Source organism: Zosterops lateralis (assembly GCF_965231275.1).
Source record: "Zosterops lateralis genome assembly, chromosome: 5".
Classification (NCBI taxonomy): Eukaryota; Metazoa; Chordata; class Aves; order Passeriformes; family Zosteropidae; genus Zosterops; species Zosterops lateralis.
The window spans coordinates 49,434,568-49,506,656 of record NC_139766.1 but is presented as its reverse complement, the minus strand read 5'-3'; the positions used below and the strand labels follow the sequence as shown (position 1 = coordinate 49,506,656).

Genomic DNA, 72,089 nt, shown 5'->3' with positions numbered 1-72,089 from the left:
GAGTTCACCTGCTCTGATACTCAGGTTTTCTTGCATATTTCATTTCCACATTTGAATGACTGCCTAACACATCTTGACTTTAATAAATATGCAAAGAAAATGAAATGTTTAAAAACCAACAGGCTTTTCTCACATTTGAGTCTCATTTCAGCTTGATCAACACAGCAGTCAGATTATGCCAAGTACTTGGGTGGAGCTTGGCCTTGGTTGCACCAGAGTAAGAGTTGAATATTGTGCATAGTGGTATATTATTGATTATAGTGTACCAGCAGGCAGCTAAAATGGTGTATATTTGGTGTGTTTATTTGTATTTGTCCATAGATAAGTCAAGGTGGAAGTTTTGTGTTGGTCTTTGTAAGTTATTATTCGGCAATATTAGTACTGAATTACTTTTCAATTACAGTCTTTGTGGCCTTGTATAACCTATTTCTTACTTGATTAGTGAGCAAGGATGGAATTTTAAGTGTTTCTGGATCTTCACATTAGGGGAGGTTGGATAGCAAACACAAATAGGAGAGCTGACCGTGGTTTGATCTTACTGGAAGGCAAGATTTGTTAGAATTAGTTGCAAGAAGTAAGTTTTAAATGCAGCAAGATCGTTACATGTAACTGATTACTGAAACTCATGGTTTTCTGCCTCCCTGGAAGAGGGGGAAGCATATTAAGGACTCAGTATTTCCAGAAAATGTGCATGTTACTGAGATTTTTGGATGGAATAGTTCAAGTAGTAGAAATTAGTTCTGGACTAAACAAGGAGCTCTCTGAAACATCCACATCTGATAGTGCTTGTTTCCCTACTAGAAAGCTCAAAAATCTGATAAAAAATATGAAATAAATAATGAGGTTCCATTCGCTGTATTTGGTAGAATTTTATTTTGCTAGTCTTTTATAATTTTTCTGCTCTGTTTTGCTTTCTGACACTTTTCATCCGTAAACATATTTAATTAATAATGTTTTCAAGAACATTCTTTGGAAAAACTACTGTGAATATTTTTGATATGTGGTAAGTTTGCTGTCTTATCAGGGGACTATACATTTGATGCTATTGAGTGTAATTATTTTAACATATTAAAACATAGCAACATTTAAGTTGTTGCTGCTTAAATGCACAAAGATTTTTTTAACCTGAGATTGAAAAGAAAATGGTCTCTCCATGAGTTTCTAGTCTTTTATAAGCAGATCCTAAGGCAGCTGCAGGGTTTTCCACACTCTTAATTTCTTTCAGAGATGTGTAGCCCAATTCCTAACTACACTCCCTCTGCTGAGTGCCCTGAAATTCTGTGCTCTGCATATGACAATATCTTCCTTGACTGCTGCTAAAGAATCTGGGGGGCTGTGAGCCACAGGCACTCAAAGACCTCAGCCCTATGTTTGAGATGAGTGACAGAACAAACATGTCAATCTCACCAAGGTTTGGGTAAGCACAGAATTGTGCTTAATTGGCATCCCAGTAAAGCAGAGCCTAGATTCACTGAGCTGTAGCTCATGGTGCAGCAGAAGCCATGAGAATGAAGTCCAGGGATGTTCATCCTGAATCATCTGAGAATCTTGAAGTCACAGCTCTGGGATTTTCTCTACTGACCTATGCAGTCACTGCAGTGACCATGTTGCACATTGATGAGGTTCTGTAGCTGTCTGTAGATTAAAATTGCCAAATTTTAATTTGAGGAGAGGAATAACATGGGAGAAGGAAGGCCTAGGTGTGTTTGTGTTGTCATGGCACTTAACAACTCTGAAGTAAGTTATTTACATTTAATTGTTCTCTTATTTTTTACAAAAATGCACCCTTAAAGTAGTATATTCAGATGTATGATGATTCTCTATCCCTGGTTCCTTATATTTCAGTAACTTTTTTTAATTGAGAAGAGGTAATTTGGGAATTAAATACTATAAAACTAGCCAAATAATGGTCTACACAAAAATCAGCATCAGTATGAAAAATATAAATGAAAGCATCTTCAATGCATCATCAGATACACAAACTGGTTTAATCTTGCAACAGAAGTCGAGTGAGCTTGTATTTCAAAAGTATCACACTTGAAGATGGAAGTCTGGAAGTCTTATTTTTAGTGTAGTTCTGCTGTGTTCACTGGAACAAAAAATGAAAAGGATATATTTTGAATGAATTAGGATTAAATGCTGACTTAAAAGACAGGAAGGAAAGCAGGGTAATGTTGCTGTTGTATACCACAATGACACAAAGACTCTGACTTGAGAAGACTGAAAAGGTGACTCCTTTATTCTCAGTACATATCTCCTATTTTATAGTATTTCACACAGACCATTTTGATTGGTGACAAGAAGACAAACCTCTTCAATCACATTGATCAGACCAGAGGGACCTCAAGAAGAAGCCTCTCCTAGGGGAAATGTGTAAACATTCTTGCCGCTACAAAAACATGGCTCTTGTTTACAGAAAGTTCCCCGGGAATGGAATTTCAGAAAACAAAACATGTGGGGCACAAACCAGGGCTACAAGGTAGTGCCTCAATGTGATAGGCTGAGTTAGGCCTTTGTGTAAACTGCATTTTGAAAAGGTGAAGAAAGTGGGACATATGGGGCTGGTGATGAAAAGCTGTGGGAAGACCAGTTGAATTGGCTTAAATTCAAAACCTCATTCTTGGTGACATAAAATAACCTGAAGTAAGCATCTGTACGTGGATGCTACTAGGTAACTGTGATAAGAAGTTTCTTGAGTTTTATCTGAAGCATTATCAGACACAGAACCAATACACTAATACAATTCCCTTTGACAAGTGTTAAAACATCTAGGCATTAAAAAAGTTACGAAAAATGACTGACCATAGTTTATATGATGTGAACATATGTTAGTTTTAGAGTAGTCTTACTGAAAAAGTTTGCTCTGAAAATTAGGGGTTGAATAATTTTGATGACTATAAATAGAGCAGTAAAGAGTCTTATTAATGGAATGCCTAGCCTCTTCCCTTATTATGAGATTTGTTAGGCTTTGACAACTGAACATCAGCTAGGGAGCATAAAGGTTACATTGGTGTCAATAGAGTGTCAGCAGACAAGTCCCCATGAAGCACTGTGTCCTGGAGAGCAGAGCTTGTCTGTGGATGAATAGCTGGGGGTGCTGAAGTTCTCCTTTCATACTCATTGGTGCAATGTGGCATCTTTCTTCTTCATTGCTTCTGTGCAGACAAGGCAATACAAATTAATTAGAACTCTTTTTGACTAGCATAGCATAAGGGTCGCAATTAGTAGTATTTTGGATAATTAGCTTCTGTGCTAGAGAGTTCCATGATTGCATTTGGGAGATTGCTAGTTAGTAGAATCCTGTTAAATTGAAATCTAGGTGCATAGATATTTTGTAGTCTCTTGGGAAATCAAAATTAAAATGTTTTAAAAGGGATTTTATTAATGTGCTTCAGCTCAGAAATGATTCAGAAATTATTTTTCCCTGTCTGAGTGGTAATCCACTTGTTGCCTGTCATCAAATAGTTTGGGTTTGATTGTGGAAACACTTGTTGAAGTCATAAATCAGTCAGTGGATTACTTATGTTTGTAGAGTTACGGCTGTGCATAACTAATGGTAGGATCAGCATCTGGCACTGTGAATTCTTTAATAGAGAACCATATTGTGATTTGTCTATTTACAGTGTTTCACAATAAGGCTCTAATTGCTATTATTTCCCCTGCACTGGAATATGTATAGGACTCCAAATTATATGTAATACCTATTCCTATTATTATGCATAAAAATAGTGCATTCACAATGATATGAATGCTTTTCACTCCCTGATATATTTATTCCTTCCTAGCACTGGCAAAGCAGGAGAATGCTTAGATGACAGATGGAGCGCTGAAAAAATGAGGCACTGAAGCTGAGATGCTTTTAAATGTCTTTATTCCATTAATTTTGATTATCTAAATAACTTTACGTGTCTGTTTAGAGAGCCTCTGACTAAAGAGGGAATTATAACCAGATCTTCTGAGTCCTAAAGGCGCACTTTGGTCTTTGGATAGCTATTCTTCCAAATAGCTGCTGCAATCTTACATGTGTAACATTTATTTCAAGGGGCCATTGATAAATATAGGCCTAAATTGATGTGTTCTGTTGAATGCTTTCATTTCCCAAATTCCATATGTATGAATGTAGAATTTTAGATCTTTGAAAGGAAAACTTAATGATTTTATATATAGCACCTGTCATGTCTCTTCTTCCCCGAAATGCTTATTTTGTTATCTTTTTTTCTTCAGAAATAATTACTTTGATAAAAATGTACAGGGGATATAGACATATATATTCCCTATAATAATTATGGATGCAGGTCTGTCTTAGTACAGTCCAACATGGAATAAGATTCAGTCTTTTACTTCTCAGTCGTTAATTTCTCACGCCTAACCAAAAAATAAGATTAACAATACTGTAAACAGATTGCACCAAGCCATGTGGTACTAGAAAAACCTTGAGTTGACATTTGAGTTACACAGTAGACAAGCTCAGTCCTCCTCCATTCACAGATTTTGGACACTGGCTGAGGAGTCTCAGCTTTTAGTCCTCTGAAGCATTTGAAGTTCTTTTTGGAATTTTTGCTTTTAAATATTGCAGTGAATCTTGGGTAAAATCTGAAATTACTTGTTCAAAGGCAAAAAAAGAATTTGTAAGAAGTCTAAAACTTGGACTCATGTCCCACCTAGCCAATGGATCCCTTTTTCTTTCTCCAAGTCCCATTAGCTTCTGGGTCCATCACAGCCTGCCTTAATACCAAGTCCACTAAATTTTTAAAAACAGAAGCTAAGTGTTTATTAGGTAATGATCAAAACTTAAGGTTTTTTGTTTATCTCTTGCTTTGGTTAGTTCTGAAGGAAATTATATTATTTGTATTCACCTCACATGCCTTTAGTGTCTTTTAACATGGAGTAGATCCAAGTTCTTCATGAGGAGCATACAGAAGCTGGTCAGTAGACTGAAGGAGATTAAGTAAGCAAAAGAAGAATTAATCCTTTTTTGCCACTTCACTTTAACCTCTTGACTCTTTGTTGGCAAGATAAAAAGATAGATTGTTTTCCACAGGCTCTATTTTTTGGAGTGAAACCCTGCCTGTCCCCCTCTGTGTAGTAGGCTGGTGGTCACTTAAAAAATTTTGTTGCTGAAGATCATTTGTTTCATCCTACCGACAAAGCACAGGGTCTGGCCTTAGGCTTGCTGCTTCTTCAGCACTTATTTTTACCAAGTCTCTAGATGTTCTTTACAAAATGCTAGGAGAAGAACTGTTGAAAATCAACCATGATATGAAGCAGCAATTGAAGATGAGTAGTCAAGAATCTAACTTGAAAGTGTAGGAGAAACTTAAATTGCAGTTCAGGTTTTTCTTCAGTGGCAAACACACTTTATACAATAAACTTGGATTTATACAAAGTGTGGTCAGTTGCCTGCCAGAGTGAAAAAATACCTGACAGATGATAGATCCATTGCAGTGGTCTTATCCTGAATCTCCTGGAATGGGTCAATGATGTCAATACATGTAAAGCTGTGTATAGAGAGAAAGCACAAATGCATAAATTTCTGGATTGCTAAGATGTCCACATGCCTCAAAGACTGTCCAAATGATTACCAGAAAAGATTCTGAAGCCTGGTTGGCTGCTGCTGCTCACTAACTGTATAAGTATTGTTGTGAATGCTGGCACATGCATTGTGTGAATTTGAGGGAAGAGGAATATTTTCTTTTCTCTCTGTGGTTTATGCTTTGTGGAAAGGTCAACAGAAAAAGCAGGTAGCAACTTAACCCCATGGACTAATAACTAAAGGCAAAGAGCACTTATCTTCCGCATTGCAGAATATTATTTTATGGGAAGTGTTGCAAGGCAATTTTCTAATTCTGGTCTGAATTTATGGCAATGAACTTACTTGTTACAAATTTTGTTCATGTAGAGTAAACTAATGTTTCATGTGGAAGTGTATGGGTAAACATTTTCGGAATTATTATGAACACAGAGGTGTAATGAGAAGGAACTTCTAGCCTGAAGCTATAGGGTCTGTGAACTAAACTAATGATTGAAGCAATCATTCTGTCAATGATAGGTTCTAGCAGCTTGGCCTATGTTTATTTCTGCATGTTGAGTATAAGTAAAATACCTAATGGAAGTAATCTTTTAATGAAATGCAATGTTCTAATGAAACGCAATGAAACAATATCTGACGTATATTACTGCAACCTTTTAGCAGAGACATTAGCTGTGTTTGGGCTAATTGCATATCACTTACTGGAGAGGCCATTCTCTTCAACTGACTTTTTTCCTTACCAAAAAGGCAGAACATAGCTTTTGCATATCAAATTAGCGTGAACATTGCTTTGGAAAATAAAGTGGACAATGACTCCAGTGCAACTCACTGTAGAAACATAGAATATGCAGAGTTGGAAGGGACCCACAAGTATTGAGTCCCACTCTTGGCCCTGCACAGGACACCCCAAGAGTCACGCCACGTGCCTGAGAGCATTTTCCAAATGCATCTTGAGCTTTGACAGGCTGTGCTGTGCCCACTGCCCTGGGGAACCTGTTCCAGTGCCAAACCACCTTGTGGCGAAGGACCTAAAACTCCCCTGACACAGCGTCAGACCATTCCCTCAGGTCCTGTCACTCTTCACAAGACTGAAGAGATCCGTGTCTGCCCCTCTATTTCCTCTTAGTCTCCTCCAGGCTGAACAAGCCAAGTGACCTCAACTGCTCCTCATGGCTTCCTCTCCAGACCTTTCATCCTTCTCATGGCCCTTCTTTGTAGGCTCTCTAATAGTTCAGTATCTTTTTTTATGTTGTAGGGCCCAAAACTGTACACAGTGCTCAAGGTGAGGCTGCTCCAGTGCAGAGCAGAGTGGGGCAATCCCCTCCCTTGCCTGGCTGGCAATGCTGTGGCTGATCCCTCCAGAACATGCCTGGCCCTCCTGACTACCAGGGCACAATGACTTATGTTCAATATTCCATCAACCAGGACTGCCACATCCCTTTCTGCAGCACTGGTCTTCCAGCCTCTCCTTTCTCAGGGTTGCCCTGTCCTGTTGCAGTGTTGAGTTTTCAATAATTCTGTATGTTTTTGTCATTTGCTTATAATGGTTTGTTCTGACACTCCCATCCCCAAAACCCCCTGGTGGTCTGTCCCCGGTGATAGACCTTGTCAATCACCTTGTAAAGATCTGGAAGATTCTAGTGAAGATGCCCTATGATTCCAAGGTACTCAGGTACCACCTTTCTTCATTGTTCTGTTAAGTTTCCTTTTTCTGGGTCACACCCCCACCCCCCCCCCCCCCCCCACTGCGATTGGTTCTGGGTTCTCCCCAGCTTGGGGTACTATGCCCCCAGGTACTTAAGGTGAGAACAGAGGGCCAGAGCTCACTTTTGCACGTGGGCAGCTCCCTGGATGGAATAAAGCCTAGTGAAACCCACCAGAAGAGTCCACTCTTTTCTTCCGCGTTGTTGATCACGCTCCAGCCTAAGGTTCAAACCCCCCAGACCTTCCTTATATGCTGATTAGAGAGCAAGCTAGCTGGTAAAGCAGCTCAGGACACCAACACTGTCCCAGGTGCAGAATCTGACATTTGCTCTTTTTAAACTTCATACACTTGCTGATTGTCCATCTCTAATTTGTCAAGGTCTTTCTGCAGAGCCTCTCCTCCCTTAAGACAGTCAACAGCTCCTCCCAATTTAGTGTCATCAGCAAACTTAATATTCCTTTGAGACCTATGTCTCTGTGTGAACTTCAGTTTTAAGACACAAACAGCACAATATTGCAATCTGACAATTAATGCAGAAATTCATTAATGTAGGAATCAGGTAATAGTATACAAAAGGAATCTGCATGAGAAAAGTTAAAAGCATAATGTATAATGTTGGGTTTCATGGTTTGTGATGACAGCTGAGGTTTGCTTTTGTGGTGTTTATTTCCCTTGAACACTGGGGACTATGTTTCCTTGGATGATGAGCTAATTATCCAAGTCAGTTCTGTATAAAGTGTAAAATTAAATTCTGATAAAGTTCTAGACAACTTGTTTATATGATAAGGCCAAATCATGACTGTCATCATAAGATTTTTTTTTTTGAAATATCATAAGGTATATAGCAATGGAAAATAAGCAGCAGTCTCAGTGGGAGACTGAGGAGTAATTTTTATTCCTGTAATGTTTATAAATGACAGTGGTATTACCAATTCTGATGATAGGGAAAAATTACAGTGATGTGAGGGTAAAGTAAGACAACAAAGGAAATGGCAAAATGGAAAAAGTAATCCAGATAGAAGAGATTATTGAAAAGATTGATAAAATAGGGTGTTGAAAATGGAGCCTGGCTTTGTGGAATGCCTGAGGATTCAATAATTTAATTAACAGTATCAGAATAATGAAAACCTTGGGCAAACTGTAACATTCTACTATTAAAAAGGTCCATCTAAGTAACAAAGCAACTAAAATCCTAGAAAATATGATCCTGCAGGGAACCTTGCTGTTATATGCAAAGCTAGCAAAGTAATGGCTGTCACAAGTGAAGCTGTGAAACACTTTATGAGAAGAGGGAGGAATTTCTTTGAGCTATGTAGTGAACTTTTGGCAAATTTATCTGATGAATGCATGTATGGAAACTGAAACAAAAAAAATTGTTTTAGTCTAGACCTGTTGCTCCTATAGCTCCAGGTTTTTAAACCCTGTGAACCTTAGTCATCTCAATTTTTCTCAAATGCACTACATGTAACCTATGAAGGGTTACTTATCAAAAAGATTGACAAATTGTCACTAGTCACCTGGAAAAACCCTTGTAAGCTCAAGCTGTGTGGTGTTCCTTATTGCTGCTGTGTAGAATGAACTGCTCAATCTCAACAGCAACAAGCTATGGTTGAAGTTATGTTGTATTGAATTGCCAATTAAATACCTAAGATTCAGTAGATAAAGTTTATATTAACATAGAAATAATTCACGTTTCAGTTCAGATTTGATTTAGAGTTGAAATCTGTTTTTCTGTGTTTTGCATATATAAATAGATTCCTGGATTGTTTTTTTTTCTTTAGTTTATTCTATTCTTACTCAGTTTCTGCTTTTCTTCAGCTAAGCAGTTTTGTGGTTTGTGCAATATGCATTTTAAATTATTTTTATTATTTCTTAATAGACTTTTTTCCTCGTACATGAATAGTAATGTGAAACAGTCACGATTTATGAACAGATAACTTAGATAATGATTGGTTTGTTGGAAAAAAGAATTAATATATCAGAGAAGTCTGATCTGTTCTCACAGAAGGGAAATGGATGTCATAAAATCCATTTTTCAGCCCTTCTTGACATTCTGGAACTTCTAAGATAACAGGTCAGCAATAAGTCACTTTATTCCTGTAATGTAATGCTGATAGTTTGAGGCAGAGCATTTATGAAAGACAGGTGATTTAGAAGAACATAAAATTAAAATAAAATTTTCTTGAAGGTCCCCTGCCAAGTGCCTTCAGGCCAGTCTTTAGTAGTCTATTGTACTGTTCAACTTTACTGACAGCTGGTGCGTGATAAGGAATGTGATATATCCATTCAATACCATGTTCTCCAGTGCAGGTGTTTATAAGGCTGTTTTTGAAATGGGTCCCATTGTCCGATTCAATTCTCTCAGGGATGCCGTGTCTCCACAGGACTTGTTTTTCCAGGCCCAGGATGGTGTTCCGGGCAGTGGCATGAGGCACATGGTTCCAGCCATCCAGTGGTGGCTTCCACCATGGTCAGCACGTAGCGCTTTCCTTGGCGGGTTTGGGGAAGGGTGATGTAGTCAATTTGCCAGGCTTCCCCATACCTGTACTTCAGCCATCGTCCACCATACCACAGAGGCTTCACTTGCTTGGCCTGTTTGATTGCAGCACAGGTCTCAGTTGTGGATGACCTGGGAGATGCTGTCCATAGTAAGGTCCACCCCTCGGTCACGGGCCCATCGGTATGTCGCATCTCTTCCTTGATGACCAGAGACATCATGGGCCCAACGAGCTAGGAACAGTTCTCCCTTGTGCTGCCGGTCCAGATCCACCTGTGATACTTTCACCTTGGCAGCTTTGTCCACCTGCTCGTTGTTGTGATGCTCCTCATTAGCCCGGCTCTTGGGTACGTGTGCGTCCACGTGTCGAACCTTCACAGTCAGTCTCTCTACTCGGGCAGCGATGTCCTGCCAAATGTCAGCGGCCCAGATGGGTTTTCCTCTGCGCTGCCAGTTCGCCTTTTGCAGCGATTCAGCCATCCCCACAGAGCATTAGCTACCATCCACGAGTCAGTGTAGAGATAGAGCCTCGGCCATTCCTCTCGTTCAGCAATATCCAAAGCCAGCTGGACAGCTTTAAGCTCTGCAACCTGACTCGACCCACCTTGTCCCTTGGCAGCCTGTGCAACTTGTCGTGTGGGGCTCCAAACTGCAGCCTTCCATTTCCGGTTAGCACCTACAATTCGACAGGAGCCATCAGTGAAGAGAGCATATCGTCTTTCAGTCTCCGGTAGCTCATTGTATGGTGGGGCTTCCTCGGCACGTGTTACTTGCTTTTCTTCTTCTTCAGACGATAATCCAAAATTCTCACCTTCTGGCCAGTTTGTTACAACTTCCAGAATCCCAGGGCGATTTGGGTTTCCAATACGGGCGCGCTGTGTGATGAGAGCAATCCATTTGCTCCATGTGGTGTCAGTGGCGTGATGTGTGGAGGGAACCTTTCCCTTAAGCATCCACCCCAACACCGGTAGTTGAGGTGCCAAAAGCAGCTGTTTCAGTGCCAATCACTTCTGAGACTCCTTCATAGGTGGCCAAGATCTCCTCCTCTGTGGGAGTGTAGTTGGCTTTGGAGCCTCTGTAACTTCGGCTCCAGAATCCCAATGGTCGGCCTCGAGTCTCCCCGGGCACCTTCTGCCACAGGCTCCAGGACAGACTGTTGTTCCTGGCTGCAGAGTAAAGCACATTCTTCACATCTGGTCCCGTCCTGACTGGGCCAAGGGCTACTGCATGAGCAATCTCTTGTTTGATCTGAACAAAGGCTTGTTGCTGTTCAGGGCCCCAGTGGAAATTGTTCTTCTTGCAGGTAACCAGGTAGAGAGGGCTCACGATCTGACTCTGCTCAGAAATGTGCATCCTCCAGAAGCCTATGGCACCTAGGAAAGCTTGTGTTTCCTTCTTGTTGGTAGGTGGGGACATGGCAGTGATCTTGATTATCTTTGTGGGGATTTGGTGATGTCCATCTTGCCACTTGACTCCCAGGAACTGGATTTCTTGAGCCAGTCCCTTAACTTTACTTTGTTTATTGGCGAAACTAGTTTTCAGCAGAATTTGGATAATCTTTTCTCCTTTCTCAAAGACCTCCCCTGGGGCGTTCCCCCATACGATGATGTCGTCGATGTACTGCAGATGTTCTGGAGCTTCACCCTTCTCCAGTGCAGCCTGGATCAGCCCATGGCGGATGGTGGGGCTGTGTTTCCACCCCTGGGGCAGTCGGTTCCAGGTGTACTGCACACCCCTCCAGGTGAAAGCAAACTGGGGCCTGCACTGTGCTGCCAAAGGAATGGAGAAGAAGGCATTGGCAATATCAGTGGTCGCATACCACTTTGCTGCCTTGGACTCCAGCTCATATTGAAGCTCTAACATGTCTGGCACAGCAGCGCTCAGTGGTGGTGTGACTTCATTCAGAGCCCGGTAATCCACTGTCAGTCTCCATTCTCCACTGGACTTGCGCACAGGCCATATTGGGCTGTTGAAAGGTGAATGAGTCTTACTGACCACCCCTTGGCTTTCCAGTTTACGGATCATCTTGTGTATGAGAATCACAGAGTCTCTGTCAGTGTGGTATTGGTGACGGTGTGCTGTTGTTGTGGCAGTTGGTGCCAAAAATATGTGGTTTGAAAGCAAAACAAGTGAGAGGCTCCAAGTCAGAAATGCAACTTAATAAGAAGAAAGGAAAAAAAAAAAAAAAATGCAATGATACAAAAGACCACTGACAGAGTCAGAATACAACCTGAGCAGGATGGTGGAAGCAGTCCAGATGAGGTGGTCTTCCTGAAGCAGTGGTCCCGTAGAAAGGTCTGGTAGCTCTGACCTTCTGGGAATCCAGTAGATAAGGGCTGCTTGTACTGTCCCAAATCCCAGATTATATCCAGGTGAGACTGCTTGGCTCCTCCCCCTGGGTGGAGCATCTCACAATGGGATAATGAGTTGTGAAGTGGGTCGTTGATGGCCCATTAAACTGAGATAACCCCTGGAGGGAGTTACCTGAGAGTCATGGGCAAGGTGTTGATGGGTCATTAGCAGAAGACAGCCCAAAGGCAGGGGGCTTGGGAAACACTGCTCCAACAATTGGATTTAACAGTTCGTGAAGATGATGGTAGAATACTTTGTGCTACGACCTAGGACCATGCAAATGAAGGAAATGCTACAATTCCTCATGCCTGAGCACTCTGTGGTAGGAATTTTGCCTTTCTTCTGGATAAAGACAGCCTTGATCTAAATCCTTACCTAAATGCTCCAGCATGGCATTGCATGCAAGGGCATAGATTATAGCCAGCTGGTTCTCTGGTGTCTTTCTGAATCTATTTGTCCATCGTGTCTTTACTTCTGAAGAAAAGGCTTTAGCACATATATTCTCCCAGCATTAAAACTTGAAAGGATGCACTTGAACTATTTTGAAGAAAGCAAGGGAAATGTGCATTTTTTTGTCATTTGTGTTAGAAGTCCCTGAACATGGGTTTGGGGAGTTGGGTGAGGAACTTAAACTTTTTTCTTTTTCTACTGTCTCAAGAAATGTTAAATTTCCTTTCCTTCTCATGGTTAGTGATATTTCATGCACACATTTTTTTCCTTTTAGGTAGTTTGAGTGCCATTGTGTTCAGGAAAAGTTTCATGCCTGTCTATCAAGGTGCTTTTCTTTCATGAAGGCTGGAGAGAGGGCTGAAAGATTAGCCATACAGTTAAAATACCGTAGTTATGTTCTGCATGAAGAACAACTGTCCATTCTAATTCAAGATGTAATGGAGTACTTGAATGCAAATCTTTCTGGGGAGAGGCAAAAAGCAAAAATTTGTTATTGGTGAATGAATTACTACATCTTATTGCATCTAAGTGGGTATTTCATGATGAGTGTAGTCTTTATTTAAACAACTATATGATCCTTGTGATCAGGCATAAATCTTCAGGATGTGAGTCACTGGTGTAATATTCTCTGCCTGAATCTGTAACTATTAAATAATGGTTTCATGATAGCAGAAACTGAGTTACAGCCTCAGTGACATATCAGCCTCTACTATCAGTGTAACTGCTTAATTACTGCTAATTTACAGGACAGTACAGGGACTGATCATGTTGCAGATTTACAGAATGTCTGAGAGGGGTTTTCTTGCAGCACTCCCGATGAAGCCAAAGGGAATCCCTTTTCTTATTTTCACCTTTTATGATGAAAAAAGGGCTTGAGTTGAAGTCATTAAATAAGTGACTTACGAATGCTCTACTTTTCTTGAGTTCAAAACAGATGGACAATTGTAATTAATTCTTAGTTTGGCAGCTCAGGTGATGATATCCAGGGTTATCATCTTCTAATTGATTCTTGTCCAACATACTTGTGAAGGAATAGACCATTTGTTTGTTATCTGGTCTACAAGGAGCAGGTGCTGGAACATAAAAGCTGATTGTTCCATTGTTTGCAGCTCTGCTAGTCAAATCCTTAGAAGTCAAGAGACTGGTCATTAGTACTGAAATTTGAAGGCCTGTTTGAAATAAAGCTTTGTGTCTTAAGGACTACTTGCTGACTTATGTCAAATTTCACCCCGAGCTATTGTTTGTTCTTCTAGTTTTTTGTTTGTTCTTCTAGTTTTTTCAATGAGTAAGGACAGATCTTGGACTAATAGAAAGTACAGCAGCTTAGCTGAAACCCACAGCAGGACCAAATTTTACCTTGTCTATGAACTTTCCCTGTTAAAGCTTAGTAATAATGAGTAGAGTTATGTTATGTGATTTATTGTTGCTGCCTAGCTGGGCCACAGGAGAGTTGCTAGCTGTACAGGCAGCATTGCTTCTCACTGGCAATAAATTTAGTCTGTGAAACGAATTCATTTAACTGAGTGTAAATACAAGGAAAGGCTGGGAGATAAAGTTTATAGATAGAGGTTTGAGTTAGTGCCTGTATGTGGATTCAAACAGAAGGCATGCGGCCTATAGACTTTTAAAATAAGTACAGAGTCTGCTCACATGTCAAATCCATTGAGGAGAATTATATCTATGTATTAATTATTCTTGTTATTTTTAAATAACTAGCTTAATACAAAAAGCCTTTTCTTTCTTTGATTTTTCTTGCACTTGCAAATGGTTCTAATCTCCACCTCCCCTTTTAATTTTAGTTTTCAGGTTACTTCAGCATAGAAGGGGAAGGTCGTGTACTGTTTGAAATCTATGCCTGTAACACAATAACTTCTCAGCAGACACTTATGAACATCAGCAAGGAGTCCTTCATGAGAAATTGTAGTGAGTTCACTTCTCATTTTCAACTTTGTGTTCTATTTGCATCTGTGAAAACTAAGAAAGATTGAACAAGTAAGAAAGTGGGAATAGAGAAAAACTTCATAAAGCTAAGATGCAGGCTATAGATTTCGGATAGTGTAATAGCAACAGTTTTACTGTTGTTGGATAAGAAATTTTTTTGAATATAAATGTATCAATTCAGCCTTTAGACATTAATTCATCAAAGCTAAAAATGGTATTTTTGAATAATAAAACTCAACTTGACAGTAAATGAATCATAAGGATTAAAGGTAAGATTTTTTTAAATCATAAAATTTAAAATGTTAATCTGGAGGTAAGGTTTAAATTGTTCATAGGCAACTGTGCTGAATGATTTTCAAAGGCAATTTATGCAAAGAAAATTATGGCTGTTCAAACAAAGTTATTCAAATCTTTCCAGAATTAATCAGGAAGAGGGCAGAATGATAATATCTTAATTCAAATAGCTCAGTTACTAACTGATCTAATTTAGTGGGAATCTTAAAAACTCCCCTGAGAAGGAGAGGAGCTCACATTCCAGAAGACAAAGTAGTTTTCTTCTTTATTTAGCAATGGTGTATTTAAGTCAAGTTTTTCTTGCCCCCTTTAATGCTAACATAAAACTCTGTCTACCCAGAACTGGCTTCTAGGGATAACAGAGTGAGATGATAGTGTCTCTTTTCAAAGCATCTATTGATTTTAGACTATATTACATAATTGTGTAGAGAATAGTAAAATAGAACCCTTGTCATCTTTTTAGAATCAATGGAATGGAACTATCAGGAGGTTTTGATTAAAAATTGATATAGAATCATAGAATAATTTAAATTTGAGAAATTCCCTAAGATCATGTAGCTCATCAATTGCTGTGTGTGAGAAGAGATTTTTCATCATAATGATTTGGTTATAACTGGAAATTTGCTGGAGAAAAGTACATTATTCTCCAGTGTAAAAATAAGTTGCACTATGTTTATTGTACCATGCATCTTGCAAACTTTAGATATATACGTTTCTTTGTGGCCACATTGCACACTCACAGAATCTTGAAACAGCTGTGTCTACAGAACTACTTTTTTGTTATTTCTGGGGGTGAAACAATGATATTTTTACAGTAACAAGGAGTCTTTGTGTTAATTGAAGATGGCTTCTATTTTGATGAGCATCACTTGTGGAAGAACTTTTTAATATTGCAGAATGCGGAGGGAGTGATCTCCCTGTTTGGAGTATACTACTATGGAGCACCTCATGTAAGGTGCATTTTTGTTTTCAGCTCATTATTTTTGCTATGTTCAACAATTCCATGTGAAATTTTATTGTATTTGCTGCCAGGATCTTTTCTGTAGTCCATTGAGAAGAAGAGGTTTCTGCTGTTTTTTACTTTTGCAATTACCCTCTGCTCCTTTGTCTAGAAGACTTGATGTAGCAACTGGTGAAAACACAAAATAATTTTGTTAGTGCAATTTCTGTCAGAACAGATTTTTTTGACAAGCCCACAGCCTTTGTGCTGTGCTATGATGAGTCTAAAGGCAGACTTCATTTTTGACTACATGTTGACTTAAATATTTCAAGCTTTCTCTTTTACCAGCTGAGTGGAGTGATGATTTCTTCATCATTTAAACTATAAAAGCATTGCAACTAAATTCTGCCTTTTTACTGCTGGAAGATGGCACATCCAGGAGAAATTTTTGTCAAAGTAATGCATTTGTTCCATTTTTTGGTGCTAGGGGATTCTAGAACAAGGGCAAGACAGAACTTGATACTCTTTTTGTCAGTGAAAATGTGTTTTTCCTGAAAAGTGGCTTTAAAGTTATGGAAATTACTTATTTTCATGGAGATGCTTTATAGCATTCTTTTTCCTGTACATTATTCAGGAGACAAAGTAATTTCTTTACCGTTTTTCTTTCTTAGAATCTTTTTGCAGACAAGTTGCTGAACACCTGTCTTTGCTATAAATGTCTCTATTTGTTCAGAATATTAATATACCAATATCAATTCCTTGAGTGTGCATAAGTCTGCAATGTAAATAGTTCTGTCAGATCATGAGAGGGAAGGAAAGTTTTGTTTAATTCTCTAGGGAGTCTAATCCAGAAATTAAGCTATGAAGCAGACAAGAAAAATGTAGACAGATAGTGCTATGACATGGAACAGGCCTGGTAAAGTAGTTACTGAAATTTTGTAAAGAAAAAAGTAGCCCGATACAAGAGTACAGGCCAAATTCAGTGTTCAAATACATAAAAATAGAATTCATCAAAAGAAGACGGGAATGTCACCAGCTTATGAACTGTTTTCCAAGGAAATGTAAATTGGGTGATGTTTGTGAAGCCAAGTGGCATGTGAGGATGTGTCTGTCGTAAAGTGATGTTATGGTTTTGGGTCCACCTCTGTAATATCAGCACAGTGTTGACAGGGGGCTGCTGTGCCAGCCTTGTGTGATGCCAGAAGGGAGAGTCCCTTCCTGTGTTCCATGTGTGGTTTATGGTGACAGAAGTAGATACCACAGTAACTCAAGGCATTGCAGAGCCTCAGTGCTTGGCGACACAAACTGTGTCTTGCACTGATGAACAAGAGCTCAAAGAAAGTTTGTCCCATGTGTCCTGGGAGTGCTCAACTATTCTGGCTGTCCTTGTCAACTCCTCCTGCAGTTTCCTTGTTATTTGTGACAAACCTGTGCACTCATATGGTGCATTCACTAGCAATCTCCTTTCCAGTCCCATTTCCTCATCTTTTACCCATTTCTGCCCTGCCAGCTCCTGGTAGATAGCTCTTGATCTCACTGTAGTCCTGCCTGTGCTCTAAACTCAATATTTTTTCTTCAAACTGTGTTCTTGAGGGATATAAGCACTAAGGAGATCCTGAGATGCTGAACTGAGAGATCTGGGAACAAACCAGACAGGACTTTATGTGTATGGGGTTATGTATAGTGCTGGCACGCCAAGAGGGTTTTCTAGCAGACAATTAATTGTTTTTAAAAATAGTCCAGCTTTTGGTTTTCAAAAACAAGCAGGTTGTCAAGAATAAATATGTAGCCAGTGAATCTGAGAATGACACTCACAGCACTGGTTACTACTCACACAGTGAACTGACTTAGCAGAATTTTTTTCTATTTTGTAGTCTTTTTCAGTGGTTAGTGCATAAAAGCCTACTGAACTGAACAAGAGGCAAGTAACCTCTGAAGTAAAAATCCATGTTTAAAGATGGTACAAGAAATATAGAGAGGGGACACTTTTAATAACCCTGCAGGAAAAAAAGTGCACTCATTTGAATGACTGCAGCAAACACCAGATTTAGGTATAAAAGAGATTACTTGCTCTGTCTCTCATGTTTGAAAAATGTGGGTGTTTTCTGGAGAAAAATTGGGAGAAAGAAAATCCTTGGGATTTAACGGAACTTAGAATGTAACTGTGAGAAGATTCAGACAGTGGCTATCCCAGGTTGGCAGTGACTTGGGAAATATTAATTTGACCTTCGACAACAGAGCTATTTGAACTGTCTTAACCCTGTGTTTGCTGCTCCATGGCTTTTATTCTTATCTCCGTTTTCTCACCTTCTCATTAATGGAACTAATCTTTCTGCAATGATCTACTCTTCTCTTTGGAGAATAAATCCTGTTCAACTGATTGTGTGTGTTTTTTTTTTTTTTTTTTTTTTTTTTTTTTTTTTTTTTTTTTTTTTTTGCAGGGGGGGAGGGAGTTGGTTTTGGTTGTTGTTATTTTGTGGTTGGTTGGTTGGATTTTTTTTTTTTTCCATTCCAGTCAGTTCTTGAGTAGTGCTGTTTTGGAAGATACCTTCGCAAATCTTCTGCCAGCAACAAAAGTATCTAGAGACAGAACCCCTTTTTTTCTTTGGCAACACGGATGCTTAAGTGCAAGCCAAGCATATGGTGTGAATGACACAAGTTATTTCTTGGTTGGGAGTTACTTTTTTTTTTTTTTTTTTCTCTGTCCTGTAGCTACTACTGTTGTGCAGGTTTCTCATAACTCTTCTCAAGTATTTTTATTTGGTAGTAAAATTGCTTTCTAGAAAAGTTTGTCAGTCATTCCTGTGGCAGTATTTGAAAAATTTTCTTTCCATTTTCCTGGAAAACACGTTATCTAGATCTTCTAGGATATCTTGCACTGCATCTTATTCATTTGGATCACCTTTAATCAGCGTACAAGAGTATTCCGTATCACAAGTCTGGAAACGGGAACCAGGAATCATTACTGTGCACTGTGTAAAGATGTGGAGACTCGGTTAGACACATGCTCACACATTCTCTGGGGAGACAGGGAAATACTTTTTCACAAAAATATGGTGAATTGTTGGCTGAAATTGTTCCTCAAGCTGGGAATTGAAGTTCCTTTGTGTCCTCACAGCCTCTCTTATCTTGGATGCTATGCATTCAGTAGGACTCAGCTCCTCCTCTTTTGAAAGTTAAGGTATTTTTTCCCTCTTCAACATAGTTATGCTTTTACAGAATTTCTGCTCTGTTGTGACTGCAGTTATTTATTCTGGGTCCTGTTTCGTGTCCTATATTCAGAGTCAAAACTGCCAAGATATTGCTCTCATATCAGCCTTACACCTTTTCCCACTATCAGAGCAATTCTTTGAACTCCTTGTTATTCTACTGATCTGTTTACCACTAACAGGGTGTTTGAATCAGTAAGAAATCGAAACTGATAGAAAATCTGATCTTTTAGAACAGTGATATGGAATCTCTGTCTTATGGGGCAGGGGGAATGGTGTAAAATGACAAAAGCATGAGAGAGTACTTGAAATATGATAAACTTGTTTTGTAAAAGAATCATTATTGCTATTGAATATGTGTAATATAAATTATGCCAGTCAGCTGCTCTGTTTATATTTTTTTCAGGTAATGCCATGTAGCATTGCATGGCTACAGTGTACATTGTGTCCAGGGAGGTAGAGGCACCAGCAGAGAAACAGACAAAACAAGTCTCTGTTTTGTTAAGCACAAGGGTCCATTTTATTTCCCCCTCCCTCCCCAAACTGGGAAGGCGGGAGAAGGCAAAAAGAGAGAGGGCAAGAGATCCACAGGGGCAAGGTGGTAGGGTTTTATCAGGTATCCCAGAGGAGGAGTCTAGGGTTTGGGTCAAGGGAGGAGATGAGGAGAGTAAGATCAGATTTCAGCTACTTTGAAATGAGAGGATTCCACAATACCATATCATACTGTTCTTGATATGATGGAATAGCAAAAGATACTTAATGAAATTGAACTTTCAAATATGTTTTGGTTGGTTAGTGGTTTTGACAGAAAGTAAATGGAGGAAGAATCATCTTAATTTTTGCTGGCTCAAGGTCCACCTTAAATTTAAGCAAAAAAGTGAATGCAGGGTGAGAAAAAAAGTAAAACAGTTCAGTATTTTGTGTTTAGGGCTTTCTGGTGTTCTTTGTAGAGCAGCGAATGGTTGTTGTATGATTTTGGTAGTATAGTAAATTGCCATTTTTAAATGGATGATTTGACTAATATTCTTCAGTTCTAATAGCTGAAAGCTAGATAAGAGCATATGGAAGAGTAAATAGATTCTTGTTAACAATCTGTTTGGGAAAAAGAATTAATCCCCTTTTGCAAACTGGACTACGTATTAATCCAAGTGAGGAGAAGGTTGTAAAATCTTGACGTAAACCTTAAAAAACTGTCCAAGTCCAGGGCATCCCTCTGGGTGCCCTGGAAAGTCACAGACCTCGGTAGAGAGGCCTGGGACCCAAGAAACAGGGTCTGGGGTCTGTGCAGGGGGGTTTGCCTGGCACAGAGCCCAGGAAGACACAATTTTTGATTTTGGTCCATGAGAAAAACATCCAACAGAGAAGAATTGCAAGTCACAAATGTGTGACAGAGAGTAGTGTAGTTATCACCAGGTAGAAGATTTTGTAGTTTTGAATTTTTGGAATGTAGATGCAAAGGGACAAGATGGAGATTTTGGGGCAGTGCCCTGAGTTCTTCTTCTTCTCCCTTGGCATCCATCTGCTGCAGTGACATGGGAACAAAGTAGTTTCAGTGGGTTGGATCAAAGTAGAAATGACCCTGTTAGTATAGGTGATAGACATTGGCACAGAATTGTAAACAATGGGTACGTAGTTATCTGTATATGAGGTAGCGACCTCCCATCACGGAGGGGGAATCACATCGTGTCCAGGCTGCTGAGAACATCTTGGCCGGACACTGAGAATTGTAAGATAAGAACTAATAACGCGAGAAACCAAGAAAACCAAGACCTTGAGACTCCCTTAATTCTCGCGCCGAACACCGAGCACTGAGCTCAGCACAGAGACACAGAGTCAGACAGCAGACCCTAAATCCTTCAGAGGTCAAGAGGGAAAATCACTCCCTCGAGCCCACACGAACCACCAGCCTTTGGAAATCTCGGGAAGAAAAGAAACTGTTTAAACCCGAGAAAAAACAAATTTATAAATCCTCTGTAGACGGTGTTGAATTTGTTGGAGTGGTTAGGAAGATCATTTATATCCTCACTCCCCCCCCTGCAGTAACCATGAGACATGAACGGCTTTCTTTTTTGTCAAGTTGCATTTCTATTACAGAGAGGCAGCCAGTTAATTTGCAGAAAACATAGTCAGAATTTGTGATCTGATATCATTTTTCTTTCATTTCTGCTCCAAAACTGCTTCTTATATTTTCTCAGTGTTGGAATGTAGTCTGGGAATCTGCAGGTAGTTGATTTTTCTAGGATTTCTGTAGTTCTTCTTATGTTTGTGTATATTTTCCTGTTTATCAATGCAGTAGTTCAATGGTTTTAATGTGGAAAGATACCCCACGTGCATTTGTTGCATATATAACTAAGCATGAAGCTGTGTATTGGCATATGAAAGCCTGAAGACTGGACATTAAGGGCAGTTTCAGACTGTGATATGTAGCAGTTAATTTTTCATGTCCTTATTGAGTAACATTAAGGTGTGCTTTAACACCTGACTCAGCAGAAGTGTGTGTTTCAGCACAGTTTTCCTGGCTTCTAAAGGAGCAAATACTGTAAGAGTGAGATTCCTTGCCTGTGCAGTTTCTTTCCCTTTTTAGCATGTCTGACCAAAGCTGTCTTGAAATTTTTGTTACTGCCTATGAAGTGAGCTACTTGTTTTGCAACAGCAATTGTTGATATGTCTGTGCTATTTTTTGTACCTAACCTTATTTGCTGCTAGCTCTGAAGTATCTCTACATCCAAGTCGTTTTAGGGTGACTACATGTTTAAGAAGCTATGGAAAGGAGTTTTGGGACTGGGGCAAGCTGTTTGGCTACTTTTTCCTTCTTCTGTTAGTACTGGTCCTGCTACCCCATACACATTAGCCTGGCCAAGTGACAGCAATTGCATGACTTAGTAGGGTGATGTGGGGGTGCTGTGGTGCAGGGCATGCATAGGATGAGAAGGGAATATCATAATGCTTCTACAATCACTTTTTTGTCTTGTTGAGGTTGCTAGTCCTCAGGGGAACTGCTCCAGGTGGGTCACCTCACCTGGCCCATGCCTTCTTGGTGATGCATTTGTCTAAATGTTTTCAAGGTTCCAAACTCAACCAAATGAATGAAGGCTGTGAATATATTAGAACACACTTCTGAATAAAAGCTTACTTTGCCTAGTGTAAGCTCTTACTGAGTAGAGCTTCAGGTCAAAGCAAAGCTGTACCTTTGATCTTGAAGGTGTTGCTGGCTGTTTTAAGTTTTTCAGTTCTCATACAATATATAGATTTCAGTACTATGAACGGGAAAGAGCCACTGGCTGAACTGCTCTGGGAAGTCCTTTGATGCTGGAACATTTCCCTGTCCTTGGTCAGACCTCATCTAGCAGAACTTCTGCAAATCTGAAGATGCTGTCCAGGAAGTTTTCCTTTGCATTCAAGGAAGAAGCCTTGATGTACATAGTATCTACAGACTTGATTTGTTATTTTCATTTGCATATGAATTTGTAGGTAATGTTGTAGAAAAGCTGCTGAGCATTCCAACAGCAGATTTGTAGGATTTAATTGGTGAATGCCTACTGAATAAATTATTAGTTGGTTGGCTTTGCATTTTTTAAAATCTAAAGCTTGTAAATCCAAGCAAGCTGGGAAACATGAATTTTCATAGTGTGCTTGGGAAGTACAATTCATGTGGCTGTTCCTGGTGTCCCTTTTTCCATTGGCATCACAAGTATTGTAGTGAAAAACTCATTGCTGTGAAACTTAGGAATAGGGATTCCAGAGGCTGTTACAGAGTACTCATAACAGACAGGTTTGGTATTTGTAAGGTTAACCTTTTGCTGTGGGAAATCTGATTCCAGTTGTAATACAATATGCATGTTTCAGTTTTATAGATGGAAGAGAAGCAATTCAATTAGCCCGTAACTATATCCCATGTGATATATGAACCCATCCAAATACAATTTGTATTTAAATACCCACAGCAACTGATTAACTGACTGATAAAGAATTATCTTTGACTGGTCTCAACAGATCATTTTGATTTATGAACGTAGAACCACTTGAATCTGATCATGAGCAGGAAGACACAAATTGAACTAAATGCATTATTTAATACAGGGAACTCACAAGACATTTGTAAACAGTGGTATATCCTTAGTAGTGTCTCCTGCATCTTTTGTGGCAGTCTTTGGAGGTATTCTTTAACAAATAGCCCATAGTATTTGGGACTCTAAATTTAAACTCATCTTGAATTAGAGGAAGTTCAGCAGTAAATTTCTACTTGAAATAGGTACTTCAAAAGGAACGAGAGTTTCTCTAAATTCTTTATCTTGGTGGGCACAGCCTGAAAGGTTTTGAAATTTATATTAATGAAATAGGTTCTTTTTCACCAGTGTGAAAAAAATTCCCCAGTATTAAAGGAGAAATATCCACTTCCAAAATACCGGAATGTTTTTTAGATAAAAAAGCACCAACTTCTGGAACCTATTTTGCTCTCCTTTTTTTATCAGTTCCTTCTGTATGCTGTTTTTGAGGATATGTTGGTATTGATCAGTGACCTTCCTCAGTGGCACATTTACTAACCAGTCGTAAACATGCTGCAAATACCACGCTGTGCAGGTCTGCCAGTGCCTCCCAATTATGACAATGTGTCGTAAGTGAACTGGAAGGAAGGCTGTCAAGGGATTCTTGCCAAAGAGATCCAGGCTGCAATCTGCTGAATGCATCCTGTCTGAGTACACTGAGCTTGCTTGGATTTAATTTTTCCTCTCAAGATCATGCTTTTATGTGGAAGACTGTTGCAAATCTTGATTTAATATTCTGCTGACTATGCTAATTCGTCACGATTGAGTGGTTTAGGTAGCTTAAGGAATCACTGTCACAGGTATTGACAAAAATAAGTTTTAATATAAATGTGTGAAAGTGCAACAAAGTTCAATGGCAATGTTTGCTCTATTATTTACTATGTAAATGAAGCATACAAAGAAACATTGGCTTAAAATCACTGGAATGATTTCCATGGATACCAGGGATGCAAGTGATAAGGGTGCAAAGGGTAAGGAAGACCTTCCCATACAGTCATAAGGTTCAGAGTGGACTCCATTGACAAACTTAGCCTTAGACCTGATCAACGTTTCATGTTTGAAGGATTTAAGTAGTACTTAATCAATTGACTAATTCAGCATTTATAAAGTAATTTATATAATTGCAGCAGTTACTTAATTATCATTCTGAGATATACTTGCTATAGGTAAATCAATTCAATCAATTCACACACATGCATGCACACAGACACAATGAAGTGTGTACAGAAGTACCTGTGGAAAATTCCCTCTGATTTTAGTCAAATACCCATGTCGAGTGCCTTGGCTTTTCTCAGCAGATGAGGGTTGAGGCTCAAGGAGTGAGACTTTATTAGCCTATGCCTTGTCATCAGCTTTCACACAAACATGAGAGTCTGCAAGCTCTGAGAGCCATCCTACTCAAAGGGAGATTCTAGCACATCCCACTGAAGTCCAGGGAAGCTCAAAGGACCTCACTTAGGACCCCTATTCATAGGGGAGCAAGATGTAATCCATAGAATTTCCATCCTCACATCAGTAATCACTGGAGTTTCCAAAAACCATTCTGAATTATTTCCAATACAATTTCAAATTGTTTTCAAAACTGCAGCCACAATGGTATTATTCCTGTTGGGTTATGGTTCAGGGAAAGTTGCAAGGCTGTAAGTGGGGGACTGACTGTGCTCTTGTCCTTCATCTCGGGTTCCCAACTTAACCATGCAAGAGTTCCCATATGGTCAAGGGAAGCTTGACCATCCAACTCATCACACAAAGGCCAAGGTTCAGTGGGGATTCCATTCCTGAGGTTGTAGAGTGGTTCCAAGGAAGAGTGTGGGGAGGAGGAGAATGCACCACCACAAAGACTTGAGACAAGAAATGAGGGGTTTCTGTAATTGTTTAAATAGTCATGTTCTGCTTTATGAATTGGTTTGGTGGTGGTTGTTGTGTTTTGTTTTTTTTGGTTTTGTTTTTTTTTTTGCAAGTTTAGCCAATGTCAAGAGAATGATGGAGTAAACTGATGCTAATTATTCTGTCCTTGGTGATGTGAAAGTTAAACCTGTTCTCTACCAAGGGAATCTCCCTCCAAAATGGCTGTTCCTGGAGTAATGATATCTCTTCACATATGTTTTAGAGGCAGACTGCAGTAGGAGCCTGGGCTGAAGTACTATGAACTGTTATACTGAGAAAAGAGTAACGTGTTTCAGAAGATTTCAAGATCAGAAGACCTTTCCTGATGCTGTTTAATTGCAGCTGGTTTGGAGTATTAATTGTGCCCTTCTTGGTAAAAAGTTAGCTCTATCTGTTTGTTTTCCTTAACTCACTCCTAGCAAAATTTAAAGAATGTGGATTGAAGGTTGCAGACATGAGACAGCCCCAGTGCTGCACAAAGAATCACACAAGAGGACGTGCTCAGCATGGTTGCTACTACTTGGAGCAGTCTTATTGACATGAACTGAGGATGGCTTGATTTCCTCTATGCTCAGTGAACGGTGTCAGGAGACCTATAAGGAATTTCGTAATGACCAGGCCACTTGCTGAAAAGGTTTGTTCAGAAATAGTAATTCATATGGAAGCTGCTGTCAGTCACAGCTTTTGCTGTGCTATTTAACTGTGTAACACTGCGTATTCTTGGTGGCTGAGACTCAGATTGATTTGCACCATGTGTCCCTGTAATGTTTTGTTAAAGCAATGCTATGACTACAGGCACAAATTCATTTGTTATACAGGAATGTACTGTAACTTCAGAGAAGAACTACAGGAATGGTGAAGGTGTTCAGATACCTCTAGCCCACCAAAATATAGCGAGATTATCAATGGATTAGTTGTCCAGGTGGTCATATCATAAAACACTTGAAATGCAATTGTTTCACTAGAGGTACAAGTATGAGGAAGCCACCATTGCTTTCTTGATATTTGTCAATGAAGAATCCTAAAAGCTGCATGAAGATGTTTTATACATATTTATGCAGTTGTATTTTTATATACGGCCTTTTTGAATTCATATTCTACATTTAAAAACGATAATTTTATCAACATTTATTTTGTAATAGCCATAGTTAGAAAAGACTGTTTATTTAACAAGTATAATTTTCTCTATGTATGTTTCTCAGAAGTTGTACACAAGCAGAGAGAGTACTTCACAGCATGTGTTTGTAGCACATCACCATCAGGTTAACACACCTGGGGTCATTTTTTGTTTGTGTGTGGCTATCCTGGATCTACTCAGCAGAGTTGTAAAAAACCTGTGGAGATTTTTAAGTTCAGAAGAGAATTTCCTGGGAAAAAAATTAAAAGTATTTTATAGATATAGCATGACACTTGCTGGATTATTTTGCACTTTACAAAAAAACCAAAACAACAAACCAAGAGAAATAACAGCATAACAATTACAATATTGGAAACTATCTGGTGTTTTGGAGAAACAGACTGTTGACAAGCATGGACTGACATTTAAAAGGAAAGTCATTAATGAATGGAGCTCTTTGTTTCAGTGGATTTAAGATCAGGCCATAGATAGAAAATGTGTGAGTCTGGAATTGTGATACGTTTTTATAAGAGTACCATACTGTATGACTAGGTTCTTTAGTTATTCCATACATGGAGGGTTTAATGTATCAGGTTTATGTATCTGAGGATATTTTACCTTATGCAGGATTTTGATTTAGTAACTGATACCACAGCACACTGAAATCACTATACAAGTACAAGTTACACTTAGCAGAACATACCAATTGACTATATACATGAATCACAATAAAAATATGATTCTTGTTTTACTAGTCTTGTTTGATATACTCACTATCACAATGCTGATCATCCCCAGTTGCTGGGAAGGAACGTGGACTAAAACCAGCTCAAGCCTTTCTCTCTCCAAACTTTAAACTTCTCTTTATCAATTGCTTAGCTTTGGCACTGTGTTGGGTTCAGTCAGATATACACTGTCTTGTGCTTGTTTGGCTAACTCAGGAAGACATTCACACTCTTTTGCTTATGTTTTTATTAACTGTTTGACAACAAGCATTCATATAACCAGTCCATCTGTGCAATTGACACAATTATTTAACTAAAACAAAGGTTGTACTCTGATGCCTTTTTTTGTTACATTCAGCTTTCTCTGCAACAGTGATGGTAAATGGATTTTGTCTGAATTCTGTGGGAACGTGTCTGTGTAAGAATGCCTAGCATATTTTCAGAGGTGGGCATCAGAAGTATTTTTACATGCATCAAGCTATGGAAAACTTGTGAAAGCACAAATATTTTTTTTCCAAGTGGAAGTTTTCCATCATTGATCTTGTTACTTTATCTTCTGCAGAGAAGAGTTCATTGCCACAGTGGTATTTTTTTCATATATGGATCTCCAGTTTAAAATCTTTTGGCCTTTCTAAAGTTGATCAGAAAGGTTCTATTAAGGTCACTGGAGACAGACCGTACCCTTAGTAGTAAGATGAAAAGCTATGAGACATTCATCAAATCAATATATTCCCCTGGAAGTACAGATCCCATTAGAGTCTAATGTTTACTGATATGCAAACTTTGGTAGAATTTAACTTAGTCTCTTAGTCATGCTCTCCTGTTTTCATATCTGTTTGCAAAACTGTGCTGTTGCAGACAGAGCTGAACTGCATTCACGTGAACTTAATTTTATCTATTTGTCTGGGAATGGGGCTAGATTGTAAAACAGCTTAATAGACTTGGGTCTCATTAGGTGTTCATTATAAATACATTTTTATAATTAGATCTCATGTAATTTTGTTATTGTAGAATTAATACACTCATAATAGAAAACACTGTGCATTTCTGCTTCAATAAGTGAAGGAGCCTGTTATGTTTCACTAAGTCAAACATAAATGCTACAGGTCAGAGAACTGAAACAAAGTTTTTAATGCCATTGGTTTATTTTGGATAATCCCTACAAACATTGTTGTGCATAAGGTGCAACTATGCTTTTGGACTGAGACATAAGTATGTCTTCAAAATCCTCTTTCTCGCCAAAGCAAAAAAAGTAAGAGATTCCCAAAAATTTCACAATATTTATAGCTAGGGTTTGTTAGTGGAATCTGGTTTGCTTTCCCATGGTATGAATACCAAGTCCCGAAGTAGAACATTGTCCAATGTTGCCTTTCTAGCAATGCAAAATGTTTAGGAATAAACATCTGTGGATGTGTGCAGTGAACTGATGAGGCTTGAGGCTGTGGACACAGTCTTGGAATTCCTCTGTGAACAACCATTGGAGTTCAGATCCCTTGGAGCTGCTCTTTTCTTCTGGCTGGCATGCATGCTGTCCCCATCATTAGTGTCGAACACCACTGTCATGCTGGAGTCCATCCTGGACACGGCATAGAGGCTGCTTTGCCGGGTGGGGTGAAACCTGGCTGCCTTCAGCTCCAGCTCGTCATAGCTGGACACCTCAATGAAGGGGCACCAGCGGAAAGCTCGCTTGAAGCCAGCTCGGAACCTAGGAGGAAAAAAGCCTGGTGAAAGCCTGTGCTTGAGAGAGCCAGGCCTTCGTCTGAAGGCATACACAGTACTGACAGGACACTGACGTGGCCAGTTATCCTGCCCCTAGGGCTTGGGTGTAGTAAAGTCAGTGGGAGTTTCCTTAAATGAAGTCTAAGTAGCGCAAAAAAGATAATGGGTAGCAACTCATTTAGGTTTCTCTTTTTCTATGTGCTTTCCCTACATTTTAACAGTGGTATTTTCCTTATTATGAATTTCCTATCCTTTGCCTCTGCAGAGTAAACAAACACCTATTTGCATAGAACTCTCTTCACAGAAATTGTTTTGATTTGATCTCTGATGAAATCTGCACCTGTATTTTCATCTTCTATCAGCAAGAAACTTTGTAACATTATTTTCTCTAAAATAGCATCCCAGTTTCCAGATTCCAGTATCCCTTCTGTGTTTCCCTCCAACAGAGAAGCTTTTATGGGAATCATGTAAAGAAAAATAATTGTTCATGTAAAAGATTTGGAAAATATTTTTCAATAATTAAGAGGATCCTAGAAAGTTGAAATCTGAATGTGAGCAGTACACAGACATTTTGAGGCTTTAGAGCATCAGTATTTGCAATACTCATACAGAGGTAGGGATTCACCATAAAGACCATTGTTATGTTTTGTGCATTTACATTTTCAGAATAGAAGTTTAATATATTAGAAAAGCAATTCCCCATGTATCTGTGTATAACTGGAAAAAGAACACCTTTTCACCTAGACCTAAAGCTTACCTGACTTTCTCACTTGTCTTGCTTCTCTTGTTTTGTTTTACCAATCAGCTCTGCTGTTTATCCTGTCTGTGAGTTTTTTGGAGCAATGGTTTAACTATCACAATGATGACTGCAGGTAAAAATTCAAAGTGTTCAGTTAAAGTTAATGAATCTCACAAAAGTGACTTTTCCATCCTCAAATTTTTAAGTTTGTCATGGAGTTCTCACATGATGACAACCGAGCAGAGGGGTTCCAATTCAGCATTTCTCTGTTTACATGCAGTCCGTATTTTGGAAAAATACTGTAAGAACCTCTGATGGAAATGGATTTAATTATAGGAATTGTAAAGCCAAAACAACTTTAAACTGTATTACTTTTCTTGGCACCTTCCTTCCTCTTTCTAATTCAGGGCATGTTTTTTCTTCATCTTGAAATAATGCTCTCTTTATGTTACCCTAATTAGCCTGGAAGATAAGGCTGGGGATAGATGTTCTAACTCTGTCTGATACTAGATCCAGCAGAGGCATGAATTGGTCTGACTCCCAGCAACAAGCTCTATTTTCCTACTTAATGAAAAGGAGGCAGACGTTCTGGTATCTTCAATTTAATATGGAACTTAATTATAAGAAAACTGTCACCAGGATTTCATTCTTGCATCAAATTCTGAACAAGGTGACCTTTAGTATGTCTCAAAATATTAATTTTTCTTTGGCTGTATTCTTTAATGGAGTCATTTAATTTTGCAGTTGCAGGTGTCAACATAAGCCACATCAGAGATATTTTTTTATGAATACTTCTGTATCTGTGCCATAAAAAGTTTTTGAAGAAAATGGGATTGGTTTAGAAGTTTTATGGTAGTAATTGAAAAATACGAGGTCTCATTCTTCCTTGCCTTTGATTTTGCAGACACTGGACACTTATTGTGATCTGGTTTCTGTTGAAATTAATGGAAAATTTGCCATTTGAGTTATGGTTTTGTTCTGGCATGCTAAAACTTTACCTCATCTTTAAACAGTTGTAAATGATGAAAAGAGGCAGAAGGCTCTATGGATTTAGTCATTACCTTGTCTTTTTAAAAGATGATGAATGTTAATTGTCATGAGTTTTCCTCATCAAAGAGGAAGATGCCAGTGTTTTTACATCAATAAAAACTCATTAGGATTTGTTTTCTTTGTTTTTGATTAGATTGTCAGGTACTGTTAGTGTGGGTTTAGAAATACCTTGCACTATTGGTATGAAGTTTTACAGTAATTAAACTTGGCACTGGCTGTGAAGTCAAAAGAGATTTGAAATAATATTTAAAATTACTTGTTCAATACTGACTGAGTTGTGAAGTAATTAATTGTTCTTAGTGATCTTCATCCAATATTGCTAGAAGAAGTACTGGCAAATAGGATGGCCAGGATGATGTTTGTGTAGATCCTGGTCCGATAAGTTAAAATGAAAGATTTGAGTCCGTTCTGCAATGATGTAGTGTCAGACTAGCAAGTATCTGTAAAATGTCACCGAACTCAACAGGTGCAGAACCTTTGAAATTCAGAGCATAATGTGTTACTATAAAACAGTACTGTAACTTAGTATTAAGTAATGAGAATATAAACATTTGTATAATATTTATCAGCCTTGCAGATCTTGGAGCTCAGTAGAAATCTAATGCTGCGATATACAAAACACAGTAAATCACATTAGACATTTATATTACGTACTTCCAGCAAAACAAAATTGGGGCTACAAGTATCATGCAGCTTGCATTCTATATTGCTAATTACCATCTTCTTTATTTTAATATTTTGCAAACAAAAAAACATTAAACTGCTATAGTACTTAAATTTTGCAGGTGGACATGGGAAGGACTGGTTTCTAAAAACCGAATTTTGCTCTGAAATTTTAAGTAGACCAAAATATTTACTTAAAGTCCACCTTTGGGTTTTTGGGGATTCTTTTCAAGTACAAGCCTAAAGAAAGGGGTTTTGTGGGTTTTTTTGGTTGGTTTTTTGTGGTGGTTTTTTTTTTTTTTTTTTTTTTTTTTTTTTTTTTGTTGGTTGGTTTTTTGTGTTTTTTTTTTTTTGTTGTTTGTTTTGTTTTCTCTTCCACTAACTAAAAACTATTGAAGTGAAAATTCTGTATTTTTTTTTTTTTCCTTTTAAGAAATTTATGTTCTTGGTGAAGTTATGCACCTCATTTCATAACCAGCTCTTACCTCTTATTAAGACAGCAGTAGATAATGGGATTGTACATTGTAGAGCTCATGGCAAGCCAAAAGCTGGCTAAATAGATTTGCTGGATGTATTTCCACCGATTTAATTGTTGATAGATCCCAGTAACTATGAAGTAAATGTGGTAGGGCAGCCAGCAGATGGCAAATGTCAGCACAACCACAATCATCATTTTTACCACCTGAAAGAAGTAATAATGATATTAAGCCTTTTTTATTTGGACTAGCATTTCAACATCCATTAATAACTTTCTTGTAATTAATTTTTACAGTTAATCAAAGGAAAGCTGAATATGCTTTTGTATAGTTCTTCCTTTTAATCTGACTCTCTTAATTTTTTTTTCTTGACTGGAAATCCTCTTTTTCCTAAGAAAAATAGCATGAAAAGTTTTTCCTGACTTTATTTGTACTGATTTTTGCAAGTAATGTATTTGGTTACTCATATTTGGCTATCTAAAATATCATTTATTTTCTGTACATCTAATTATGGCATAAGGTTACAACGTGTTTTATTTGGACACCTCATTTTGGCCTTTATTGACTTTGCTGTCTATTTTTATTGCGGTCTCCAAGTTTATTTCTTGTTTGTCCCCAGTTTGTAGATGTGATTTGAGTAAAACTAGGTTGTAGGAAATGAATAACTGCAACATCCTGTGTAATTTCAGAGCGTAACAATTCCCTTGGCTGGTGATCCTTATTTGTTGTTTTCTGCAAGCATCACAACATCTGTTAGCTACCATAGTTGCCAGTAAGCACAAATGAAGTGCAGTTCTGCTATTTGCTCCAAACACATGAAGAAGCCTTGCAACTCATGTAAAATTTTCAGACCCATCTTTCTCTTTTCAGCTATGTCAAATACTAGTCCAGCTACCGTTTTCAGCGCAACACAGCACATGTGTACACCACAGGTTTTCTTTTTCTGGCCAAAATGAAACTAGATGTGATAGATCTATGCTGCAAAGTCTCTTGTTCATTTGTACTTGTGAATACTGAGGAATAACAGGGATCTCTATGAAGAGTTCCTTTATTTTCTCTGTATAAGGTGCCATTTCATACTGTTTCTAGTTTTACCAGGGGAAAAATCCAAGGAGTTGAAATTTGTCATACTTATATGTCTTTAGTTAACGTTTTTATAAAATTCCACCTAACATAATTTAAGCATTTACATATAAATGTTATGGTGTCCTCCTTAACTTGCATTACATCTTCCTATGGGAAACCAAAAGCAATTTTTCATTTAATAGCTGGCACCAATTAACGTTCTTTCCTGCTGGATTGGACTGTAATGTGCAAGATTTTGCTCATAAGAATACTTACTATTGCTGATATGTATGCACTGATCATCACTTAAAGGTAAAAAAGAGGCATCTGATCACATATACAACATTCATAATAGTTGATTCTTCTGAAACACTTCTCATTAGTTGACCATAAATCATCTTGTGATCAGGAAGATCAGTATTATTATAAAAGAAGGCAACACACCAAAACGTAGTATCACTTTTACTTTTCGCATGTACATCAGTGTGTCTACATCTAGGCATATATAAAAGTTTATGGGACTATATATGTGATTTTTTAGGGGGGCAGGAAGAGGTTATGATTTTATGTGGACAGACATTTCTGGACTAAACTATGTATGTGAAGTGATACATAAAAATATGTTGTCAAATCACAGTCTATCATTAAATGGCATTGCTATTTCACTGCCTTTGACATAACTTCTGCTGTTATGATGGGGACTTACACCTCTGTTTTGCACACATTGTACAGATAGAAGCCTTAACTCCATATGCTCCCTGTCACTGATTTACAGGTGCACTTTGCTTGTTGCTGTGTTTTTATAGATCTGTCAGGAATGATAAGTGTTACCTCAGTGCCTTTCAGGACTTCAGTAATTTCAGAACACTTGAGAGTCTAATTACTTACCTTGATATTTAATTACCAAGTCTTGCAGTACCAGCATGTGGAATTGTTCCTAGAATAAGTCATCATCGGAATATCATAGGTACTGAGGAATGGATTTTTGTGTCCAAATTTTCAAAGTTTAAACAGGTAAATCTGTATTTACAGCGTACATTTCATCTGTGCAGAGCTTGAGAACCAAAACAGTAGAGATTCCCAGCAATTAATGTAGCTTAATCTTATTGAACACGGTGTCACTCATGCCCCAGAGATGCTGGAAATCACAAAAGGAGTCCAGGTTGTCTGTTTGGCATATTCTGTTATAACAATAACTGTGTTAATTTTATCCAGAAGAAAGATGTTTGTCTTTTCTCTGACATCCAAATGCTCATTGCCTAGTTTTCTGTGCTATTCTGAAGGCCAAGGCAATCAGTGCTTCCAGTCTACTTAAAGGTTTTCTAAAGCTAGTAAGCCTTCACAAGCTGTACAAAAAATAGGTTTTAGGGTTCAGCTGCTGCAAAAATGAACCCTGAAGGAGTGAAGTTTCAGTTTAACTTACTATTAAATACAATATTTTGGATTTTCTTCAAGGGACCAGAAATCCCAAACTAACTTCTACCTTGCAAAGAAAATCCACAATTTTTCTTGTCAAAATTTAAGGCAATTCAATTCTAATTTTGAATGTTTTAAATATTTTTAGGTTTTGAATTGAAAAATGCCAAATCACCCCCAGAGAATTGCATCTTTTCCTGCAAGGTTACTCTTTTGTTTAAAACAAAATACTCATTTTTTAAAAGAGTGATATTAGTATAAGGTTTTCTTGTTGCTGTTTCTGTCTGGAAATTCATGATTAAATATTAAGTCATCATCATCCTGAAAGCAGAAATCTCTGAAGCAAATAATCAAACTAGACAACAAGCTGCAGATGATTTTAGATGGACATTAGTGTTTGATTTAATTAGTGAAGTAACAAGTCACTTGAATGACAGACAGTGAAGCACATTAGATTTTTAATCATTCAGGTTTGCATGTCATTTTGAGTATTTATATAGTACACTGCACTTATTGAAATATTTTCTAGGAGAAGATAAGTGAGATATTGCAAGTCTATGTGGTATAAAATTTGAAACACAGGGCAATTAAGGTTAAATTTGAAGTCAAACACAGAAGTCGTGAGAGGACTCAAAAAGCCCTAGTATGTTCTCATTTCATCATCTAAGAATGACTGTGTTGGCAGAAATAGAGGGAAACAAAGAATCAGAGGAAAAGGTGATTATTCACAATGTCCTTTTCCCTTTCAGAGAGAGGCACACACTGTGCAAGGCCAAACCTTGCACTTTGTAGCTGCAGTTCTTGTCCATAACGTTGGTCTTTGCAATATAAAGTTTCATTTCTTGATTATATCAGTCACTAAGTGTTAGTCACTCGAAAGTGACTTCATGGCCTATAAACCCAGGGCACCTTGAATTTACTTGGAAAAAATTCTGATGAACAGGTGCCTGTAAACTAAGAGAGCAAGTAGATGAACCAGGTCCAGTATGAATTTATCACAAAAATTTGATTGTCTTTTCCCAGTACCTTGTGATGTTTCACTAGAGAAACCCCAGTGACACTTTACAGGTCGAACTGTAGAGTATAAAAGGCAGCTTCAGTGTTGGGGTTGTTTTTTGACCACTTAAACTTGTGACTAAAAAAAAAGTTATTTTTAATAGGTCTGTTCTGTTTCACTTTTTTGAGATATTACTATTTTTCAGTTGCTTTTCCTTCTGTTCTAAGTTGCATAGAATTCATTAATAATGGTTTGCTCTTGTACATTAGGAAACATTTCTAAAGCAAGAAAATGACTGAATTCAGTTGCTTAGCTTAAAGTCTAGCTCTGTTCCTGCCACCATTTCACCATGGAGCTTTCCAAAAGATGAATTGGAGTGAGAATCTTTTATCCCAGTGGCACCATTTTCCCCTTGTGTTCTCTTCAACCTCCCTCTGTGTGTATTGTGGGCAGAATGACTGGAAGAAAGAGGGGTTTTTTTTCTGTTCTAGGCAATACTTTTGTTAAATGAGTTGTACTGTGTCTCCCAGTTGTGCAACCTTCATGCAAGTCTTGAGGCTAGATTTGTAAATGGAAAAAGTATTTCTTTTATACATTGATTTTCATCAGCCTGTTCTGTTGATGCAGAATATTGATGCATTGCTGCCTTTGTTGAGAAAAACTATGTCTAGAAAAGAGAATTAATTTATGTGCTTCATCTTGTCCATTCTATTAAATCCTTTCTGTCTGTGTAAGAAGCATTCTTTCATTAATGGATGTAATGAGAAAAAAATTATTTAAAAGAGTAAAACTGATGTGAATTCATTGGAATTGGCATTTGTAAGTTTGCTTACAAACATTTGGAACATTAAAAGTGAAAAGGAACTAACAGGTTCTGCTATGCTCAGAAAAGCCACCAAGTACATTTATTTTTCCATCCTGTTTTTATTTTGCATGAAGAATAGCTAGAAAAGTAGTCTGATTTGAGATGTAGCATTGAGAGCAGCTCTTGAAAGATTGGGAATAACATATACTTTTCTGAGAGACTCAGTTGCTGCTGGAGGAATATAGCAATTCACATTGTAAGATATTGATTCGCCAGCAATACCTAAGACTTGGACCAGGCAATCATTTCCTTTTCAATCTTCTCTGCAGCTCCTTATTGCTTTTGTAAGTCATCTTTGATACTGCTGCTTCTGCAAGTACAGGAATTTGGCTTTTGATTTAATTTACACTTATATAACACAGAACAATTTAATTACTTTCAGAACTTTTACTCCTGAGTATTATGTAGATATAAATGAGAAGCAAATGATTTAAGAACCCATGGAGTGTAAGAATGTCTTTCTTTACCCTCTCCCGGATGTTATTTATTCATGAATACAGCTTAAACATGGTTTACAGATAATCCCTGAAATCATAACTTTTGCCCTGTGATCTTTTGAGAGAAGTAAAATGCCACACTAACATTTCACAAAGTGTTCCTCCCAGCATGTTAAGATGCAGCCAGTAAATTCATTTCCCAGTCATGGAGACATACATGGCACTTATGCATGAAGCTCCAGAGGGAAAGGAAGACAAATATGCTTCTTTGCTTCTCCACAATGCTCATTTGGAGTATACTGTCTCTCTCCTGCAAGAAATTTAGGATTCAAAGGTAATTCTACTGGCAGTAGTACAGAGACAGAATGGACTTCTAAGGTACCAAGTGCTCTGACAAACTCAGGGATTTTCCATATTCTTTCAGCCCATAGGAAAGGACGGGTTCCTAATAGCTGAGGGAGGTGAACATTTAGGAGGAGGAAGTATGAGACAGCTTGAAAATCTTTCAGCTAGATGAGGTATTTGCCAGTTCCAGTGATCCAGATAATTTGAGTCTTCTGACTTACACTTTCCATGTTTTTCTCAGTTTCTTGAAATAAACTGTTTTTCATTTCAATTTGCATAATCTATTATTGCAAACAGATTTCATAATAATTTTCTTTGTTAGTTAAGCTCTAAAGTTCAAAAATATATTATCTTCTAGTGTGAAGTAGTTTTTATTAGGTTTTCTTTCTTCCAAATGCTAAAATGTGGGACTCCACTCAAACCAAAGCAATTCTGACATTTTTTATGAGCGCTCTTAGCTACTGCCATTTTAAAATGTTTCCTCGAAGTTGCATAGAACAGCTTTGACAGTGACTTTGAGTTTCTCTCAACATGTCAAGAAATATCTGTTCCATTGCAAAAGAGGGCTAAATATTTTGCTCAGAGTTTTATTTTCCTTGAGAATGCATGATTTTACAAGAATCTGATTGGGGCAAGGAGAAAAAGTTTCCACAAGTTTTATGTTACTTATCTAAGAAGAGATTTCTCACAGGAGATTGTTGGATATTAGACAGTATGCTAATGTCTGCTGCTCAAACGAAGAGGTTTTTTCTGTAAGCTGGACAAGTAAAGGTGGGTGGCCTCGTTTCATTGTCTTGCTCTGAAGCATTGAGTAGCATAAGAAGTTTGTTCTTTAAAAAATGGCTGTGAGTAGCTGTTGTGGAATTGGCATTATTGGGCATGATTATCCACCTGAGATCTAGTTGTGGGAAAAAAGTGAAAAAGCTGATCTAGTGCTTTTGTACTTAAGATTCATACCACCACTTATTTTACAATACTTTTCCTTCCTTATCGGTAATGAATGGTGAGGTATAATTAATTTCCATGCCTCCAACCAATATGAGATTTGGTGTGTGGGGAAATAAAATAATAATATTTTCTTTTGTTTTGCTTATAGAGGTAGTTAATTCTGAAGTCCACTTTCTGACATAATTCTAAAAGTGTTCTGGAACCTTTAATCCTCGTTGTAGGATTGTTTAAATTAATTTTTAATGTTTAAATTAATTTTCCATGTAAGAATTTGGAAAGAATGGCATTAGTGAATGTTCTCTTTTGAAAAATAGATCTTATATATTGAACACTGCATTAAACAACTAATGCTAAGATGAATTATGCCAATGAATTATGCAAAAGTTGCATACCATCCTACCTGTGTTTTACTTTATGTGGACTTCTTGTAATGAAAACTGTCCTCCTGAACCTAAAATGAGATGGGTACCTTTGGTTATATTCAAAATAGGAGCTCAGACTCCTATTTCATATGGAAAGACTACTTTTTGCATTGTTTTATTTCCATTATTCATCTAGGGGAATTAAATAAATGATTTATATAACTAGAAGCCATTTGAATGTTTGCTGTATTTCTCTAGAATTTTGGCACAAGAACATAATGGGAAGGAATACAGATTGTTTATTACATAGTTTGAAAAACCTCTTTCTTCTCTTTCCTGTTGATTAGAAAAGAACTATGAATTATTGCTAGACTTGTTTAAATTGCATGGCAAAATTCTGTTAGGAAAAAAGCACAGTTAAATATCTTTTTTAATTGCCATTATAATTATGCAACTGCAGTGGTAGTAGCATCTTTCCTTTCAAAGTTTGAAGAAAAAATATTTATTACCACATAAGAAAAAAAAAGGGCAAAAAATTTTAATATCGTCCCCCCATCTATTTTCATTTAAATTGACTTCAAAGGAAACTGTTAATGTCAGTGATGTTGAGGTTTATATTTTGCATTTCATGCACCTAGTTTATTTTTGTCCTTCTTCAAATAACTGTACAAGGTTGTGAATTTATTAGAAGCAGACTTGTAACTCAGATACAGAACATTTTGGAAATACTTCATCAATAAAAAATGGTACATGCTCTGGTCAATTATTGATGAAAAGCATCAGCAGTGTAATTCTCCTGGCAGCATCCACTTTTGTACAGACAAGCATTTCTTCAAGTGTTAAAGTATCCACATGACTTGGCCATAATGGTCAGCACATTGGTCATTATTGTCTGGCTTGATACTCCTGTGATATCCTAATTCATGGAATAGGATGTAAGCTGACCCATGCTAGGGTAACTGGAACTGTTTCCTAGGAAACCTGCTTTAAAACCTGGAGAAATAAAAAACTACCTCTATCCACCCCAGAAAATGAGTAATGATATAAAGGTGCTTTGAATAGGTTGTTTACAATGTTGCAGTACAAAAACTAAAGAATTAAATGCTTGAGTTAAAGGATTAGATTTGTTAGGTGAAGGCATTTATAAACATAACATAGACACTTCTCTGTGTCTAGGTTTGTAGATTTCTGCTTTCACTCAGAAAAAAACTGTGCTGAAGTTTGGTTTTGTTTTGAACGTGAAGGGCAGCCTGTAATGAATGCAAAAGTGTGTAAGTGTAATACTGGAATTGCAGTTCTGTTCTGCTGAATATATAGGTCTTGGCTCTGCATTCCTCCAAAAGGAGTGATCTGCATCAGATTTCCTGGGCTTTTCACTGCACAGATACTTGGCAGTATTCCAGAAAGCTCTGCAGACTGAAAACTCATGCTAAGATTAATTTGTTCTTGACTTCCCTAGAGGGACTTGATGAGGAAGGGGCTTCCTATGCACTCTCTCTTATCTGTGTGTGTGTGTAAGTATATATATATATGTATATTATGTATATATATACATATGTTTTTACACACCCATACACACACAGGACTGTTCCTGTGATCATAATTTAGGATATGTAATGGGATAACTTTGACTGAAGATTAGATGATACAACAAAAGACCTTTTGAAGTTTCCAAGGTTTGTTTATATGTTGATGAAAAAAATTGCATACAACTTAAAGAACACACTTTGTCCCACATGATTTTAAGGTCATCGGTCTGGAGGGTCAGGTCCCAGAATTGAATCTGGGGAGAACTGCACCAAAAAAATTGAGTCTGTCTTAAAAAACCCAACTCCATAGTTTGAAACATAGAGATCATAATCTCTGTTGTGAAAATCTGAATGTTGAAAAAGACAAATGAAAGTCAAGTGTCTCTTTCTCATAGGTATCTTGGGTTTATTATTAATGAACATGTATAGTTGAATTCAGCAATGCATTTGAAAACACACTGACACTGGAGTGAAACGTTGTTGAAAAATTTTGTCTGTTAACCTAGTGTTACTTCCATTCTTAAAAATGAGGCCTTAGTAAGCAGAAATTTTTGCCCTAGCACTGTGCCTAGACTTTATATTTAATATAAATTTTCTGCCAGCAGTGATCAGAAATATAAAAATAAGGAGAAACATCACAGCAACTGTTAGTGCAGAATTCTGAGCCTGATCACTGACCATGCAGAACCAGTCTCTTAAATTTGTCCCTGACCTGGAGATGTTGCTAGCTGTTCTGTAAAAAAAAGTATTGACTGGAAAACTTCCATGAGTTTGTCAGTAAATATTTACACTGGCAAGGTTTATGCACAGTATAAAGCCATTTTTAGTATTTACTCTGCTTTTACTTCTCTGCAATTGCTGTTTGAAGCATGGACGATGGGTGCGGAAAGATGTTTGTTCACAGTTTATAGCTGAGTTTTAGGAACTTGAGCCAATTAATGGAAGCTGGTACTGCTGCTGAGTGTTCTGCAGCTATTTGGAGATAGAGAGCAGAGAAGAGCAGCTTCCAGTAATTTTGTTAAATTTCACTGTGTCAGTCATGTTCAGAGAATGATCAGGAGGAGTTCTGACTTTATTTTTACCTCAGTAAGAAATCTCTTTCAAAATTATGGATAGATCATTAAAAAGACAACAAATTGCTAGAAAAAAAATAATCTTGAAAAGGAGAAAAGGTGAACCTTTCTTTTCTGAAGTTCTAAGACCATAAAATAGCTCTGTAAAAATACTTTGGGTTTAACATGCAATGACAGTAATTCCCCTGTACCTCATGCCCCAGTCTTTCCCTAGGCAATTTCTAAGCATGTGAAGAGTGAGACTGTGAAATAAAAATCATGATTTGCAACATTAATAATTACTTTGCTTGTTACCTACATTTTCAGTCCGTTTTCAGTCCATGTATTTGGTAATAGAGCGAGTTTGACAGAACTTTTTAAAACTTAAAACCAATGATTATTGGTTATTCTGCCTCATCCTACTGGAAAAAGGTGCCTCTTTGTGTGTATGTGTTTAGGGAGGGGCTCATACATTGTAATTAATGTGATAATTGTGCAAGAACTTAATTAATGGTAAATGAAAATGCCCAGATTAGGCTTTCCAGTCAGTACTCTGTATTCTTGTGGAGATTTTTGGTAACTATGGAAATATATTAGTGATCAAAATAGGAAAAGATATCTTATTCTGCTGGTATTTTCACCAGAAAGATACTCATATGATATTCTGACCCTCATTACCCTTCTGAAGTTTTTCTTAAACTTAAGAGAAAATAAGCTTTAAAAAATCCTATTCTGCAAACTTTTAGCTGTAATACCAATTACTTGCAGGTAGAAACTGACTGTTGTGTTAATAGCATTCCGGTGAGTCTGGCAGGGTATTTGTCTTTATGGTTGTGGAATAACTGCTCAAAATGTTAGTGGAACATTGACGTCTGCAGTTTGGTCCAATAACCTCCTTAATGGCCAGTCCTGACACACAGAGCCATGGAGGAGAGCAGCAGGCAGGGTACGCATCTGTGCACTGTAGGAAGTGTACTAAGCATCATGTCACATCTCCTGTGTAACTAACTCCAGCTACAGGGTACAAACCAAATTTTTAGGCACATGTTGCAGTTTATGAAGTCAGGCTGTAGCTTCATTAGGATTAGTTTGCATCTACCATTTTAACAAGGCTATTTCATACTTCTTGTAAACAGTCAGAGTTAAGGATATCATAATAAGAGGTGCCTTGAAGCAGAATGAGAGGAAACCTATCTTTATATATTAATTTTTGTAAGTAATTTTACCTGTTATGTTTCATTACTGAGCAAGCTTTGGGAAACACCTTGTACTGGAAAGGTAGTTGAGAGGAAAAAAAATTATTAGAAAGTATTTAATACTAATCTCCCTCTAATCTGGGATGTATTCTCTAAGTATCAGTCTTGAGATCTGCCTCATTTAGTGTATTTGCTGAAGAGTTTTGTACAGCACAAAGCATGTCAGATAAGTTTGATGACAAGACACTTCTGAGCAACTTTGCTGCTATAGGAGCAAGGCAGAGAAAGAACCAGGATGTGGAAAAGCTATGGGAGCAGAAATGCAGTTACACAGTGCAGGTTATATACTTTGTATGGTTGCAGTAGTGATTGTGTCCCTAGGTGGGGTGGCTCAGTGACAGATATCACAGAGCAGATAAGAACTGCAGGACTGCTTCTGTGTAATTTTGATGGGTTGTTTTACACTGCACTTCCATAGGTAGTAGGATCATACTCAGAAAATTTCTGGGATTTGCTCAGCTGAAGACTAATAAAATTATCTGTTGAGAATTTGTTTGCCTGTTGTGAACAAATGAGGAAGAGACAGATGCTATTGCCTAATTTTAGTATGACCAGGTCATCCATTTAATGAAAGAAAAAAAGGAGATACTAGGATGTTCCAGATGCAGCATTCTCAGTGGAGAACAGGAAGTTACTCATGTGCAGGACTTAGATTGCTGGCTTCCATATCTGGTTTTGGTCACTTATTGCATAAACATGTTACGTAAAAGAAGATTAGAAGCACTTGTTTCATTTATGTAGCAAATATAAACAAAGAAATGGGCATAAAAACATCTGTAGGAGTGATACCAGTGAGGCATGTTAAGTAATTAATTAAGCTTACTGAAAATGGCATAGATAGAGCTGTCTATAAAGAAATTCAGCCTGGAAAACTGAACTCTAGGACTGGTGAGACTTTTTTAGAAGATAGATATCAGAGGAATTCTGTTAGAGTTGTCTGTGCTGACAGGCCTGAAGGCTGGTTCCTGTCCTGTTTTCATTTAGCATTTTAAAATTGAAGGACACAAACTGACACTCAGCAAATAAATGGAGAAAGCACTGGACACAGTTCAACATCTTCCAGTGTCTGGCAAACAAGGGATGAGTTGGTTTTCTGAAGAGCATTTAAAACCATCTGAGAATTCCCGCTTTCTGGTTTTTTTTTTTGTTTGTTTTTGTTTTTGTTTTCTTTACATTAAGTAAGAAATGTGGCATTATTGAACACAGGCACAGATAAAGTTGTTTAAAGCTTTCCATGACTCATCGATATGAAAATCTTCAAAAAGATTTGATTTCTAGAGTAGTTCTGAGATACCACTATGTGATTATAACCTCAGAGGAGACTGAATTAAAAGTATGAAATTGTAAAATCTGATTAATCACTTTAGAAACTTTTTGGACACTTTTTTGTATTTTGCATAAAGGAAACACAGTAAGCATAACAAGCTGCTGCTTTGGTATTTTTCTTACATCTTCAGTTGCCTGAGGAATTAATCAGTGGATATTTCTATGTAAATTTTTAAAAAGCATCTTTATTTCTCTTGATTGTTGGCTGATAACAGAGCAGTGGAGTGCACAGAAGTGGTGCTAGCTGGCATAAGTTGTTCTCCAACCTCATATGACTGAGTCTTTTCTTTTTGAATGTGCTGAATGATGATTGCTAAATTTGTGAGTGTGGCTGCACTGAAATACACCTGTGGTTTTCAATCACAATAGAGCTTTGGCCGGCAAGATGCTCACAATGCATCAGCTTTCTGGATAAATGATAATTTAACTGTAGCTGTATGAAATTTCAGTTAGTCAAGCAATACAGCCCACCCACACATTATGATATAAGCCATAGTGCTCTGACTGTTAGATCAGTGAGATCACCTCTTCTTAAAACAGTGTTTATTTCTCCAGCTAATCTTCTATGTTAGTTCTCTTCTAGTATTTATTTATTCTGTTTTGCATTTTATTTTCATTGTCAATCTGTGCAAAGTCTAAAAGTAGACCCATTTACAGAAGATGAGAATCAATGGACCAAAAAATTATACAGGCCCCTGGTTTTGGCAGGAGTATTCATAGCAAACTGAGCTTCTGCACCTCATTACCACACAACAGGACGGGTAGGTAGTTTCCACATATCACTCCCAGAAATGTAAGATCAGCTAAAGGGAAGAGGTTCCTTCCCAGGGGAAAGTGCCCATGGCCCTTTTGTGTATGTTTGCACCATTCTGGAGTGGACACCTGGCCAGCGTCAGCAAAGTGCTCTGACACCACTGAGGCATTCATTTCTGTCTGTGGTGCACAAGCACAAATGAATCTTCAAGGTGGAAGCACTCATGCCCCATGAATAAATAAACAATGGGAAAAGCACAATGGCAATGTAAGTTCTCTTCAGCAGACTGCTGTTGCATGGCAGGTTTGAGTGATCTATAGTCTAGATGCCTTCACCCTACATACAGTGTATTCTAGGATTTGGTTCTCTTTGCACATCTAAATGTATCTAGATAATATTTTGACATATGTGCAACCTTGGCAAACCATTACCCGAAAAAAGACAAAAAATATTTTTTTTTCTTGCTGTTTGACTTTTTAAAACGAGTCACATGTGATGATTCAGTATAGATAAGGACACCAACTGTGAAGGTTTGGCTTTCCCTTGAAGTTTGTAGTACAAATTTGTGTAGAGTAGTTGATTGCAGGGTGTTTTTAATTGAATTTAGGACAATTGAGTTATATTTACTTTCTGCTGTATTAAACTTCTATTTGTTTATGTAATTTTGAAAATGGCATATAAATTAGTGGAGATTACAGTGCTGGTTCTTATGCTGGGATAAGCCAGGAGAAGGTGGGTTGCTTAAATAACTGGGAAAATTTTAAACTTACCATGTCTTTATGCTGTCCCATGAGGAAGCAATTACTTTCCAATCTTGAAGAAGTCTGAATAAATATGTAGGGTAAAAGGCAAGTTTCAAGATGGTGAAGGAAGTTTTGCAAGGCAAACCCTTGAACCTAGGGTGTCAAAACATTTCGTTTCACATGGCTGGACACTAACTTTCACAAAAGGTTTTATGAATGGAGCAATAGGTAACCCTAGTCTGTCTCTTTAGACTTAGTGGTTTGCTTGTTAACTAGAAGAATCTTTGATTTTGAAGTTAATTATTGTTTATCATCTGATCTGTGAGTTCATTGTGTGTGTAATATTCTCATCACCTATTTATGTTGAATAAGCTTTATATTGTGAGTGTAGTCTTGTTTTTTCAAATCTGTGTTCAGCCCATAATTAATTCAGTATTTCAAGAATTTTGATGCCATACTGCAATATTTTAGGCTTTGATTCTCTTGGGTTTTTTTTCTTTTTTCCTTTTTTCTTTTGTTCCTGCCTCTGCTCTGCAATAGACTACTCCATAGTGGATATTAATCTTTTTTTCAGTCTGACCTGGTTGGCTACTGCTTTTAATGCCAGAAAAAGTATTATTATTTCTAACTAGTGCTTTTCTTTGTAAAGTATGGTATAAAATATGTATTAGTGTGTTTTAAAGTAATTTATTCATATGTGGTAAATAAAAAAAGGAAAATCTGCATTTTTAGTTGCACTGAAAGCCAGTGAGAACTCAGGAGTATTTTTATAGCTGCACTTCTATGTAAAAACAGGAGCATGAAGACATAGGACAATTCCTTCTGAATCTGACAGTTGCCCATCTATCCTACTATTCTGTCTCAGAGGCAGTAGGAGGTGCTATTTATGGAAATCTCATGAACCTGGCCATTTTCCATCTTCTATTTTCGTATTACTGCCCCAGCACCCAAGATTGGGTTAGAGGAGTGCATCTCTGATTCATCCTTTCAGTATCTGCTTGGACATTAGGGAGAACTTTTGGACAGCAGGAAGCATTTCTTCACTGAAAGTGTTGTCAGTCATTGGGAAAGGCTGCCCAGGGAAGTGGTGGAGTCACTATATCTGAAAGTGTTCAAGAAATGAATGGACAAGGCACTTAGTGTTTGGTCTGATTGACAGTGGAGAGTGGTCAGAGGTTGGACTAGTTGATCTTGGAGGTCTTTTCCAACCTTAAAACCTCTATAATTTATGAATTTATTGTTTGTTATTTTGCCTAAAACCTTTCTGAATCCTCTGAGATCATAAGCATCTGGCAGGAGAACATCTCAGATGGCCTTTAATGACTTTTAAATTACCCTTTCTTAAAGTGTTCTCTCTTCTACCATCCTTGTGCTGCTCTCCTATTAGTTCTTGTATTTCAGGATTTGGTGAGCAACAGTTCTTCAGTCACTTCATCCACTGCCTTTGTGTTTCTCTAAACCCTGACATCTTGTCCCTTGGCCTCCTTGTCTCCAAACTAAAAAGTTCAGGCCATTTTAATTTCTTCATAAGTCCTTTGATCATTTTTAGCTGCCCTTACTTCGACTTTCTCTAAATCTATGAAAGGGTGTGGAAAGAAAAAGAGAACAAATCAGAGAAATGTGTGTCAAGTGTTCGTACAGGAGTTCTCACAGGGACTGTGATTTGCTAGCAAACATGTGGAGCTTTTTCTCTTGTTTTGTACTCAAATTTGAGAAATAAAACTTATATTAAAAGCCACAAGGTGGCTTTTAATCAATCTCCATTGCTAAAAGAAGTTGAGATCACACCTCAAGCTGTGTTAGAAGCAGAAAATACAGGCAAAAGTATAAGTGTGGAGGAATGAAAATTACTGAAAAAGATGCGTGGTGACATATTATCACAAAGTTAACAGTCATAAGTAAAAGGAACAGTAAAGGAAATAAAAAAGTTAAGGAGAACAATTTCTGTTCCTCTGTATTCCTCCCATTGTGGCCAGGCAATAGCACCTTCTTTTGAGATAAATGTTCTTTTTTCCAGAAAACAGTTGTATGTATCAGAACTGTATCTCTTGATAAAACCATATTAACTGATTTTATTTGTAGTACATGATTATTTCCTCTTATGACTTAAGTAAAGCTGAAAGAGTGATTGGAATTTGTTAGATAGCAAAAACCAGGGTATGGAGACAACATCTGAGAGCAAGTATTTTCAGTGAATATAAAGAATGTTTTGACCTACTAAATCTTATAGTAACATTATGAGACGTGTATAAGCTTTTTATGTATGACACCATTGAGACTATAATTCCATATTAGGAAAATGGGAATGTCTGGAGAATAAATGATGTTCAGCTGAACATCAGTCAGTCTCATGCCAGGAGCTTTAAGAAGAAGGGATAATGGCTTCATGCCCCACAGGCAGCAATTGTTCATAAGGTCAAAAGACTGTTGTCAGGCAGATTTAAATGGGTCAGTCCCTGAGATACTTGAGCTGTCTGTCAGAAAAAAAAAAAAAAAAAAGAAAGAAAAAAGGCAAAAGTAGCTTTGTCGTTTCATTCAGTCTTGAATTTCTAAATATTTTGTCTTTGACCTTAAAGATACTAAGCCTGACTTTGTGTTATCCAACCTACAAGTGTGCATTGTGAAATTCTTTGAATCTTTTGTCCCTCAATGTCACTTTCAGGAGGATTCAGGACTGTATTGCCCAGTCATATATATGAAATTATGAGTAGTTCATAATTTCAGTAGTTCAACTATCTGTTGAACTACTGAAAACTTTCTCAGACTTCAAGTCTTTGTTGGCAAACAAAGATTGTTTCTTTTAAAGGTCTTACATTAACTGTTAACTACCTTCTTAATAGTAAATACCGTTTCAAACAACCCTAATCAGACACCTTTGCACTGCAACATTGCCTGATATGAAATGTAGTCAGCTATTTTATATTTCTCCTTCATTATAAGTGCACAGATTTTCCATATGTCTAGATACCTATATACTAAACAGTAAGAAAAACAGATTATTTCTTTGCCTGAAAAGGGCAAAGCACTAGCTCTGTTATCAGAGGCAGACTGAGTTATGGTTTATTTGGATTCCAGTCTGTTAGTTCCTCTCCATGAATAACCAATTATGATTCATTTTCCCAAATACCAGTTATTTCATAAATCCTGCTGGAGAGCACAGCAGTGTAGCTAAAGCGCTGTCATGGAGCTCTAACCATGAAGTCACTGATGCAGTTATAATATATCCACAGATAATATAACTCCCTTGTTGCATGTCTTGAAGGTATGCATTCCTGTTTGCTCACATTTAAAATCCTCTAATTAAGGATGCTCTTCCTTGTCTCTTGTATATATTTAGAATTCTAAACAGGTGCTATTTTTAAAGTATTCAAGGGATTTAATTGGGCCCTCTATTTAATATAGTAAAAGCCAGATTTTTCTCTTCAGAGACCTCTAGTTTCTATGTCACAAGAGGATTATTTTACTTTGTTATTATGATAACAGGTCCTGAAGTTCTGGTTATGTCCTGGTTCTACAATAATTTAATAATTTCTCTTCCACATTTTTTTTGAAAATTATCTGTATTACAGAAAGTGATTTCTGCAGTGTCCTGAAAGAAATGGAGATATGAGTGTTCTCCAGAATTTGCAGGAGATCTTGTGTTGTCTCAGGACCCAATATGCCCCACTCTGTTATGGCTGTGGCACAGTAGCATATTTCACTGTTCAAACATACCCACAGTATCAGGAAGCAAACTGAGCAATTGAAATTGAGCTTATCATTGTGAATTAGAAGTTTGTATTAGGGGTACTATTTTTTTCAAATCTAAAAGATTAAATACATTTTAGTATAAAAAAAATGTCAAATGAAAAGCAGAAGGCTGCCTTATTAAATAAGAAAAGTTAGGTTAAGAAGAAGAATATTCTATGAAAGAAACTTTAATTGCACTGCAACATTAGGAAAACAGAACTGGAGATAGTAAAATACTCAGTTTATAAGCAATCCCAAGTCTAGTCAGTTTAAGCAATACTTACAGTGAAAGAGATTGAAATAAAATATCTGGGAAAACTTGTTCGCATTTCTCACAAAAAAGTTCTTGTTTAAAAATCTAATTTATTTATTACAAACAGGCTTATTATCAGGCTTTGTTACAAATCAGTGCTTATCTCAAATATGTGTGGATTTTAATCACCTAAGAATTACAGCAAGATTCACTTTCATTTCAGTAGGATGAAAATCTTACCTAACAAGAGCTATTGGTTTGCTAGCCCATTGTTCAAAACAAGCATCTTAACTCTGTGGAGGCAAAACTTTTTACCTTATTTTACACATAGCAGACACATGATATGTTGGTACATGTGGAATAAGAAGTTAAAACTCAAATGTTTCTTTTATTTAATGACAAGCATTAAAGTTATGAAAAGAACGACCAGTGAACAGAGAAGACAACTTGTCAACGTAATCAAATTTTATATTGAAGCAGATCTGTCATTACTGCTATTTCAAATGATTTGGTTCTGAAAGAATTTACTATGATACATTGCAACACAATTGCAGATGATTTTATAAGTATTCACTTAGTGGGATTTACTGGAACAGTACCTTTCTCTTAGCTTTGAGCTGCTCATGATATTTGTTGGATGTGTCACCTGGTATTTCTCCTCCCCAGAGGGTAATTCCCACCATGGAATAGGTGATGCCCATGACAAGCAGTGGAAAGCAGTAGACCAGCACAATCACAATAACATGATACCTGCAATAAAAAGGTATTAAGGTGGTAAGTGCTTTCAGAGAGGCTATACCAGTGGAATGGGCTGCTAGAAGTCAAGACTGCTACTTTAGCACAAAGTATGTTTTATATTAACTGGCTAGTCCTTGGTGTTTTCACTGTCTTTTTGAAAGTCTTAAATCGCACTGCAAATTTATGTATGTTTTAATGCATGTGCTTTGTGGGGTGTCTAATGCTGAGCTTGCACTTGTATACATTAGAAATTATTCTATAGTTATCATGATTAGTGACTGCTATTAGAATAAGGTATTGTCCATAACTAGCTGAGTGGATTTAATTGCATTGTCTAGTATCATGAGGGCAAGCTAGCCATTTGGAGCTGTAGTCTAGACCATAAATGAAAGAGGAAAATAAGTATTTTAGTGATATGTTGATGAAAAGACCCTGATAAGAGTCCTGTCACCCACCATTCTTCATATGGCAGATCGGTTGCACATAGACAATGCAGATTTGTAGCCTTTGTGCAATATAGTCACCACTGCTGATGTAAGCACTGGGAAGAAAAGATCATTTCTTTTGCCTCTTGTTAGTTCCTGGTTAAATGCCAACTTCAGATAAAATCCTAGTGAATGATGAGTGAAGAATCCCCAGCTGTCACTAAATGTGACCTTCCTACCCTAAAGAGAAATGTCTGTGTACGGCTACTAAAGTGATAAAAATTACATATGACCAGGACTTCTTTCACCTGCCTCAAAAAGAGCAAAAGGTCAAATTTGATTCTAGATGGTTACATAGGCTTTCAGCCTTGAACACAATGTTTTTCTTAAATGTCACTGAAGACATGAAAGGATAGATGCCTAAGTAGCTACTTATTCATAATTTTACCAGAGGGACAAACAGCATATAATAATAATAATATAATATAATTAGTTTAATTGACTGCTATTCTTACTTTCAGAAAGTGGAACCAGTTGCAAGTTAACCAGTTTTTTATTTTGGACTAATATCTGACATAAGTTATTGTGATAGTGTAATAGAATGAAGTGACAAAATCCAGCCGTCCCATGAAGAGATCTAGAGAAAAAAATCTGGTTAGGGTCTTTTAATTCTCTAGAATTACCTGAAAGGAGATTGTAGTGAGGTGGTAATTTGTCTCTTTTCCCTAGTTACAAGAGAAGAAATTACTTCAGACTGTGCCAGGGGAGGTTTAGACTGAATATTAGGAAATTTTTTTTTCATGAGAAGTGTTGTCAACCATTGGTACAGGCTGCCCAGAGGAGCAATTGATTCACCATCTCTGGATGTATTTAAAAGATGTGGATGTGGTGCTTAGGGACATGGTCTAGTGGTGGACTTGGTAGTGTAAGGTTAGTTGTTGGACTGGATGACCTTAGAGGTCTTTTCCAACCTGGATGATTCTAAGGAGAAACTAGAAATCCTTGTTTTCCTGGTTAGGATCAAGAGGAAGCTTGCTTTGACTTGCATGTTATGTTCCCAATTCTGACCATCTGTCTGTATAGAAGTAGCCATCTTAGGTGGAGCGATGAAGGTAAAAGTGCAGCACAGGAAGGGAGCACGCTCAGAGATGCGGAAGAGAATGAATTTGTTCTATTTATCACATATAATGCTTAATCATCCTTACTTAGAAAACTGGCTCTGCATTTCTCAATGATCAAAGCTGCTAGTTACTGTTCATGTAGAGAGTATCTGCACAACACCAGAGATTTTGCCAAGTCCATCCCAAGTCTTAGACACCGCCATGCACAAGTTTAAAAGAACAAAAGCTTACGTAAAATGCTGGTTTGGACCACCTGGCCATGCTACATAGCAAAGAGTTCTCCCAGGCATCACCTTGGTTATGGAGTATAGGCACTGGGGAAAGGCCAACAGGAATGCCAAAATCCATATGCTCCCAATGACCACCTTGGTAGCAGTTGCAGAGAGCCTAGGTTTCAAGGGATCAATAATGGCCATATATCTGTAAAAAAAAAGGCAAAAACTTCTGTAAGAACTCTTCAGAGATGCGTATATATCTAGAATCAGTCAAAGCTTAGGATAAAAGAGAAGAAGAATAAAAGCAGAGATATTTGTCTTCCTGCAGTTCTGATGTCACTGTGCTCTGTGTGGTTCAGCTCCAATGAAGGCAGGAAGGAGAAGGTTCATTGGATTTTATTTTGTAGTCGTGGGATGCCCAGTTAATCATATGTATATCAGTAGAGAAACTATTTTGCTAAGAGTTCTGTTACTGTACAGCCTGACTGAAAAGCAGTAATGCAGCTGAATCATCTGTTACTCTGCTAGGTCATATACAGCATTTATTTCTAATACAAACATTTACAGCCAAGCTGTCAGGATTATTAGTCATCTGTTCCAAAGCCACAGGAACCTGAAAAGTCCACATGCATTTATTTCAGAACGCCAGAGCAACTGATTCATACAGAGACTGAGAGAAGCGCCAGTTTAGAATTGGTAAAAGCACTAAGGGAAATAGAAGCACAAAGCAAGAAAACATCTCATTTGCCTTCTCAGTTCCCATGCCCCATCGTTGTATTGGCAATTAATGTATGCTCATAACCTTAGAGGAACATGCCAAAAAAAAAAAGTTTACTCAAGTAATTACAATGTAAAAGCTTAGGGAAAAAAAGCAATGAGAGAAAGCATCTAAACAGACAGTAATAGATAAACAAGTCTTGTTTTCTGTTTTTTGATCTCTGTTATATATAAAAGAAATAAGAGAGACAAAATTTGTATGAATCATTTTTTGATGAATATATTGTGTTTGCTGCAATTGAAATACTTGTACTCATTTCAAATGAAGGAAGGAGTGATATATTTTAATTGTTACAGTACACATCTAGGTAGACTTGCCCAAGATTTTTAGGTACAAACATTAGCCATGAGACAATAACAATAATTTTTTGTAAGATAATGTTCCTGATAAGAATTTGTGCAAGAATCTTCTGCATCCATATTTACCTGCTGTGATACACAAATTTCAGTCAAGATAGTCTTTATTTTTTTTTTTGAAATTTTACATTTGACAGATGAGTAATTACAGAACAGAAGTTTGTTTTAGCAAAGCTAACTCTGCTTATAGTTAATGATAAAATGCGATAAATCCAACATTGGTCATAATAGTGCTATGTCTTCTTTAGTAGATATAACTGCCCTAATATGCTAAAACATCTAAATGCTATCAGAAACAGGGAGTGATCTAAAACAGCTCCAGTTCCAAATTATCAATTTCCAATTTCTAGAATTTCAAGCTTGATCATTTTTTGTTTTTACTGGACTTTGATTTTTTTATTTCTCCACAGAGTAAGAATTAGTTCCTCTCTTTCATTTAGTTTCCCCTCTCAAAAGCCTTTTGGTTTTTTATTTCAGCTAGACTGGTGCTTTTGGTATTACATACTATGAAATAGTTTTATTTGAGTGCTGGGTGTCTTCTATTACTTGAGAACAGCACTTGGATTGTTGCCCTCTACCACCTAGCTCCTTTTTCCTGCAAAGAGTAAGTACCACTTGCTGAAGAAGTCAAGTTTGTAGTCATGAGCCCTGCCTTTCAAACTGAGCTGTCTTGTTGTGGACTGCCAAACACTGTCCAAATATTTGATGATCTTTACTTGTAGTAAGTGATAAGCTGTAAACAAATAACCATTTTCACATGCTGTGAGACTCTTAAGGCATCTCCTCCCAGCATGAAATTATTCCTTCAAATTGTTACTTTTCTGCAGATTGCACATTGCTATTATTTTATGTGCTATTTTGAGATTTCTATTATATTCCCATTATTCTTATTCCCAGTTATATTATTCTTACTCCCAATAGATATCAACAGTAGCTCTTGTTGCCTAAGATAAAATTTGGTTGTTTTATCTCCCTGTCTGCCCCTTAAAGACATGGATTGTTTGGGTGAAATGACTCATACAGCTGTGCTGATGGAAATTTTAACAATTGAGTAAGATGGGTCAAAGGGCAAGGGTCAGATGAAAAGCAGGTTATTTATCTTTCGAGCCCAAATTTGAGTTATAAGCCAACAGCATAGCTATTGCACAAGATCGATTACAAATATGTAGCAGGCAGTCATTCTAATAAGCAAAATGGGAAGGAAGTAGGGGAACTTTGACTATTACCTCAATAATATCTTTGTGCTGGGTAGATTTAGCTGAAAAGACTATTGACAGCTGTTGTTACAGAGCCTTTGATAACAAATCTAAGTTATTCTACTCTGCCAGTACACTAATAATTACAGTAAGTTCTCTAAGTGGCTTTTCTTAGAAACAGAATTGCTTAATTAACAAAGTGAGATACTGCTTTATAACTGCAATTATTACATTCATTCAGATTTGTGGTACATGTTTGGTATCATTTTCTTAGAGAAGCCATCATTGCCTCTTCTGAGTAAAGTAGAAAATACAGAATGACCCTGTGTTGCAGGTCAAAAACTACCTCTCATATTTGAGCAGAATCTTGATGTTATCTCCAGCAAAAAGAAGCCTTGAAAAGAACTGAGTTCTTCCTGTACTGTTAGCTGTCATTTGCAAAGGAGACAGACATACACTCCTGCTTATGATTTTGTTTGCTGTAAATGTTTTCTTGCCATTACAGGTATCAAAGGGTAGTTTGTCTATCTATTTAGGCTCAGTCTGAAGTAGCAGTAGATAATTTTTCAGTTGGCTCTTGCTTTTGACCTCTCTCAATTCAGCAAGGGTGTTTCCAGCAGGAATGAAAGCTCCTGCTAGCACAGACTAGAGGTTCCATGCTTAGGTGGTGCTCAGAAAATTAATGAGGTAAAGGAGGCTAAGGATGGGATAATGTATGGTGAGTGTATTGGCCCTGTATATTACAATTCCCCATGATTGAGAACTTTGTGTTGTGCTTCATGGTGTAGTTCTGTTATTATGTCTATTTTTTTTTTACTCTGTATGATATTCTTACATATATTAAGCATGGCAAAAATGGCAGTTACAAGGGGGAAGGGTAGGCATGCTGTCTGAATTGTACACTAAATGGTGCTGAACATGGTGTAGAAATAATGGGAATGTTTGTGTAGACAAGGAGTGAAAGCGAGAATGAGATATAGGATCTAGCAAAAGAACTGAGACTGGGGGAGTGGTTTGCTGAATGAAAAATAAAACTGAAAGGAGAAAAATGAGAAACTTATAGAAGAAGCAAAGAAAGGAGAATAGTAGAATAACAGCATATAGAAATTGTGTTGAAAGAGGTGAGAATAAGAAAGGAAACTGGGGGTCACATAAGAGTAAAAGACATGACAAAAATTAGCCCTAGTGTACCAGAAATTCTACAAGGTAGGTGGAACTGGTATAAAACCAGAACATTTTGGCAGTGTGGCTATGTGGTGACAAGCCCTTCTGCCTCTGCAGGTGTATGGGAGAGAGCTCCCAGAGAGGTTTTTTCTCTGTAATCAGCCAACTGTAAACAGCATGCAAGGGGAACAGCAGGACTTCTTGGATGCTCCGATGTCTGTCTTACGGACTGTTCTGCTACTCCATGGTTCTTTCAAGTGGTCTGAATTTCATCACAGAAGAAGGTGAGTTGGAAGTGACCCATGAGGATCATTGAGTCCAACTCCTGGTCCTGCACAGGACACCCCAAGAATCACACTGTGTGCCTGAGAGCATTGTCCGAACACTTGATGAACTGAGGCTGGTGTTGTGCCCGCTTCCCTGGGGAGCCTGTTCCAGTGCCCAGCCACCCTCTGGGTGAAAAATCTTTTCCTGATACCTGACCTAAACCTCCCCTGACTCAGCTTCATGCCATTCCCCTGGGTCCTGCCACTGGTCAGGAAAGTGAGGAAATCACTGCCTGTCCTTCTGTTTCCCTTGTGAGGATGTTAAAGACTGCAATGAGGTCTCTCCTCAGTTTCATCTTCTCTAGGCTCTGCAAGCTGCTCCTCATAAGGCTTCCCCTCCATACCCTTCACCACCCTTGTGGTCCTCCTCTAGATAGATTAATGCCGATTTAATGTAGTGCCCAAAATTCATGCAGTTGTTCTGAATCCACTGACAAATGCAGAAGCTCTCCTCTCATAGGTTCACCATTTTCTGCGATATTTATGCACAGACCTTGTACGTCTCCATACCTCATCTCCAAGGACAGTAAAAGATGGTAGGCATTTGAGCTGAAGGAGGATTTCTAATGGCTACAGGCAGCTGAAGGCTTGTTACACTACTGAAAAGCATTCTGGAGCCACACAGACTCAGTAGGGTGCTGTGCCAATTTGCTTTGCAGTCTTTGGACATTTGCTGTTCAATCTGTTACGAGGCTTGAGCAGTGTGATTCCCTGCTGAATAAAGGGCTCTGAACTCCCACTGAGGTGGTTTCATTTAAAGATGGGACTTCTAATGCTTTCCCACTCTAGTGGGAGCTGCTGATAGTGCCACAGATAGCTTACTCCACACAACAAAGCAGGGATGAAAAATATACATCTGAAATGTAAAAAATATACAGCTGAAAGGAATGAACTTCTTATACTCATTTGTCACAACAAGCAAAAATTATTATTACCGCTCCCAACAAAACATTTATACTTGGAAAATAATTATAAGATGGAATATGCACATTTAGAAAAGCAGGAATAGAAATATTATTAAGTAGATATTCAAGCCAGCACTTTCAAAAACTGGATTGCTTAACAACTGCACCATGTTCTTCTGTGTTTGAAGCATTTTTAGGTAGCACTTCAGTTTCATATGCACATCATTAGCACATGATTTTGGTTTTTTGACTATATGACATCCCACTGTCATCACTTCTCTTACAGCTTTATCTTGTGTTAATCTGTGTCCCTAACTGATTACTACTGAAGTCAGCAAGAGTCTTTCCACTGAGCTTAATGAGAAATCATTCAGGCTGTGTGGATATAAAGGCTGGTGCATCATGGTGTACTTGCTGCTGCACTCTTTTCTTAGCTGCTGGGGTCAGAATAGACCCAGTTCCCTTCTGAACTGCTCTGTTTGTCTGGAGTCTACAATTTAGACTCTTCTCTTCTTGTGTCTTAGGTTTACCAGATCAAGAAAACCTGTTTTCTCTGAAACAAAAAGAGACAACTTCTTTTGAATAACATTGATAAACTCTTTAAGCCAGTGGTTTTAATGGCAGCATAATCATATATCTCTCTTACAGTTTTCAAGTAACATGAGCCAAATAGCTGCTACATACTATAAAAGCTTACGAAGTGTTTGTATTATGGCCTCAACAATAGAAAACATAAAAGAATAAACCTAATTTGGCTTTTTGTAAAATAGCATACACTGGCTAATACAGCCAGGAAAACCTTTCATCTTTAACACATCATTTAGAAAATTGTGGCAAAAATACACAAGATGTTATTAAAACAAAATGATGTTCAAAATTGGATCCTACATGTGCACATCTGGAGACACAGTTGGTGGAAGCCTTTAATCATTCTAACTGATTTGTTTCACCTGTTTACAATGTGTTCATAAACTCACAGAGGGAAAAAATGTAATCATCCCAGATTGTAACAGGAAATTGGAACTTGACAAAGAAAGAAACTGAGAGAAAAATCATAATGCTTGCATGTAAGTGGCTTGTCAACAGGAGACACCAGAGTGTGCCTCTTCAAAAATACACAGAAGCTGTTATTCCCTGAAGACAGAAGATGACTGTGAGACTTTGTATTTAGAATCAACTGGTATTTAAAAAACTTAGGGAAATTCCCTAAGTTATTATTCCCTGCCCTTGTTTAGAAGATTGCTGTGAAAAATCCTCCAAAAGGCAAGTTATGTAGAGTAGACTAAAGGTGATGGAATGAACTGAGATTTTTAAAGACTTTTTTTTTTATGATGAAAAACAAATCATTAACTTTTGTACTCTAATTTCTGCTACCTACTAGAGCAAGATTCCTTCTTTTCTTGTGGGACTGGTTTCTATTTATTTAGTCTGACTTTCTCTGCAGGAAGAGTGGCTGTGGGCATTTCTGTAGGACTATAACTGACTGTTGAGAAAGAATGGTTTTTGGTGCCCTGAAGGGTCCATTGTGCAGTGTTCACTTTAAAGCTAACACCATAAAGGAAGTGTGTGACAACTTGACAGATAAACACATGGTACATTTGAGAGATCAGTGGGCAATATGCCAGAGGTATAACTTGGCCTTGATTTACCCAGAGGAATGTGTGTTACTCTGGGTGAGTGGCTATTTGTGCTTTGAGCAGGGGGAAACATGGAAGTTTTTCTGAAATCAGGAGTAGCTTCCAATGCCTTGCTTACAAGTACCTCTTAACTAAAACCTAAAACCAGTTGTATTGAAAGTCTTTGGGATGACTGAGCTCTCATTAGACAGTGCTTTCTACTCGAGGAGGATGTAGTAACTGACAATGGGCTAGGTTTTTATGAGTATATAATTGATGCAATGTATTCTATACTTATGAGTATTGATAGAAAAGGGATAAGACTTTTCTTTGATCTGTCTCATAAAATGATAGACTGACTTTGCCTGACAGAAAGATTTCTGTTTCTTCTTTTCTTTTCATATCATCTACCTGAGCTATCAAGGACCAGTATTAGTGCAAAGTCTGTAGAAACAGCTCCAGCTGCATAAAACCACTACTAGTGTCTAGGTTTCTGCCAGAGTCATCTAGATGGCTTCTTTCTTTTTTCTGTAGTTATTTTGAAATAATTTTATTTTAGGGAAACATAAATATGTGAATGATACAACGTTCTCTTCTGGTTGGTAAATTAGTAAGAAAAACATATATTTAGGCAATAATATTAAAGAAAATAATCAAATAAACAAAACAAACCTCTCTCCCGAAAAACTCATCATCTCAGCTCTTGACTAACTTTTGAAAGTACCACAGGCTACATTGCATAGTAAACCACAAAACATATTTTAATAGTTTTCATTAAATTGTAAGTAGGAGTAGTATTTAAGGCTAAGAATTTGTCTAAAATGAACTTCTTTTTTGAATATAAGGTTCAAACTTACTGGATATTTTCTGTCTGGAACAAAAAGTCTGGGGGCTTGTTGCTGTTGTAAATGTTGCTTATATTCTTAAGATATTGGTGTATCAAACTTTTTTTTGCAGCACCTTTTGAAAGCAGCTAATTAAATAGAATATTCACTCAGTACAAAACAAAAAAGAAAAAAAGAACTGTTGTGCCTGTATTTTTCTCCAGACTGCCCCAGTATATTATTAATAATGTAACTCCGATTTTTACCAAAACTGCAAGAATTTACCAAAATTTTTACCAAAACTGCAAAACAATCCTGTCTTTTTGCCCAATAACTATTGAATTGTACCATTGTAAAGAAAGGATTATTTTTCCTGGCTCTTTGCATGCTGAATCAAAAAAAAATTAGGCCCCTGGATGATAGAGAGTCCTTTGTGTTTCAGCTCTTGGTGTTTGAACCCTTAACACCCTCCCTACTTTCTCTCCAGTTCTGACAACTAGTACCTTTTAGAGGGCAGCCCAGATACTGGAACCCACAAATAAGATGTGCTTCATCTTCAAATACTCTTTGAGGAAGATGGAAAAATGGGAAAGGGATTTCCTCTTTGAATTCTATAGTTTGACTGGCAAAGTAAGAATAGAAATAATAGTGAGAATTTCTAAAGCATATCTTACAATTTTCCCTTCATGATTTGCAGTCTCCAAGACTGATTCCTGAAGTAGGGATTTTGAAGTCACCATTAATTTGAAAAAAAACTTTGTATTGCATTTTAGTGTGGCACTAGCAGTATGGCAGGTGGTGTTTTCTGTAGTTATGAGGCACTAGAGGCTTTAGGAAAAGCCAGCTAACAGTACAGTGGCAACTTATGGAAAAAAGGCAGACATAAATGCTATCTATTTCTTCTGGTTAAAGTATTCTCAGGTATGAGGGGGAGATCTCAAGCCTGTGACGCACAAGAAACCTGAAAAAAAAATGCCATCTTCTTTTTTGTTTCTTGTGTTCTGATGTTCATCTCTCTCTCACAAGTCCTCAGTGCAAATCCTCAATTTTAATGCAAAAAACATTTACTTTGAGGTGTCTCAATCTGAGGGAAACGGAATGAGAGATGAGCCAAAGGCTGCAGTTTTGTTTGAGGTGAGCACTAAGCCAGGTTTCACAGCTAGCTGGGCACCACAGGTTTCCTGTCGCTCATTCAGCCTCCTTCATTCAAAAGTGAGCCAAGTGCAAAACACTTGCTGCCAAGCTCACATTCGAGGATGCAAGTACCAAACAAAACTCTTGATGTGCACCTTCTGCTGAAACTGCCACCATATGACCACAAAAGGGTCGTGCCCTGTGCATGTGATTACAACCAAATGGGCTGAGATGAAATGAGGGGCAGGGAAAATAATCCAAACTTGCCCAAACTGCTCCAATTCAGATGCTGAAATCAGGGAAGAAATGTAAATAAAAAGAGTACAGGAGAAATTTGATCAAATGAAATTTTAAAGATAAAAAAAGGAAAAAAACTCGAAATGAGACAAAAAAAATGAGAGTGAATGGGATGACAAGAAGTGTGGGGAGATGGACTGATGTAATTAATTGCTGGCTTCCCTGAACCGTCTTTTTTGCATGCTGAATTCTCATTGGAAATTACAGAAATGGCTGGGTCGCCTAAATTCTGCGTAAGTTGTTGTCCATTGGTATTATCCAGATCTGTACTGCAGTCACACACTCCACTGCCATGATCACAGATGGAGTTTAGGATCATGGATGACTCATTCAGACCATTCACTGGTCAGTGACAAGGGCATATTGCCTTCAGAATTAATCTCTTATTCATTTCTTGGACTATTTACCAATTTATTCCCATAACATAGCTGAAGGAACTGTTGCATTGGAAGGCATGTAACTGTGGAACTGTGCAGCACGAGCTGCAGAAGAATGCAGGGATGGATGAATGCCAGTGAAGAAGCACAGTGTAAAATCTGTGTTGCTTCTGGTCCCTTAAACAACTTGGTTTGAGCTCCCTGTGACTTTTCTGCAGTAAACTGCAAACAGCCTTTTGGAAAAGAAGGAGAAAGCAGGGAGAAAAACCCAAGCACCAGGAAGGGATGGTCAGAAGTGTCAATAAACTGACATAAATTTGAGTCTGTGTTCGATGACCACGATATCCAGTCTTGGATACTTTCATCCTCAGCTCCAAATGCAGCTCACCCCCACTGCAGGAAGTGCCTAGTCTACAAAACTCTGTGTCAGTCTAGTAATCTCACCGTTCACACAATTTAGAATGTCCTATAGAATCAGATGTGAAAAGAAACATGTACTGCCCATGACCTCTGCTCAGTGATGTTCAGGTTCACAGTCACAGATTTATGCTCTATGAACATTTGGATGCTCTAAAGCAACCAGTGGAGCATATATCACAACATTCTTTTTAGTGAGTTACAACCCATGACTTTTAGTAGTTTGGGATGGTAACAATTTCTAAAGGAAAATCCTAATTTGTAGCTTTTGTTGTTTTAAATAGTTTTTAATTAAAATAATTAAATTTAAATTTAATAAGAATGAGTTTAATGGGTTAAAATGGCTGAACTTTTGTGGAAGGCAAATGGGAACCAAAATTTTAAAATAACACCCACCCAGCAGATCTTTGCCCTGGAATAGGGCAGTCTGTAGACCCAAGGAAATTCCTTGGGATCTATTTTGACTCTTTGGTTTCCTCAACTTGGCAGAATTGTTTTGCAGAGGTAGCCAGGGAATTTTTAAAGGCACTGAATGCATCAGGTGTGATTTGGTATAACAGGAACAGCAGTTAGAATAGGGAAGGAGGGATAGACTGCTCTTCCGATTATTTTACATGATGCTGCATGGTAATACAGAGAGCTCACCTAAACACAGCTCTGGCATTGTTCCTTGGGAAGATTTTAATTTGCCTTTAGAGACAGGTGAACTTGGAGGATGTGATGGGGTGCAAATTGTGATTTCTTCAGGGGATTTTCAGACAAGAACTATATCAGAGTGAATAACAGTAGTTATTCACTCACTTCTGAGCACCAACATTTTGCACTTCTAAACCAAGATGCATACATTTTGAATATATGTATCTGTTCATTGCACTTCTGTCAGTGTGGAGCACAGCTATTTTCTGTCACTCTGGAAATGCAATTTGGATTCTTAGGGACCTGTATTCACTTTTGTTCTCCGTTTCTTAGCATAAATTTAGGAATTGCCAAAGTAGTAAGTATTACATCTTTGTGCTTAATTTTGTCAGGAAAAATGAAATAAAACATTACTCAGGGCACCCAAGTCACTGCTCAATTAATGACTTGATGAGCTGCAGCAGTAACTATTAAATATGCAGCTCTGTTAAATACTTCAACTAAAGCCCCTTTATGTTTCTGAAAACCTCAAGCTAGATGAGAATCGTAAGTGAAACTCAAAAAGACAACAAAAAAATCTTTGCCTGGTCAAAGGTAGCAAGTGTAACTGGTGTTAGACTATCTTCTCAATTTTTAATGGGGATTAACAGTTGAGAAGATACATCACTGGCAGGAGGAAAATGTACTGATTTCCTTATGTCTTCTCCCATCCACAGAGCAGAAAAGTACAAGAGTTGACAAGAATCTCATTTGCTCTTTCATTTCTAGCTTTACAGAACAAAAGTACATCTAGCTGAGAATGCCACTGAAAATTTGCAATTAGTAGGGTGAACAGAAAAGTATTATTATTAACTTGTCCACAAGCACAAAAGGCATAATGTTTCCCAATCTTTATACCTGGAAATGAGAAATCACTATTCAGAAGGTGGATTGAACCTTCTAAAGTCTTAACTACCATCACTTGGAAATACTGTAGTTCTGACAAATCAATTCAGCAAAGATGTATAATGGGATTTGAATATGTAGAAGGGAATTTAGTCAGTAATTTTAGTGTATTGCTAAAAGGCGTAAAAGATCTGAAATACAAATCAGTCTATTTTTCTAAAAAAAAAACCCAAACAAAAACAAACAAACAAACAAACCCCAGTAAATTATCTCTCCAACACAGCAAACATGAAAACAATAATAAAAAAAGAAACATTTTCCAGGGGAAGCTCACAACACTCTCTGAGAAACAGTCCATCAATGCATCCATGTAGGAAACCCGGCAACTACATCTCCTCTTTGCTGTATGGACACTATAGCTGTCCTATTCCATTATTGTCAGGAGTACAAAGGTAAAGTTTTTCCCTGACCTTTTTTTCTTTGACAGTCACAAAGCTTTATTTTGCTTCAATAAAAAACTTGAGCACTTTGAAAATATGTTCTTACTAGACCTCTAGATATGCACAGATGGCAATGTAAGTAGTCTCATTAGTTAAAATCAGCAGGAACAAAGCATCTCAGAGCTGACTGTGAGAAAAGCTATTAAAAACAGGGTTTGAAGTGATTTCTGAAGAGGAGGCAAATGCCTCTGCCATCTGCAGAAATACAGAGAAGAGGGAAATTTAAAATTCTCTCCCTTTACACGCAATGTCTACAACTCCGTATCAGTATGTATTAGATGACTGGCTGAGAGACAGCCTGTTTTCACAGTGGGAGGCAAAACCCTGACTTGCTGTTACAGAATAAGTATTGAAAGATGGAGCACAGAAAGCAGCTGAAGTCAAACAGAGAGGAAATGTTTGTTATAAAAGAAAGCAGAAAAATAAAAACAATGGAAAACTGAAAGACCAAAGACCAGGAGAAACAGTGTGTTAGGGAGAGATCCTAAAAAAGCGCAGAGAATAATGAATGAACTCTCGAGGTCTTTGCCTCTCATCACTATGATTGTTGTCTCTGTATTTTTATTTTGGCAGAGAATCTGATCTCAGTCTCTCACCCCTAAACTTTTCTCTTTCCTCACCTGTCCACAGCGATGGCTGTCATGGAGTAGATGCTGGCAAAGACAGCTGTGATTGGGAAGAAGTTGTGGAAGCGGCAGTAAGCTTCTCCAAAGTACCACTCACTGTGCAGTGCATAGATGAAGTTGATGAGAGTATTGAAAGCAGCCATGGAGGCATCAGAGAAAGCCAGATTCACCAGGAAGTAATTTGTCACTGTCCTCATGCGCTTGTGAGCCAGGATAATCCAGATGACAATAAGATTTCCAAAAACGGCCACTGCTACCACGCCACCATAAGCCAGAGACCACAGGGCAATGCGCCAAGAAGGTTGTATGAACTGATTGGAGAAGTTGCCTGCTGAGGAGGCTACAGGGGCAGAAGCATTTGCAGCTGGTGCTTCCAGAGCCTGTCCCCAGGGATCGCCTGCTTCAGCAAGGCTCACATTCCACCTGCTGCTCATGTTCCACTTGGCTACGGGGACCGAAGTCATCTTGGGTGTTTCTCTCCTTTCTTCCAGGAATGATGTACCTCTCCTACCTCCCTCTCCCAGCCCTCCAAAATCCCCACCAACAGATGGGAAGAAAAGGGGAAGTAAGGCAGCACAGGAGGTACTGGGAAGGGGAGCTCTGTCAGAAAAAATCTTTGGCTATGCTGTTCAAACTGTTAGAAATGCTCTAACCAGATATGTCAGGAGCGGTACCTTGTAGTAGAACAGCATCTGTTTCTCCTCTGTACAGCCTCTTGCTTTTGATTTTGCTCAAGGAGAAGGGGACTGGGAGCCAAGGCACAGTTTATAGGCTTGTGAGTTCCCAGCGTCACGAAGGGAGTGGAGCGATAAGCTCCATCGGCTGGTAAGCTAACACCTCTTTTCCTCTGCTCTCCCTCCCCTTGAATTTCATTCGTTGCCAGCAGCAGGCACTTTCATGAGCTGAGGAAAGCATCACAGGAAAAATGAATTCTCATCTCATTTATGTTGAGAGATCTATTTTGTATTGTCTTTCTTTAAGTTTCATTATTGTGCTTCCTTTTTAAAATTGTCTTTTTTGCCCTGTGTTTGCAGGGCTAATCAGCTGGCTTAGTTGAAATTCCCAGGACTGAGGCTGCCTTTTTTATTAAAGCTCGTTCCAGATGAATTTATTCCAGATCAATTCAGAGCTGCTTTTTTGCTGCTGTCTTTTCATTTTGTAGACACTTTCCTTTAAATCATTCTGTTACCTACAGATTTAGAATAGCGACTCTTTCAGACAAACAAATACATTCTGGTGCTCTCTAATTTCAGTTTTCATTCTGTAATATTTAAATGATATCAAGAAACATCTATAAAGCCATTTGCATGTTCAGCAGTTACTGATTTTTACTGAAACAGTATGTAGCCCTAAATGTAGGTGTCCCTAGTTATGAGCAAAATATTGGGGTTTTCTTGTCTTTGAAAAAAAATTAGTTCTTTTTCCTGATTTGCATTTATTTCATGCTTAATACTATTATTATTTTGAGCAACCAATATTTTAACATGCAGTGATTTCTATAATGTAGATAAGGGTAAATGAGGAAATTTAACACCCGATGTTTTCACATCCAAAATCAGTTTTCTTGTTAATATGTTAACAACAGCTGGCATTAGGAATGCATGTTTTATGCAAGGATTGATTGCAAGGGACTTCAACTAACAAACCTTTGTTATTCAATAGGCTGTAGTCTTAAGGGAGAAAATGTGTTTTTCTGCCAATCTTTCATGTTTCAACAATTTAGAGCTACTACTTGTCATCAGCAGAGGTTTCAATTGTATCACAGCAGTGAGAGCTATTCAATGTCCCTATCAGCAATGACATATTCAGTATTTTTTGAACAAAAGCTTCAAACAAAAATCAAGTATTCCTGTGTACCCCTTCCTCTCTGATGTATTTACCCAGGGGAAGCAGTATTTGCACTTTAATTGTCAGATATTCACTGCAGTTTTAATTTGAATTACTGTAATTGGGCTGTTTCTGCACCACGTATGAACTTTTACCAACTTACCCCAGCCTGAGCAACTGCCCACATCAGGCTTAGAAGCTTTGCTGAAAACCACAGAAGTGCTGCTGTAAATCACCTAGTGCTGCAGCATGTCTAGAACCCACCCATGCACTGCAGATGCTTGTAACAGGAAAGTCACTGGAGTTAATCCCATGGTTCCATTTTGAATTCTAAATCCTCTACCTGCCTCTTCTTTTTTTCGTCTCTCTAGGAGGCAAGCTTGAAGAAATGCATGATAGATAATCTCTGTGAGTCTGAGAGAGGAAAAAATTCAAAGGGTGGTTCCAAAGAGCGAGGAACTATGGGCTGACTAGTTATAGCAGAGAGTTGGACACTTAACTCTTGATTCCAGCAGCTTCACTCAAGATTTTCATATAGCTGTAAGCCAGAGAATACAAACCCAGCCCTGTCCCCTATACCTTTCCATCTTTATGCCCAAACTAGAAACTCCAGACTTTATCCTTTTACTAAGCTGATGTGTTTTTCACATTCACACGCCAGTTGCACAAGTGTCCCACATGCTTCTGTTGCTTCCATCCAGCTCTCCCAACCTCAGCTCTATTATTCTTTTTCCTTCATTTCAGCAGAGACACAGGTACCTTATTTCTAGCACACAGTACTGACAAGTGTGTAGTAGAGTGCAAACAAACAAGAGCCGAGTCCTGTAGAGCACTGTAATAACTTCCCCTGTATAGGAACATAAAGGATCTGTGTGTGAACCACTTGCTATAGTTCATGGAATCACATTCTGGTCACATCTGTAAATTCTGTCTCTGATTTCCCTGAAAAATATGCAATATCCAGTAGTGCTTCAAACTAGGGGCTGGATTTTGAGTTTGAAAGTAGAAGTCTAATTTCTTGTTCTGGAATGAAGCTTGTTCTAGCTTTGTCATGAAAAATCACTTGCTATTGCATGCTGGGTATTCAGGAGAGACCATTTCCATTTGTCTTTCTCTAATCATCTACGGTGCTCCCAAGGGAATTTCTTCTCAATGCATTCCTAGTCACAATGTGGTAAGTTGGGTAAAAACTTACATAGAAACAGCCACAATTACAGTCATTCCAATTAAAACTGCACTGAGGACCTGACAATTAAAGTACAAGGCAACATCTCCTTATTCTAGCAGAAGTATATGTACTGAATCCTTGAGACTTACTTTAAACACAAATCAGGAAGCTTTTTGTAGTCTGTGTTTGTGAAATGTCAGCCAGGCCACCAACACAGGAGTGTCAGCTTTGCAGAATAGAAATCAAAGTACCATTGACTGTCTTCCTCTTCAGAGGTGCCCTGAGGAAATAAGCCATGCCTCTAGGGAAATTTTTAAACACCATGGTCTTCCCCATTCCCTCTCCCCCATACATGAGAAGAAAAACTGTTGGGGTACCATTAGCATAAAAGGACAATCTAGATTTTTTAATTAGTCATTTTCTCAGTAAGGTGAAGGTGAATGTTATTAGCCTGTAGCATGTATCTGAAACTGGCAGAAGAGGTGGCTGACTATCTGGAGTTGTTTTGTTTTGAGAAGTGGAAAACCGAACTGAACAGCATGGGACAAATGTTGGGCAGCTGGATTAGTCTCTCATGAGGAATATTTATGACTCCTTTTGGAGATGACTGTAAAAATTTGCTAGAATAAATTCTCTGTGTCCTAGCTTTTGTTCTCACTGAAACCACAGAAGTAGTTTGGTACAATCAACTGGAGCAAAAACAGATTCCCCTGTGTCCAAAGGGCTACAGCAAAAAATGGGGTGATCTGCCTTGCTAACATTTTACTAAACTAAATAAGAAAAGATGTTAGACAGCCAGCAATTAATTGGATCTTATCTATAGAGGAAATTCACATATATAGTGATGTCAGCTGTGCTTCTCCATCAAAATTTGTATTGATTACACATGTGCAGATTGAAGTTCAGTCAGCTGAAGGCCCTCAGCATTGAGTTTCTCAAAAAGTTTCACAGTGATTTTGGTGAAAACATTTGTATTACTAACTTCTGAGCAGCATAATCTCCCTGACTAGGATGCACCATGCAAAGGAGGAGTACAAAAGACAAGAATCTATTTTTTCTCAGTCTCTCATAGACAATAGAGGGTGTTTTCTGTGCTGGTGTTTTCTTCCAGAACTGTTACAGGTATGTGATTTCTTATGTTAACTTTTGGCCATTCCAACTTATGCATATTCGCAGTGGGAATGTTTAGTTTTCCACTCTTTAAGGCTACTCAATTGTAGAGTGACTTTCTTCTGGTCATCTACTATCGGGTATTTCCTGATGGTCATTTGCTCCTTTGCTATTCCACTGACTGCTACTTTGTGCTTGTGTAAAAGCATGTTGTACTTTTGAGCTGTGGTTAAACTTGTCGCTATTAGCAGCTCCCCATTCCCAGCTTCATAGAAACACAAGGAAATCTAAAAGAAATACTGAAGTGTGAACAGAAAAGTGAGTGTGATTGTCTCTACTTCTTCCTTTGTGTTATATAGTTTGAAGCTATTTTTTCACAGTTCCAGCTTAGCTGGCTCCTACTTAGTGGAAGCGAAGCTCCTGACTTAGAATTTTGAGTAGAAGGTAGATTTAGAAGTTATTCCTTTCTTAGTTGTTTATGAGATTGTGATTTAATTTTCTACCTGTCTTCTGGTGTACTTGAAGTTTTTGTTGGAAATTGCTCTTCCACTAATTTTTTCCTGTGTGCTATGGGAATGAGAGACAGACAATATCATCATTATTGTGCAAGTAGGGATTTGTGGTAAAATAGCAGCCTGCATAGTATCTCTGTTTAGCATAAGCAGTAACTGCATCATTAAGGTCTTTCACAAGGCCTGTCCTCTGTCCTTTCTTTTGTATATAGAACAGAGGGCATTGTGAAGTTTGCTTTTGGTTTTCGATTTGCTTGCTTGATTAGGCTTAGCCTAATGACCTCTTTCCCTATCTCTTTCCTCCAGTGCCCAGCTGGAAGAAGTGATTCTTCAGCTTTGATAGCTCCTGTTCATCAGTCAGTTATGAAAAGGTTTAGCTAGGGCAGCAGAATTTATGCAATTTAAGGATGCTCAGCACTGTCCTATTTATCATGGCTGTGGGTTTGCACTGTGCTACTATCATGGCAGTGCCAAACCACCTAGATTCTGAACAGTTAGCTTTTATTTGTGTAGCTTAAAACACTAGAAAACTCAGTGTGCACTTGGTTTCTAATAACTGTCTATGAATGCAAAAGTCTTACTCCTGTCACCAACTGCAAATGACTCAGTAGGATATTTAGCAGCTTCAAAAGCATGCAAGTAAGGATGTTGCAGCAAAGGGGAAAGACTAAAACCAGAAATATAGTGTGGCTCTTCATCATGGCTAGAGGGAGCCATAGGGTGAGGAAAATCAGAGCCAAAGAACTGATCAGAGACAAGATTTGTTCTGTAATAGGATGCTGAGATGCAACTTTGCTGGAAATATTTTTAGAGTAAAGTAAAACTCAGTATGTCTAGAGATGAGTTATGAGAAACAAATAGTAAATGGAAATGAAGACTATTCTGAATTTCAGATAATACTCACAAATTATTTTGTGTGAGAAAACTTTTTCCTTCCTCAGTGAAAGATTTCTGCAGCCATTGAGAGTTTGATCTTTCGATCCTCCTGAAAGGCTAAATTTTATGTGTTTTCCATTGTCATCAGTATAGCTTATTCCTCTGTTCTTTAGCTGCTACACATAGGACATGACTGAAGGTGCTCAATTGCTGGCATGGTGAGGTCCCTCTGCCAAAACATAATTTGTAGGGCACAGTCATTCTGTGAAAGGTAATTCTTATTCATTTGCTTTCCTGGTCAGCTAGGGCTTTGAGAGGAAAATACATTATACAAAGTGTGATACTAGCAATTTTTTGGAAGAAATGAACTGGATTGATTCAAGTGGTAGTTCTACTGACTGCAGTATGTCTGGAGAAGGAGGTAAAGGCAAAGTAAAATGGACCATGGTGTAATAAACATTTTTTGGGACAGTCCTTGACACAAATTAGTGGGGAACCTTCACTGATACTTTTTTTTCCCCTTGCTGCTGTACATTCTCTGTTCTCTCTAGTGGGAGACAATTATTTGCAGTTGTAAATCTAGGCACCTCTTCCTTTTCATCTTTCTCCAGCCTCTCAAGTGCCTGCCTAATGTCATAGGGGAGATGAATTAGCAGCTGACTTCTATGTGTGCACTGAATACGTGTTTGCCCATATTCTTCTCTTCTTTTAAATTGCTTTAATGACTTTTTAAAAAGCTACATTTAACCACAAAATTATATATAACTCATTATGTGTTTGATTGGATCCTGTAGATTCAGAACCTATAGCCTTGAAATTAATGAGTAGCTGCTGTAGCCACCTGAAACTGCAAATCCACCAAAGTCAATCAAAAAGATGCCTACGGGCAAAACCATTTCCTCTGTCTCCTATGAGATTCTTTCCAGCAATTTGTTTCCTTACAAACATCCAAATTAAGGAGGATTTTATTTGTGACTTTTCTGACTCTTGAAGTTACTTGCTCAGTTATATACATATATTGCATATAATAAATTTACATACATACTCTTACATAATAAAATGCATATTTTAAGGTCTTGAGGAAGGCATGAATGGAACTGCAGTAATTCAGTGGTGAGTAAAATCATAAAATAAGATTTTCCGATATCTTTACCCATGTTATTTATAGAGCATCAGCGACATCTCTGTTTCACTGTTACCTGAAAAGTAAAACACATAGGCTTTTGACTTGCTTTTTTAATAACAGGAGATATTATCTTATCATTATAGTATCAAGAGAATATTCTCTATTTTTTTTCCTTAACTGAAAAAAAAAAATTATGGATTGGTCTTCTTATAAAGCACTACAGGCAACTCACAGATTTAAAATACTGTCTAGGCAGTATTTCTAAAAAATATTATCTCATCTACTTTTAGAAGACTAATGGGTATGTTTGTGTGAAACTGTAGTCTGTCAGCATAGAAATAGTTGTTTGTTCTTTGTTGTAAAATTAAAAGGAAAAAATAGAAATTTACACATAATGTTACTATATTCTTTTGACCAAACATTATTTTACATTCTATATGCTAGAGCAGGATCAGAAGAAAGTGGATTTTGTAATTGCTTGTGTGGTCGGTATATGATAATTTAGAAAAGCTGTATCTTCCAATGTGTAATAAATATAGGAGGGAGTGTTGACAATATAGCAAACTTTTGTCTTGAAATACGTCTATTTCAAGAATTAAAAATTGGGAAGTAAAGGATAAAATGAAAATATTTTCAGCTATTCTCTCAAATGTGCAAAACCACTTGTGTTCTGTTCTACATTTTGTAGTCTGATTTGTGTCCTGACTTTTTTTAGAATCCACTTTTTTCGTCTGATATAAAAGTGGAAAGGAGATCTGAACTTGGCTTTTCCACATCCTAAACCACTGTCTTGGCCTAAATGGTGAGAATGTCTTGTCATATCTTGTGCATTTGCCTCTGTGACTGTCAGTGGAAAAGAAATGACTGTCAAAACTGATGCACAAGAATGATGGTATTCTTATGACATTTAATCACACACCTATTTCTAATCTATAGAGTTTCTTAAGCCAAAAAGTTCTGCTACTTAGTTGGTGTTCAGTGAAATAAGTCATTTATTTGTCAAAAATTCCCTATGAATCACCTATGTAAACTTTATTGGAGCCTATTACTGAAATTATCATGTCTTAAGAACTAGTATTTTTAATTGAAAGGTTGCCTGTTGCAAAATGTATTTTTTTTTCTTCTCCCTAAAATTAAGGTTCTGTTTCTCTGTCATGTGACCTTTCTTCTTCCTTTGGAATTGGAATGAAAGGAAAAGCAACTACTGCCATATCAGTGAAATTCAATTTGTGGCTTCAAGAAGTCATTCAGTCTCTTGCACCTTTTCTGTAAACCCTTGCACTATCTTATTTCCGCTATGACATATATTTACAAAGGAGTTCCTATTAATTTGATTTTCTATATTCATACTGAAAGAGATTATTTAAGTGAGAACAGGAGTTCAAGTGACCTAACCCTTCTCAGTAATTCAGCAAGTTCCAGAGGTATTGTAAGGCAGCAGAAAGGAAGGCAATTAATTTTCCGAGGTGAAATTACTTAGGCTAATTTATTTTTTGTGGATATGTCATATATCGGTAGATGAGTTTTGAACAAGCAATAGCAAAGAGGGAGGGAGAGGGATGAAAGTAAAATGTAGTAACTAAATATAATTTGTAAAGAATGCATCTTATTAATTTGGGTCCAAGAATTATCATTTAGATTTGGTGACTAATAAATTTTGAACATCATAGAAAGTACTTAGATTTTTTTATCTTTTTCTTTTATGATTATTTTTATTATCATGTTCTTTTAAGATATTTTTTATTAATTCTCAAGTAACAAGCCACTCCTGATCCTCATTGCTGGAACAAAACCCCAACTTTTATGTGGAAATGATAAAAAAATCAGAAGATGACCTTGCTACTGCTTTCCTGATCCCACATTCAAGGCAGGTGGATTGACAGTGTGTCAATCACCTGTAATGTGTCATTGTGTTAACAGTGATGGTATTTGATCCTCTGGCAATTTCTCAAACCATATTAATCCGGCAACAACATTGTTCTCTTTAAAAAATACCGTTCATTTAGGGTTAGCAACAGGTAGCAATATCTTGCTAAAAATACTTTCTAGCTTTACTGATTTCTTTTAAAATAAAGATGAACATGTTTCCTGTCTAGGTAAACGGCAAAGGAGGAGGCTCACAGCCTGAATTTTTCACACATGTTCAGGCACACCCCTGTTCACGTGAACAAATACAGACAAAGATGTTTTGAAGATAATTTTTGTGTCTTATGGTTGAATAAGATGTTTGACTCCAACAAATGACAAATGAAAATGAGTTCTATGGAATTATAACCTTACTTATTAGCCTCACTGTAAAAAACAGATGCAACTACCCTAAGAGCCTGATTCACTGGCTTTTATAAGAGAGTAGCTGATGAAAAGACTGTAAAAGGAGGTCAGGGAACTGGAATTGTAAAAATTAAAATGTTAGTCTTCCTTACCTTTCCTGAGGCAGACAGGAAAAAGCCCCAACTTTCTATTGAATCTCTTACATTCCCTTCAGCAGGCTATTGTTAGAAAATAATTTGTTCTCAT

At 37.7% G+C, this 72,089-nt stretch overlaps 1 protein-coding gene across 1 annotated transcript; it reads right to left on the bottom strand.

Annotated features, from left to right (window-relative positions):
* Positions 1-28,082: 28,082 nt before the first annotated feature.
* On the bottom strand, positions 28,083-63,544 carry TACR3 (tachykinin receptor 3; the record flags this gene model as incomplete). Its single annotated transcript, XM_083862178.1, has 5 exons — positions 62,948-63,544; positions 50,933-51,121; positions 49,017-49,167; positions 31,350-31,546; positions 28,083-28,398 (listed from the first exon to the last, which is right to left on the bottom strand). The coding sequence occupies exons 1-5, from the start codon at positions 63,415-63,417 to the stop codon at positions 28,083-28,085; spliced, it is 1,323 nt and encodes a 440-aa protein (XP_083718304.1). The 5' UTR covers positions 63,418-63,544.
* Between the last annotated feature and the right edge of the window lie 8,545 nt (positions 63,545-72,089).